A 72,089-nucleotide genomic window follows, 5' to 3' on the forward strand; every position below is an offset into this window, starting at 1 on the left:
AAGAACTTGGTAAACTTCCGGAAGCAATCTAGGTACTCTAAAAATGATGACTCAAAAGGAAAAATAACTAGAGGGTCGTGCTATAAGTGTGGAAAGCCGGGTCACTACAAACCGGACTGTCCGATGAACAAGAAGACAAAAGAAAAAGAATCATACAAATCACACAAGAAACCATCAAAGCCAAGGAGGGCATACATAGCTTGGGAAAGCGATAGCGACTCCTCCGATGATGAAAGCTCTAGTGATGAAGATGAAAATGCAAACCTATGTCTCTCTGCTCATCAAAAGAACAAAAAGAAACAGGTACGACATGCTAAATATGAAAAATCCTCCAGTATGTCTCATCATGAATTGCAAAATGCTTTTGATACTTTACACTGTGAAGCGAAAGAGGCCTTTAAAAGGCTTGCCTCAAATAAGAATTTTTTTTCACATTTGGAACATAAAATTCAACAATCCGAAAGGAAACTTGAGGCACTTAAAGCTTCTATAGTGGAAAGCACAAAAACAAGTTATGAGGACCTTAGAAGTAGAATGATGAACTTTGGGTGTGATACTTGTTACATTTGGCAAGGTGAAGTAAGAAACCTAAAGGCCAAACTTGACAAGGCTCTTGAGCTCAAGATTACTTTTGCTATCGACAAATCAAACTTTCGAAAAAGTATGGTTAATCCATATCAAAAATATAAATATGTTATAAAGGATGAAGATAGCAAAAGCAATCTAAATGTAAATTTCTCTTGTCTCTATTGTTGCAAGAAAGGCCACTCCATTGCTAAATGTAGATTTAGGAGATTTTTAGTTCCTAAAGGCATTTATCAATGGATGCCCAAATGCAACCATTTCGTTCCTCACCATTCAGGACCCAATAAGCCATTGGGTACCTTCTCTTGTTAATTATATTGCCATAGGTACAATGCCTCGAGACTACCGAGAGAAGATGGGTTCTCGACAGTGGATGCTCAAGGCACATGTCAGGAGACATATCTCTCTTCATTGACTTCGTGGCTAAGAAGAAGGGATATGTAACTTATGGCGACAACAACCGTGGAGCAATTCTTGGTAAAGGTAGTGTAGGTAATCCCTCCTCTACTACTATTTCTGATGTTTTGCTTGTCGAAGGTCTTAAACACAATCTACTTAGCATCAGTCAATTATGTGACAAAGGATACAATGTATCGTTTTCAAAAGATTGTTGCAAAATTGTACATAATGATGATAAGAAGAGTATGTTTAATGGCCTACGTGTGAAAAATGTCTATATGCTTGACTTAAATGAAGTATCGTTAACAAGTGACAAATGCCTTGTAACAATGAGTGAAGATTCATGGTTATGGCATAGGCGTTTAGCACATGTTAACTTTGACTTACTTAACAAAGTAGTCTCAAAAGATCTAGTCCCAGGTCTCCCCAAAATTAAGTTCACCAAGGATCACCTTTGTGATGCTTGTCAAAAGGGGAAGCAAACGAGGATCTCATTTAAATCCAAAAATATCGTTTCAACAACGAGACCTCTTGAGCTTCTTCATATGGATTTATTTGGGTCATCTAGGATTAAAAGTCTAGGAGGAAACTATTACGGTTTCGTAATAGTGGACGACTTTTCTCGATTTTGTTGGACTATTTTCTTAGTAAGTAAGAGCGACACGTTCGCCGCCTTTGAACGATTTGCTAAGCTTTCCCAAAATAAACTAAATACAAACATTGTTGCAATTAGAAGCGATCATGGGGGTGAGTTTGAAAATCACTTATTTGAAGAATATTGCGGTAACCATGGTATTGATCATAACTTCTCCGCTCCACGTACTCCTCAACAAAATGGGGTTGTGGAGCGTAAAAATCGAATTTTGGAAGAATTGGGAAGAACAATGATCAATGAAAGTGGCTTACCGAAATATTTTTGGGCCGACGCCATTAGTACGGCTTGTTATGTTCTGAATAGGGTGCTCATTCGCCCCATTCTAAACAAAACACCGTATGAACTTTTAAAAGGGCGAAAGCCAAATGTTTCTCACTTACATGTCTTTGGCTGCAAATGTTTTGTATTGAACAATGGAAAGGAAAACTTAGGGAAATTCGATTCCAAGGCCGACGAAGGTATCTTCCTCGGATACTCTCAATCTAGCAAAGCATATAGAATATACAACAAACGATTACTTGCTGTAGAAGAGTCTGTACATGTCACTTTTGATGAATCCAATCCGAGAAACGTCGGAAAGGGTAGTGTTTTTCATGGTGCAGGTACATCTACCGAAGACATACTCAAAGGTGGCGAGCCGGGGATTGATCAACCCGACATAGTCAAAATTGAGGAGGACAAAGATGTACACCATGAGGAAACCGAGGTAGTTCATCCGCCTTCAAACGATGATCTCCCTCAAGCTTGGAAGTCTTCCAAAGACCATCCAATCGGCAACATTCTCGGAGATATCTCAAAGGGTGTAACAACTCGATCTAAGCTAAGTAATTTCTGTTATCACTTCGCTTTCGTTTCGCAGATGGAACCTAAAAACCCTAAAGAAGCCCTACTCGATGAACACTGGTTTTTATCAATGCAGGAGGAACTTAATCAGTTCACCAGAAATGAGGTTTGGGACCTTGTCCCTCCTCCGCGAGATCATCGAGTAATCGGCACCCGATGGGTGTTTAGGAACAAGCTGGACGAAAACGGGGTAATAACCCGTAATAAGGCGCGTTTAGTCGCGCAAGGGTATAACCAAGAGGAAGGCATCGACTATGAGGAAACTTATGTGCCGGTTGCCCGACTCGAGGCTACACGCCTTCTCCTTGCTTTCGCCTGTGCGAAAGACTTTAAGCTATTCCAAATGGATGTTGAGTGCGTTCCTTAACGGTCACATAAATGAAGAGGTTTATGTCGCACAACCTCCGGGTTTCGAATCCCATGAGTATCCTGATCATGTTTATAAACTAAAAAGGGCTTTGTATGGCCTCAAACAAGCTCCTAGAGCTTGGTATGAGAGACTAAGCAAATTCTTACTCGATCAAGAATACTCAAGAGGAAAGGTTGACACAACCCTCTTCATTAAACGTCAAGGAAAGCACTTGATATTAGTGCAAATTTATGTAGATGATATCATATTTGGATCTACTAACATGAATCTTGTGAGAGAGTTTTCTGACCTTATGCAGGGCGAATTCGAGATGAGTATGATGGGGGAGCTCACATACTTTCTCGGTCTGCAAATTAAACAGCTCAAAGAAGGAACTTTCGTGAGCCAGACTAAGTACTGTTTGGACCTTATCAAGAGATTTGACATGGCAAAAGCTAAGGCCATAGAAACCCCCATGCCTACTTGTACAAACTTGAACAAAGATGAAGACGGTAAGGAAGTAGATGTAAAACGATATAGAGGTATGATTGGTTCACTCCTTTATCTTACTGCTTCTCGTCCCGATATTATGTTTAGCGTATGCATGTGCGCAAGATATCAATCATGTCCCAAGGAATCCCATTTAAAAGCCGTTAAACGAATACTTCGATACCTATCCGGTACTCCGAAGTATGGACTATGGTATTCCAAAGGTAATGATTGTTCATTGGTAGGCTTCTCCGATTCCGATTTTGCCGGCGGCAAATCGGATAGGAAGAGCACCAGTGGCACTTGTCACTTATTTTCAAACTCTTTGGTCAGTTGGCATAGCAAGAAACAGGTTTCAGTTGCTTTGTCAACCGCCGAAGCGGAATACGTTGCCGCCGGTAGTTGTTGTGCCCAAATCCTATGGATTAAGCAACAATTATTGGATTTTAACCTCAAACTTGAACGTATTCCCATTTTTTGTGACAATACAAGTGCCATTAACCTGACCAAGAATCCTGTGCTACATTCTCGCACCAAACATATCGAAATTCGACACCACTTTCTTCGGGATCATGTAGAGAAAGGTGACATTGTATTTGAACATGTTAATACTGAAAATCAACTAGCGGACATTTTCACAAAGCCACTAGCCACTGAACCTTTCTTTCATATCCGCCGAGAACTTGGCATTCTCGATATTTCGGAACGGGCACTATAATCTGCTGTTTTACCTTATTCCATATAAGACTTTAATCTTGTACTTCTAACAAATCATTGTTGTTACAAGCACAAGTTTACCGTTCACCAAGTCACTCCGGCATCGAGGTGATACTGTTCCTCTCTTTCTCTCTCTGCAAAGTCTCATGATTAAAATAGTTATACCTCATAATGATGTTGTTTATATACACATGATATCTCTCTTTGGATGTTTATTGCTGTATGAATTGTTATTTATGCATCAAACCTGTCAACGCATGTGCTAAATAGTGAAAAATTGAAATTTGGACTGTATGAGTCGACCGCAGCAGGGCTATGGTCGACGCACGCTTAATAATTTCTGCATTTTCTCAAAAATCAAACAGTATACGTCGACGCATACAGAGGTATGGTCGACGCATCGCTCGAAAATTTTGTTTTTCTGCAGAAAAATTTAAATCGTTTCATGCATCCCCATTCAAAAATCATCATTAAGTGTGCATTTACATTCCATCACCTTTCAAACTACCCACTACCTTGTAACTTGCATCTACCTAGTGGCTATTGTTCCTTGATCTTCCATCTTCCCAAAACCCTAACCTTTCCTCTATAAATAGGGAGAAACCTCTCTCTAGCATAATCACTCTCAAAACCCTTCACAAACCTTCACTCTATACCCAAACACTTAGTTTCAAACCTGCTCATATGGCTACCACATCACGCAGACCCTCCGGTAAGAGATCCCGAGAATCATCCGCCGCATCTCTCCCCATATCTGCTGTATCTCTCGTTCCACCCGCTCGCGTCGAAGCCTTCAACAAAGATATCGACAAAAGAGGAGTTGTGCAACAACATGCGTTCTACAAACTTACCGCCGAACGCATGCACCTCGTTGAAATCATGGCTCTGCTGCAGCATCAAGGCTTTATCAACTTCTTGGAATGCAACACTAAATACAGTGAAGACTTAGTCCGAGTGTTCTACGCCGGCCTTCATGACAACTTTCGCGGGCACAAGTTTCACTCCAGAATTGGCCCGACAAAGGTATCGCTTAAGTCAAATATCTGGAACCAATATTTTGATATGTCTGCGGATGATGCTGAAAATCCTCTACCTGAGGTAACTGACTCTCACCAAATAGATGGCTACGAGTTTAAGAGTGCATTGAATGACATGCTGAAACGACCATATCCTGATCAGTTTGTGAACAGTGACGCGTTCCCACGAACTGTCACTGCCGGCAAGCTGAAAGCCGGAGAACGGATTCTTCAGTGGATTGTCTCACGCATCCTGCGACCAAAGAAGGGCGGTCTCTCCAGAGTCGAACAGGCCGAGGTTCATCTCATTTACATTCTGAAAAATAAGAAGAAAATCAACTGGCCGTACTACATTGCCAGTAGAATGTTCAGTCTACGTGATTTCGGACGAGGAACGGCTCTTGCCTACGGATCCTTCACTCAAGAGGTCCTTACTGCAGCAAACGTTAATCATCCGTCTTTCCCGTACACTTCCATCTCATCTGACAAAGAGTTCAGCACAAAAACTATGTCTATGATGGGATATCTTTGGTGCAATGAGCGGAGAATGTATAAGTTTGTTCGAAGAGGAAATGTTCCTGCAGATGATGACAGTGATGAAAGCGAAGAACAAGAAGATGAAGAGGAAAATGAAGAAGAGGAAGCCAGGCACGCTTTTGATCACAATGGTGGAGATGATAGTCCTCCACCCGTTGACACTCACGACTACTCCGACTCCGCTTGGGCTCAGCAGTCGCATTCAACTGAAGAAGATGTTCCACGCTGGGGTGGCTGGGGTGACTGGCAACATACGGGCTGGTCAACTCAACGTCAATTCTACCGGCCGTATCACCAAGATGATGAAGAATCTCCTCCGTCCCCTCCACAGCAAGAAGACTCTTCAGAACTGTTGGATATGATGCGCAATATGCATATCGCTCAACAGTCCTTCATGCAAACTCAAGATGAGCGCTATGCTCATATTAACGAGCAACTTCAAGCCCAAAATGAGCGTCTCGACACCTTCTCTACAAGCATGAATGACCGGTATGCAGCCTTTTCGGCATCATTTGAACGTCAGGAACGGTCGATCGACGAGAGTCTCAAGCATCTGAACGGTGTTACCGAATACCTATCATCTCTGGCTGACCCCTACAAAAACCCGGGCATTTGTTATCATCCAGAATACCGCCATTAGGACATAGACATTCACATGCACTTTGTAGTTTGATTGTTATTTTGGATGTATTCAGTTCTCTATTTTACTTGTTCTTAATTAATGACTATTGCTCAGAAATGATATTGGTGTGATATTATTATATGTTTGTGTTATTTCCTGTGAAATTTCCTTGTTATGTTGAATAATCATTCTGTGTCTCTTTTTGATGTTGTCAAAGGGGGAGAAAAGTGTACAAAGCAGGCAGCCAAAAATGCCCACAACTAACAGTCGCTTTCTGCAGATAGCCTTAGATTACAAAAGAAAGGGGAAGTGTGCAAAATGTGTCAATACCGCATGCTGTTTATCACGTTGAGTTATACAGGTTGTCATCATCAAAAAGGGGGAGTATGTAAAGACAAAGAGTCAGACAACATACGATCGCAAGTTTCGATGATGACAAAAGACCATCATGCACGTCTACAAACAAATGCAACACATTACCCATCATATCCTTTCCTACGCTTATCTAAATCTGTTATAATTTTTAAGAACATATGTGGACAAAGTGTGATCATGACGAAATGCATGAAAATCACAAAACACAGATTTCTGCAGATTTGAAGACTTTGAGTCGACCATAAGGGTCAGCTCATAGCTCACCGGTCAGCGCAAAACTCAGCCAAATTGGAGATTGGTCAGCGCATGCGTGTTTGAGTCGACCATAAGGGTCGACGCATAACTCACGGGTTAGCGCATAAAACCCTTGAGTCGACCAGAGGTCGGCGCATGGCATAATGATGCTATCCATGGGTCAGCGCATGAAACCTTGGGTCGACCATAGGGGTCGGCGCATTTCCCACGGGTCAGCGCACGCCGACCTATGGTCGACCGCTCGTGCGTAAACTCAGTTTTCTGAGTACTTTCCACTGTTTGAAAAGCTGTTATTTTTGGTTGGTTTGCCAGTTACTATATATAGAAGTCAAAACACTTTTATCAACTAACATTTGTCAATTTGAGTTCAAGTGTTCAAGGAAACAAGAAAGAGTGAAAAAGGTGTCCAAGACTCATCATCTTCATCTTCAACGTTTCACAACACATCAACTACACACAATCATTTTTGATGTGGTTCGTGATCGATTAAAGGTGATAAGGTTCGAAGCTGTGATCGAAGAATCCGGTTCGGGTTGAAGCTTGTGGCAAGTTCTTTCTTGAATAAAACCGTTAGGGTTTTGTCCTCCAATACCGGTTTGTGTTTGGGTTTTTTTGGACGAATTGCTTCATCAATATTCAGCCGAGCGAAGGTGATTGAGAAGAGGAAGTCTTCATCAGTCTAGTAGCGGATTCGGTGATATTGAAGTGAAGGATTCGGGTTCGATTCGTTGTATTTGAGATCAGCCGGGCCGAGGGTTTGAAGAACGGAAGATTCTTCAACAAAGGGGCTGGAATCGGAGGTCTAGCAACAACGATCGAAGGTCTTGATTCATCTTGAATCAAGGAACAAGGATAGGAAGCATCATTCAACACATTGGAAGTTCTGTTGTTTACTTGCTTTGCAATCCTTGTATAAACGGTTAAATTTCACAGGTGATATCTAATTAAATCATCTCAATTCTAAGTTTAGAATTGAGGGCAGACGTACCCCGAAGCGAGGACGGCGGGGGAACTGCCTCATCAAATCTCTGTCTTCTTTAATTTTCTGCATAAATGTTTTTCAGCTTAAAAATTAAGTGATTTTAGTTTAAGCAATTTTACCAAACGTTGATATAAGTTGAGTAAGAGATTAAGACTGTTGTTTGAATCCAAAGTACAATAGTATATTGTACTAGATAAATTTGAATTACTTACTCAACTCAAATATCTCTTGGAGTGTTTATGCACACCAAGTGTTTGTTAATTTGCATAAGCCAAAGTTGTCTCAAGTTTGCATCCAGTTTAATTTGGTATTTTGGATCATTGGAACTAGGCTTGCTAGTAAGTGAAATATATCATTGAGTGTGCAAATAATGTAGTGATTTGTATTTCACTTTATCTCTAATCCATTAGCTTAACGCATATCCGGTTTTCCAATAACGATTCGTTTTAGACTAAATTTTTCCTCGGCCGCTTCCGCACTTAAAACAAATTTTCAAAACCAATTTTCTTTTAAATTGGCAGCGCCGACTCAAGTTTTTAATTGGGATCTATTCAACCCCCCCTTCTAGATCCGTGCCATAGTCTAACATTATCCTCATTACCTTTTCATCTGCTCACCCAAACGGTCAATGTCAGTGGTTAAGAGCCCTTCATACCCTTCCAGTATTGGCTTGTTTGTCGAGGTTGATATGACCCCTTGACTAAAGCCCAGCATTGTATGAGCCACTTGTTTGCATATAGAGTGTGATACCTGTTCACCTGTGTTGCTTACTTGCTGTGTGATTGACTTGCTTCCTGTGCGGGTTAGGTTCTGATTAGAGACCTCAACTTAGGGATCGTTTGCATGACAACTTTTAGGCTCGAGTCGTAGTCTCCCTATTAGTTTGTTATCTCCCTAGTCTCTGGTTAGGAGTTTCTTCCCTGTTAAGGGGAACTACGTCGCCCTGATCCTCATACCAGATGGGGTACATAGGCAGGAGATTGAGTTGATCTCTCCGGGCACCTTTTTTTCTTTTTCCACCCCCTTGTGTGTGTGTGTTTGGAGTCTGATGTAAGTCCAGCGATTGGCATTCGGTTTCCCGATTTGTGTGTGTGTTTGGAGTCTGATGTAAGTCCAGCGATTGGCATTCGGTTTCCTGTTTGTGTTTGTTTGTCGGAGTTGGATGTAAGCCCATTGATTGGCATTCCATTTCCTGTTGTGTGTTTGCTTTGACGTCTCATCGTCTCTGTTTAGCATTTTGTTTCGGCGTGCGTTAGCCAAGCTACGAGTGCTCTGATTCTTACTCTGGTTAGAGAAGATACGTATGCATAGGATGCAATGTCCTAGCGAGCACATTTCCCATTCCCCGAACTACGTCGACTCTGATGTTTGTGTCTGACAAACTACGTAGGCCCAGGATGCGACATCCGGCCGAGTCATCTTCTTCCGTCTTTTACCTGTGTTATTTCATTCCAATTTTGTGCAGTTTTGAGCAGTTTATCAGCAACCTTATTCTATTCTTCTGAGCGTGGATCCCGTCGAGTACGGCGGACGTGAGGGGTGCTAATACCTTCCCCTCGCGTAACCGACTCCCGTGCCTTGCATCTCTGGTCGTGAGACCATTCCTTTCCCTTTCTTAGGTTTACTTCGAGCATTTCCTTTCCCTCCTTTGGGATAAATAACGCACGGTGGCGGCTCTGTGTCTTTTCCCGCCGGTTGTTTTTTGCGTATGCGGCAACATGTTTATCCATTTCTGTGGGGTTTATATCTTCTTCTTGATTCTAGTCGGGGTTTTCTGGTACTTTTTAAAAGGGATATTTTATCTGATGAGAGACTGGAATCAAGGGGGTAGAATACCTTTGGAATTGATAAACATGTCACTGCATTTGCATATTCATTAGCATGTCTTGCATAACAGGTACTACCGCAGTGTTCTTAGTTGTTTGGTGCTCCAATTAGGATAGCTGACTTAGGCATTCACCGATATGGTACCCGAAGGAATCAACGATAAAGATGGGGATAGTGATTGCGACATCGATAACTGGGTGCGTCCGAGGATCCCGGGTGAAGTCATCAACAATTGGTCTTCTAAGGAGATTGTCCAAGTCACTTTTCTGGAGGAGTAATTTTCTTTGTTTATTCATGCATGTCGAAGTCTTACGTTTCGCCCAAGGCGTAATGACTCATTGTAGGGCTCATCTATGTGGATACCTGCATTTTTTATCATCAATAAAGGACGTCTTTTTGCATTCAAATATTTCGTTCACTGTCTTTCTATTTTTGCAGTTTTCAAAAATCAAAAAATATTTGGCAATGTTTTGTTTAGTTTTCACTTCTTGTTCACACTCATAAGCACATACCATCACTCATGCAGATGCACATCACCGGATCCTATTGATAACGGTTCTGCTATGGCTCGCTTCGACTTTGAAAATCCAATCTTTCAAGCTGAAGAAGAGGGTGATGAAGACTGTGAACTCCCTGAAGAACTTTCCAGGTTATTAAAACAGGAGGAAAGGGTCATTCAACCGCATCAAGAGTCTACTGAAGTGATTAATCTTGGGACCGAGGACGCCAAGAGAGAAATCAAGATAGGGGCTGCTTTGGAAGATAATGTGAAGAAAGGGCTGATTGAATTGCTGCAAGAATATGTTGACATCTTCGCTTGGTCTTATCAGGACATGCCAGGGCTTGACACAGATATTGTGGTACACCGTTTGCCTCTCAAAGAAGGTTGTCCTCCGGTCAAGCAGAAGCTCAGAAGAACAAGACCAGAGATGGCTGTCAAGATAAAGGAAGAAGTGCAAAAACAGTTGGATGCAGGGTTTCTAGCAGTCACAAATTATCCGCCATGGGTTGCAAATATCGTCCCAGTACCTAAGAAGGATGGAAAGGTACGGATGTGTGTTGACTACCGGGATCTGAACAGAGCTAGCCCTAAAGATGATTTCCCATTACCTCACATTGATGTTTTGGTGGGTAACACGGCTCAGTTCTCGGTATTCTCCTTCATGGATGGTATTTCTGGCTATAATCAAATTAAGATGGCACCAGAAGACATGGAGAAGACAACATTCATAACCCCATGGGGCATCTTCTGCTACAAGGTGATGCCGTTTGGTCTGAAAAATGCCGGAGCAACATATCAACGAGCGATGGTGACTCTTTTCCATGATATGATTCATCATGAAATCGAGGTTTATGTTGATGATATGATTGCCAAATCTCAGACGGAAGAAGAACATTTGGTGAATTTGCAGAAATCGTTTGAGTGTTTGAGAAAATTCAAGATGAGGCTTAATCCGAACAAGTGTACTTTTGGGGTGAGATCTGGAAAGTTACTGGGTTTTATTGTTAGTGAAAAAGGGATTGAGGTGGATCCGGCCAAAGTGAAAGCGATACAGGAAATTCCTAAGCCAAGAACAGAGAAACAAGTTTGTGGTTTCTTAGGGAGGTTGAACTACATTGCAAGGTTCATCTCTCACCTAACAGCCACGTGCGAGCCAATATTCAAATTACTGAGAAAAGATCAGGCTATCAGGTGGAATGATGATTGCCAAAGGGCTTTCGAGAAGATAAAAGAGTATTTACAGAATCCTCCTATCCTTATGCCTCTGGTCCCAGGGAGACCGCTGATTATGTATTTGACAGTACTAGACAATTCCATGGGTTGTGTTCTCGGTCAACACGACGAGACAGGTAGGAAAGAGCATGCCATCTACTACCTGAGTAAGAAATTCACAGATTGCGAGTCGAGATACTCGATGCTTGAAAAGACATGTTGTGCACTTGCATGGGCTGCTAAGCGTTTGAGACAATACATGCTGACTCACACAAGCTTACTGATCTCCAAGATGGATCCAGTCAAATACATATTCGAGAAGCCAGCTCTCACCGGAAGGGTTGCTCGTTGGCAAATGGTACTGACAAAGTACGATATCCAGTATACATCCCAGAAAGCCATCAAGGGGAGTATTCTGTCAGACTATCTTGCTCAACAGCCGGTTGAAGATTATGAGCCGATGAAGTTTGATTTTCCAGATGAAGACATCATGTTCCTCAAGATGAAAGACTGCGAAGAGCCAGTTGTTGAGGAGGGACCTGATCCAGACGAAAATGGACTTTGTTGTTTGATGGGGCTGTCAGTGCTAGAGGAAGTGGAATTGGCGCTGTCATTACTACTCCGAAAGGTGCCCACATGCCTTTCACCGCTCGTCTGACTTTTGAGTGCACAAATAATGAAGCTGAGTATGAAGCCTGTATCTTGGGTATTGAGTAAGCCATTGATTTGAGAATCAAGACTCTGGACATCTTCGGAGATTCAGCTCTAGTGATCAATCAAGTGAATGGTGATTGGAACACCCTCCAGCCCAATCTGGTCCCTTACAAAGATTACACGAGAAGACTATTGACTTTCTTCACAACAATAAAGCTGTATCACATACCTCGTGATGAGAACCAGATGGCAAATGCTCTTGCCACTCTATCCTCCATGATCAACGTGATTCGGTGGAACCACACTCCCAGGATCGATGTGATGCGCCTCGACAAGGCCGCGTATGTGTTTACTGCTGAACTGGTAGTTGACGACAAGCCCTGGTATCACGACATCAAGCGCTTTCTGAAGAATCAAGAGTACCCTGCAGGGGAATCCAACAATGATAGAAAGACTTTGAGGAGATTGGCAGGCAGTTTCTTCTTGAACAAAGATGATGTGCTGTATAAGAGGAACTTCGACATGGTTTTGCTCAGATGCGTGGATAGACACGAAGCAAACATGTTAATGCAGAAAGTTCACGAAGGCTCCTTCGGTACTCATGCCGGCGGACACGCAATGGCTAAGAAATTGTTGAGAACGGGTTATTACTGGATGACCATGGAATCTGATTGTTTCAAATATGCTCGGAAGTATCATAAATTCCAGATTTATGCTGATAAGGTACATGTGCCGCCAAATCCTTTGAATGTGATGTCTTCGCCGTGGCCTTTTGCTATGTGGGGCATTGATATGATTGGAAAGATTGAGCCGACCGCCTCCAATGAGCATCGCTTCATCCTTGTTGCCATTGACTATTTCACCAAGTGGGTCGAAGAAGCATCATTTGCGAATGTCACCAGACATGTGGTTGCCCGTTTCATTAAGAAAGAAATCATTTGTCGCTATGGGATTCCCGAAAGAATCATTACTGATGATGGTTCTAATCTCAATAACAAAATGATGAAGGAGTTGTGCCAGTACTTCAACATTCAGCATCATAATTCTCCCCCTTACCGCCCTAAGATGAACGGTGTTGTTGAGGCGGCAAATAAGAACATAAAGAAGATTGTGCAGAAGATGGTCGTTACGTATAGAGATTGGCATGAGATGCTGCCCTTCGCCTTGCATGGGTACCGTACTTCAGTACGTACATCGACCGGGGCAACCCCTTACTCCCTTGTGTATGGTATGGAAGCAGTCCTACCTGTTGAAGTGGAGATTCCTTCTCTAAGAGTCCTGTTGGATGTCAAGTTAGACGAAGCTGAATGGATTCGGACAAGGTTCAATGAGTTGAGTCTTATTGAAGAGAAGCAAATGGCAGCCATTTATCATGGGCAGTTGTATCAGAGTCGGATGAAGAGAGCCTTTGATCAGAAAGTGCGTCCTCGATGCTTCCAGGTCGGAGATTTGGTGTTGAAAAGGATCCTTCCTCCTCAGACAGATCACAGGGGCAAGTGGACTCCTAACCATGATGGACCGTATATTGTCACCAAGGTTTTTGATGGTGGGGCCTTAATGCTTGCAACTATGGATGGTGAAAACTTCACTTCCCCTATGAACTCAGACGCAGTTAAAAAATACTTCGCATAAAATAGACCCGCTGGACAGTAAAAAGAATAGTCCAGGCAAAAATGGGCATCCCGACAAACCAAGAAAGTGAAAAGGTTCGGGCAAAAAATTAGGGATTAAAAATGAAAAGATCGTACACCCGGTAAGTTGAAAACCTGAAAAGGCAACTTAGGCAAAAATGGGTATCCCGGTGGATTGAAAACCCGAAAAGGGCGATCCAGGCAAAAGTTAGGGATTAAACGAATGACTGCATTCTGAGTAGTTCTGAATCTCATCTCATGTCAATGACTGGAAACTTTTGAAGGATAGGAAACAGTCCAATCACTCTTTTCAGAAAGCTGATCATCTGGAGGATCTTGAAGATGAGCAAGTCATAGCAGAATTGGAACCCAATAGAAATCCATTTCACATTGCCATTAGATTAATTTCTGTTTTTATCTTTTGTGCGATTACCTCTTTCCAGGGATTGCTTCCTGATGTAAATGCCTATTCAGAGGCCATTCAATCAATAAAATCATGTTATTCAGTATATCTCTGTTTTCATTTTCATTTTACTGTTTTGTTTGCAAAAATGACGTCCGAATTTTTGATAAATATTGCATCATGAAACATAAGAGCTTTACAGGTACATGCTTAATAAACATTTAAAATTGTTGTAAATGTTAAGTGCTTTAGATCGTCTATTCAGAACAGGTACCCTCGGGGCATTTCCTTAAGGTTCCCAGCCGATGATCGCGAATGTTTTCCCCCAACAGTCGAAGTTGGTATCTTATCCCTGCAGAGCTGATCAGAGCATTGGATTCTTCGATCCCCAGCAGGCTCTCACTGCTGTACCTCCCCCAAGCGGTTGTTTCAGAATATACACTTCCCAGTAGAGTTGACAGTGCCAGACTATATATCCTCAGCGGAGTTGACAGTGCCAGACTCTATCTTCCCAGCAGAAGCGGCTGCTCCTCAGAGTTCGATGCCAGATCGATAATCCCAATGCCAGATCCATGGTACCGTATCGGTGTTTGCTTCCCCTACTGAGTCGTCTCTCTCGCAGATTATGGTTGCCAGAACCACTATCGCTTTCCCCAACAACAGGTTTTCAGTGCCGTTCTCTCCCCAGTCAGAGTCTCGGTATTTTGTTATTTGCCAGAACACCGTGTGGCGGGTCATTTCCCCACAGAGTTCTTTGTGTTGTGCATCTCCAACAGCCTTGCCAGGGTCCAGAAGATGGTGATCATTTCCCCAGCAGAATTCCTTGCCTCAGCTTGGCGTTCTCTCTTATCAAGCATTTTGCATCCCTGCATGTAGAATCATATTGCATTGCATCCTCCCAAATTACGTGGAATTTCCATTTTCATGGAGCATTACGCCATTGAAAAATTCAAACAAACGCATGTAAAGCATAAGGCATTCTCGGTATCCCAAGTGATAAGCCAGAAGTTGTTTCTAGTACTCAGACTGAAGATTGTTCATGACTTATCTTTATTATTCCCAGCAGGGGTCGTTGGCCCACGCGCCGCCTCAATTATCATTTTCCCTATTTCTGTCGATGCTGACAGGCATGAAGTTTTTTCGGTATTCAGACCGAAGTGGCGTTCAGGCCAGTTTTCCGATGTTCAGATCGAAGAAGTTTCCGACGTTCAAGTCGATGCAACTTGTGGAATTCAGGCCAGTTTCCGGTATTCAGACCGAAGCGGCATTCAGGCAAGTTTCCGGTATTTAGACCGAAGTGGCGTTCAAGCCAATTTTCCGATGTTCAGATCGAAGAAGTTTCCGACGTTCAGGTCGATGCAACTTGTGGCATTCAGGCCAGTTTCCGATATTCAGATCGAAGTGGCATTCAGGCCAATTTTCCGATATTCAGATCGAAGTGGCATTCAGGCCAGTTTTCCGATGTTCAGATCAAAGAAGTTTCCGACGTTCAGGTCGATGCAACTTGTGGCATTCAGGCCAGTTTCCGATATTCAGATCGAAGTGGAATTCAGGCCAATTTTCCGATATTCAGATCGAAGTGGCATTCAGGCCAGTTTTCCGATGTTCAGATCGAAGAAGTTTCCGACATTCAGGTCGACGCAACTTGTGGCATTCAGGCCAGCCTCTCGGTGTTCAGACCGATATTAATAATCTCATATCTTTCGATGTTCAGATCGAAGTCATTTCCAGTATTCAGACTGATGAGCGGCATTCAGGCCATGGTTATTTCTGTGTTACCATTTATTTTGGTATCCAGGTTAACATTCTTTTTCAGTATTCAGACTGACTCTCACCGTACCAGACGGATTCTTCTTTCAAGACCACCTCTTTGCCGATTCTGACAGGCATTGTTACTTCACTTCACTTCAGTGCAAATTTTCAAGCTTTTATTGTATTCAATCCCTTGATACCTCGAAAGTGCGAAAGCCGTTGCTATCTTCTTTTCGGGTCTCCAGTTGATTGAATAGGGGCAGCTGTAATACCTCAAAATTTGCCCCCCTCATTCATGCATTCATTTTTAGGTCATTTAACATTTCATATTGCATTTCATCATGTCAATCGAAATTAGATCCAAGAAGCTTGAATATCATCCAAGACACTTTATGGGTCCTATCTGGGTGATCAGTCAACACAAGGGAATGGCTTGAGATACTTCCAACATGTTCAAATGAGGTCTATTCATCAGTCAAAACGTTAATCTTGAAGGAGCAAAAGTTTGTTCATGAGCTGTCATGCTCGCTAGGCGAGCAGAATGAGTCGCCTAGCGAGTCCCAAGAAAAGCCACCAGAATCACCTACGCTCAGAGGAATTTCTTGAACTGTCATGCTCGCTAGGCGAAGCCCACGCGTTATGAAAAAGAAAAAAAACGAAAAAAAAATGAAAAAAAAACGAAAAAAAATAAAAAATAAAATAAAAAAATAAAATATAACAGAAAAATCTTGGACTTGGACCTCTCTCTTTTGAGTCCACAAAGTCACAAAAATCAGGTTATAAATTCTAGACTTCCATCTCCCAAAAAACCCTGGGGAAAAAGATAGTGAGAGAAGAGCTAACAGAGTTCAGAGCAACCTCCAGAGACTGAAGGGAACTCATCTGCAAAGAACCAATTCCCTCTCATATAAACCCTTAGATTTCTTTGCAAACCCAACCGGGCAATTCAATTTCATTCGATCTCTCCAATCAGGTTTGGCCTATTTCCACTACTTTATACTTTCAACCTTTGAATTTTGACACCCTTTTGATGCATGTGTTTGACAAGAGGTTTAGGCCTCCAACACTTGGTTGCTTTTTGTGAGCTCTTTTTGTGAATTTTAATGGCATGATTCATGTGGTTACATTTTGATTTGAGGCAACTCTTGATTGCGCCCCATCTTGTCACTCTAACCTGTTTGTTGAGTTTTTGTGAGGGCTCACATGACTCCTGAAAGGATAGCTTGCTTGGCATTCCACTTTATTTGTGGGATACCATTTGGAGATTTATTCCGATTACCTGTATTGACTTGCTTTCTTTGATGGTGCCAGCTCGAGAGATCTCTGAGTTTCTTACTTCTTTAGCTGTTATTACTTCGGATCTTTATCCGTGTGGTAGATCTCTTGATCCTTTATCTTTCCCGCATTTTACCGCTTTCTTAGCTGGAAGACCTCAATAGGAGGCAATGTTTTCTTTTGTTTATTTATTTTTATGCCCAAAGACCTCCAAGAAGAGGCATCAGTGCTAAAGACCTCCCTGAAGAGGCAATTGACGGATAAAAGGGATTAGTAATCAATCCCCCGTTATTCAGTGTGTCGTTCTTTAAGCTCGCACTACGTTTCGATGCTTCAGAACAAAAGCCCCAGATCTTTTGTCTGGTCAGACAGTGGAGAGGGTTCCACCTTTCTGAATCCCCACTCTTTGTCATGAGCTCACCCTGTCAAGGGTTAAGAGCTATGAGGTCTTATCCTCATTACCCTTTTGATCTGCTCACCCGGACGTTCAATGTCAGTGGTTAAGAGCCCATTTGATTACCTTTTCCATGGATTGTTTGTCGAGGTTGATATGACCCCTCTTGACTAAAGCCCTACCCATGTATGTTTGAGTCCCCTTGCTGGCGTGTTTACTTTATGCATGTTTGTTTTGTATGGTGTGATCGACTCCCCATAGGATTGCTAGGCTTCGTATAGTCTCCCGTTTGCATGTCCATTAAGGTAGCGCGGTTCCTTCGTCTAGGACTGCCTTTTTGCATGAGCATCCCTAAAACACCAACAACTCATTAATTTTTCTTCTCCTAAGAACACGTTAACTCCTTCTACTACAGGCGAGTAAGTCTCCAAAGGTCGAGCATCCGGTAGATTGCGTAGTAACGCCGTTCACCTAAAAAACACAACCCTTAACCCGTAGGTAGCCAAACTACGGCTTGCTCTGATTCTCATTCCAGATGAGATACGTAGGCATAAGACGCGATGTCTTATCGAGCACACTCCTCTTTAACCCATAGGTAGTCGAGCTACGAAGACTCTGATTCTCATATTCATATGAGATACGTATGCAGTGGATGCGACACCCGTGCGAGTCATTTTCTTTTGACCCCTCTTTTAGTAAATAGTACATTAGATAAACCCGCACCCTTTAGACAAGAACAACAAGAGTGAATCCCGTAGAGTACTACGGATGCGTAGGGGTGCTAATACCTTCCCTTCGCATAATCGGCTCTCGAACCCGAGATTTGGTTGCGAGACCTTGTCTTTTCCTTTCCTTTTTCCAGGTTTACTTCGAGCGTTTCCTTTCCCTCTTTTGGGATAAATAACGCGCGGTGGCGACTCTTCTGTCATTTCAGGTATGCTTAGAAGGGTTTAGCCTATACCCTGTTTGGAAGAGGCGATAGCACAAGGGTAGCTACTCAGAGAGAGCTATTCTTTATGTACTCAACGACTCAAAACAAAGCCATCAATGTAGCTACCTTTGCAGCAGACTATCTGGGCAGAGTCGGCCGAGCAAACTCCAGAGGCATATCAGTAGGGGGAATGATCACCCAAATCGCTGAGCATTTCGGGTATCAAGCCGTTTTACTCGAAGACACGCCAATTGCAGGTAACACAAAAATTGATATGTCTGCTCTAATTTCACAAGGTATGATTGTTGTTGCCCCTACTTACTATTCCGTACTTATCCATAAGAGGTTTATCATCGCTCTGCAGGATCCGGACAGAGTTGCTATTACTGACTGTGCTAATTAGTTGTATGTGAGCGCCGACCCCGATGCGGATGAAGGCCACGAAACTGACCATTTTACTGCAGGTGAGCAATTTATGGATGGCCAGGTGGACGGAACGGAAATAGAAGAAGAAGATCCTCAAGCACCTCCTAAGCAGTTTGTCCCATCGCATCAGGAACCCACCCAACAGGTTGCGGGTTCATCATCTTGGTCAACTGACCAATGGAGCTGGGTACAAACCGAGATAGGTGACTTGAGAACGGAACAACAACGGCAAGGCATCGAGCAAGCCCGTCAGGGAGAGATGTTGAATGAGATGAGCAGCATGATGCGACAGTTGATGTTGCATTTCCTGCAACCACCTCCTCAGTATGACCCTTTGAGTACCCTCCTCTGCTCTTGTTCACAAACATTATGGACAATGTTGAGTTCAAGTGTGGGGGAGATTTTATTTCTTTTATTAGTATTTTATTCTTAGTATTTGGTTATTGTGTTATTTTCTAGATTTTATTTGTCTGTTGAAGGTACATTATGCTGCGAGTGTGTCAAGTCTGTGTTGACAGGTTGGAAATAGTAATGATCACGATTGAGAGTGGATGAGAGGATCACGCCACTCACCATGGCTTATTGTGAAGGATCTCCCCAGGAAGTAACACTGCTGAAAGTAAAGATCAGACGCAACGTATACAGCTTAACCGACACGAGTATCCTGTACATTCCGAAGTAAGGAAGAAATCGCACCAAATTAATGAGTATTGTGGATCCTGTCAAAGCTGAACCAAATAAAGTGAGTCATAAAAAGTCAAACACATTGATCATCGAGTGCCATTCAGGTTTGTCTTTATCACTCTAAATTTGCGTAGACTCTCTGGGACTGTCACTGCATGATACACACACTGAGGCATGTTGTTTGAAATTAACCCCGAGCCTTTCTAGCCATCCCGAATAATTATATCCCTCGTTAACCCAATTTGAGCCTATATCCATGTTTTTTTGTTTAAACACCATAAATGTAACCGTTAGCCAAAACACTTCCTCACCCTGTTCAGAGTCATGATAATACATTCAAAACTGTGTTGAAAAGCTAAGTTTGAGGTAAAAAACCCAAAAGCTCCCAAAGCCCAAGAAAGTGCAAGAACAAAAGAAAAAGAAAAAAATTGATGAATCGAGAGAAAGAAAGAAAAATAAAAAGAGAAAAATGATAACTCGAAGATTCAAAAGAAAGAAACACGGAAAAGGGCATTAGGTGAAGAAGAAATAAGAAAAGAAAACCGAGGAAATAAAAGAAACAAGCACAGGATGTAACATCGACTCTGAACCAAAAGCCAATTGTTTTCCTTTTTAAATAATCCATACCCTAACCCAAGCCAAGCTACAACCTAAAAGACCTCAAAAGTGTGTGTGTTGTGTGTAGGTGATAGGAAAAGAGAGACTATTCAAACTTGTGAGTGATATTGCATACTTTGAATTATGAGTGTAAACAGCTTACCCCGAGAGAATTGGTGAGAATGTGATATAAGCTGACAGGTGAAACGGTGCTTTGAAGTGGAAGTGTGAATAAAGACTTACAAAGAAACGCAAGACTTGTGGAAGGAAAAGGGAAGACGTTAGCGAATGATCTCAGCAGTGGTGGAAAACATGAAGAGTTCTAGGGAGTGATAATGTGTCTAAAACATTACTTGGGACAAGCAATGAGCTAAGTTTGGGGTTGTGATCAGTCACCATTTACATTGAGTTTTCATTACTGATCCGACTCGAAACAGAGGCATTTGATACACTGTGCAAGCATTTATGATACATTTCGAGTTAGTTTTACTTCCATCATTTTATTTAAGCATTTTTAATCATTGTTATGTTTTACTTTTTATTTTAGTGATTTTATGCGTGGGATAGCTGTGTTTTTGTCCAACAGGTCCAGGTAGAAGAACTAGAGAACTCAAAACGAGACAATGCGAGATTCCAGCAAGCAAAGGAGCAGAAAACCTTGGTACAGGAGGCCTGACACGGCCACCCATGTCACCTGACACGGGCCGTGTCAGGCAAGGGAAGACAAGAGAAGAAAACAGTAGCCTGACACGGCCATCCGTGTCAGCTGACACGGACCATGTCAGGAAGCATCCTCAACCGTGTCACCCCTGCCAGGGGCGTGTCATCCAGAACAGTAGGCTGACACGGCCACCCGTGTCAACTGACACGGGCTGTGTCAGCCCAGGCCCAAAAATCTAGTTTTTCTCGGGCTTTTTGTTCGTCGGGCTTTTTAGAGATATCTTTGGACCTGTCCAGCTGCTGCTGGGAATTTTCACTATAAAAGAAGGTCTTCTGCCAAAGGAAAAATCATGTTGGAATACGACAAAACACAGTATTATGAAGCAATCAAGTATTACAGAGATCAAGGCATTCGGAGAGCTGAAGGTGTTCATGAGCGGAAGCGATTGAAGATCAAAGTCATCCGATTACTTGTAATGTGTAATTTTTATCTTGAATTTGTTTTAAACAATATGAGTAGCTAAACCCCCCAATGCTAGGGGGTGTCCCTGATTTATAATTGTAATGAATTTGAGTTTACATTTGCATTTATAATATTGTTTTTACGGTAACTTTTTGATATGTTTATTGCTTTCTCTTTCGGACCAATTGAGATTGATTTGTGGTTATCAATTAGGCTGGACCGCCATTGATAATGTTTTCATAAGGTTACTCTACAGTAGATATCACCTAGGACTAGGGATACCCTGTATGAACCAGAGTATTCTTGATATTATACAGCTTAACTTCATCCTAATTAGCTATGGATATAGGAGTTAAGGTAGATTGACTAAAGATTTTCTCACCAAGGACTTGGGAGAAAATACCCTTGAGAACTGGTAGTAATTGATATTTGTTGATGCAATAGTGACTTAGAGTTGTTACAGGGATAAATCATACACCTTCCCTGACATTGTTCCTTTTTCTCTATAAACCCTTATTTTCATCCTTCTTTACCTTTATTTTTATTATTATATTTTTACACTTCAAAACCAAATTAATACTTTTTGTTTAATTGAATGATAATTTAAACTCAATATTAACTTGCAGTCCTTGAGATAGACATTCGGGGAATTTCCCCATTATTACTATAAAAGGCAAAATAATACACTTGCTATTTTCCCGATCAAGTAGTGTCCATGAATGTTACGTTTGCCTGCTCCTCTTCAGAAACAGATTCTAGAGATTCAGATTCCGAGTCATCCCATGTTGCCAAGATTCCTTTCTTCTTTGCTTTGAAAGATTTCTTATTGAAGCTTTCTTTTTTAGAGCTATCCTTCTTTAGCTTTGGATAATCATTTATGTAGTGTCCAGGGTCTTTGCATTCATAACATGTTACTTCCTTGTTGGGTCTGCCTCTGGGGTTGAATCTGGACGGTCTCCCTTATGTTTGGGCCTTCTAAAGTTATTTTGTATTTTTCTCCAAAGTTGTTTGATTCTTATGGAAATAAGAGATAATTCTTCTTCATCATCAAAATCTTCATTCTCAGAGTCATCAACTTCTTCTTCTTCAACTTGAAAGGCTTTGTTCTTTTATGGCTTTCTTCTTTCCGATCTAGAATTTAGAGCAACATATTTGTTTTTCTTCTGAGGTTCATCTTCTTCTAGCTCTATTTCATGACTTCTGAGAGAGCTGATAAGTTCTTCAAGACTTATGTTGTTCAGATCCTTGGATAAATTCAGTGCAGTAACCATAGGTCTTCATTTCTTGGGAAGATTTATGATTATCTTCTTCACATTATCTGTTGTAGTACATCCTTTGTCTAGAACCTTGAATCCTGCAACCAATGTTTGGAACCTTGAGAATATTACTTCAACATATTCATCATCTTCCATTCCGAAGGCTTCATACTTCTGGATTAAGGCCAGAACCTTAGTCTCTTTAACTTGATTGTTGCCTTCGTGCGTCATTTTCAAGGAGTCAAAAATTTCTTTGGCTATTTTCCCGTTGGTTATCTTCTCTTACTTGTTGTAGGAAATAACGTTTAACAAAATGGTTCTTGCTTTATGGTGATTCTTGAAATCACGCTTCTGATCATTACTTATTCTTCTTCTTGGAATAGTAATACCAATTGCAGAAATGGGTGGTTCATAACCATTTGTAACCATATCCTTGAGATCTGCATCGTATCCTAGGAAGAAACTTTCAATTTTGTCCTTCCAGTAGTCAAATTTTTCTCCATAAAAAACTGGAGGTTTTGCGTTGTAGCTATCTCTTTCATTTGTGTTAGCCATGAAGTTTTTCTCACCCTGGGTCTCTCTACACGGTTACGTGTTTGATTTAAAAATCAATAACAGAGCCTATGCTCTGATACCAACTGAAGGTGGAGAAAAACAAGAAAGGGGAGGTTTGAATTGTTTTCACAGGAATTAAAAACTTTTTCAACACCAACACACAAACTAAATTCTAATAACAAAAAAAGTTTATCCTGGTTTGCTTGAAATTCAAAGTTACTTTAGTCCACCCGGCCAAGGTGATTTCGCCTTCAATAAGGACTTAATCCACTAATCTCAACAAATTACAAAAATGTATAAGAGTTTAACAACCTCTTAGCCATCTCAAGTCTACAGACTTAAACAAGTCACTTGAGGATTTACAAACAACTTCAAGAATATAAGGGTTTGACTAGATGCTTCTAGATAAGCAATATAAACACACTTTAAACGCTATGAAACATAACCACACAACTTTTGTATAAAAATATTTCTTACAATAATGATAATGAGAGTATTTGGAGTATGAGAATATTGTTGTGTCAAAGTTGTTTCGTTGTGTATGAAGTTCTTATCTTCAACAAGTTATAAGGATGCCTTTATATAGCACTTTGAGATGATACCGTTGGAGGGAAATAAATGGATATTTCTTGCCAGCTATGGGAGTTAAAGTTATTAAATTTCTTGTCCTTTCCATAGCAGTCTTGGGACATAATCCATAGTTTCCTTAAAAAGGAATTATACTAGAATTAGAATACTTCCAGCGTAAGTTTCTGATCAGGTGATGTGTTGAGCATGTATCAGACTGCGCATGATCAGAGTCTTCAGAGTTAGAGTTCAGATATCTCTTGCAGTCTTCAGATATCTCTTGCAGACTTCAGATATCTCTTACAGAGTCTTCAAATATCACTTGTAGTTTTCAGATATCACTTGCAGTCTTCAGATATCACTTGCAGTCTTCAGATATCACTTGCAATCTTCAGATATCAGAGCTTAAACTTCAGCGTCAGATTCTTCAGGTGATTGCTCCTTAGATGTGTTCTTGTTCAGAGTCAGATCTGATTTCTTTGGGATGGGTCAACTTTTCTTGAACTGAATAAGATGCCAGATATTCGTTTCCTCAGAGTCATTTTAACTTAGAATCCTACACACTTAAGAAAATTATTAGGGTACCAAATTGTCTCATTCTTTGTTATCATCAAAACTTGGAGATATATTGCAGAATCAAAATCTTGTTCTAACATATTCCCCATATAGATCCTTGTCTATATTCATAATATATCATAAGTATTTGTGCGGTATCTTAGGGCCTGAAATTGGGTCTTCTGTATTTAAGTCACTTCAATCTCGTCGAGACAAAGATTTCAATCTTCATATCTCCGAATCAAAGAAACTTAAATAGGGGCATCTATCATAACCTAATTTTTAACCCTAAGATCCCACATGTCATTTGCATCCTTGCATATAAACAAGATCACATCTTTGTCCTCTCCCTCTCATCTTTGGGTTAGCTTTTTGCAGGGATCATCAAGAACCTCTTTGTTGGTGTTTTAACTTTGTGTTGATATGTTCATTTCTTATCTAACCACTAATCAAAATAGCAAAAATATGTCTTATTCTTTAAGTTTATTATGCAAGGTAAGGCTTTTCATTAAAGAGCATCAAGCATGGCTCCTCAGCTATGGTTTTGTTGATTCCTCAAGTTAAAGTATGTTCCACCATTTATTATCAAGGGGCTTATCTCTCAAAACATGACCTCTAATATTATCAAGCATCTTTCAATCTCATTTTGATCAAGAGCACCTCAAAGCCATGTTGCTAATTTCTTAAGATAAGTCAAAGGTTCATGTGTTTATTTCTATGCATTCTTCAACAAGCTACCTCAAAATTTGAGCAATGCAATCAAGGGAAATTCAATGACACCTCATTTTGAGTTCATATGATCATCCATGTACCTTGAAATGCAAGGAAAGGCCAGGTGCACAAGTTTATTCCAAGAGGTTTGACCAAAAAGTCAACATTAGAAGTCAAAGTTAAAAGGATCACAACTCCTTCAATTCTCAACATTTTTGAATTCTTATTTTTGTATATGACTCTTCTCATTATGCTATACAACTTCTCTTTACATGACAAAATCAAATTATGTTTGGAGGATCATCAAAAGTTTGAAGACATTATAGGTCAGTTATGGACTTAGTGAAATTTGACCTATTTTTAAGTGACTTTTTCTCAACTTTCAAGGATTATAACTTCTCCACTTTTCAAAATTTGAGGCTAATTGTTTTTGCACAACATCACTTGTGATGCCCTCTACAAGTTTGCTTCAAGGATCAAAGTCCAATTATGCTTGGAAGGCCATGGAATTCTTTGAGACATTACAGGTCATTTTCAGTCATTTGGGACTTAAGATTTTCTAAGTTAAATTACCAGATTTTCGTGCCAACTTCAACATGACATAAATTTGTGCTCAAGCATCCAAATGCAACCTTTCTTGGCACATTGTAATCTTTGATATGATGTCAGCACATTGCAAGAAGAACGGGATCAAAAAGTGTCATGAGCAAGATGCCCCATTTTATTGAACATGGTGACTTGGAACTGAAGAAATCACCATGATCCGAATTTGAACTTCACTAGTTCTCAATTACAAGCCAAATTATCACCTGTTTGGGACCTAAACATGTTTAATCAAGTCTTCAGAAGTTAAATGACCCTTAAAACACATGGTTTGGCTGAATTTTGATGGATTACAAGTCACACTTTCCACGCTTTCAGATCAAATTCGTTTTGCACAAATTGAGCTTCATTCCGACGTATTTGGATCCCGACACATTCCCTATAAATAGAGCAACCTGTTTGAATCCTAAGCTTTGGAGAGCCAAGAAACCCCTACTTCAATCTGAAATTTTTCCAGTTGAGCTATCATGTTTTGAATTCTAGCTTATTTTAATCCAATTTCTTGATTCCATTAAAACCTTCAGCCTTCTCTAAAGCTTTTGCAACAATTCCTAAGATCCAAGACCTTCTGAAGCACCCTGACCAGATCAATCTTCATCAACTTATGATCACCATTTGAACAAGGTAGTTCTGAGCATCATTTGAAATCAAACAAGTTACCACAATGTAGTCCTTCACTCTCTTATGTTTTCTCCTAGCTTATCTGATGTTGATTGATCGTGTTCATCATTTAATTTTATTTTTCGTGGCTTGCTTGCTTCTGAAACTTCTCTAAAATTCTCCATGCTCAGTTTAGATAAATGAATTTGGAGCATGAGGTTTAATTCGTGATAAGGAGGCGATCACAATGGTGGTAGTCTCGTGCCCTGAATTTATCAAATGATGAAACTCCGATGAGGGACCATCGGGGAAGATGACTGGAGTTATCTCAGGTCATCTAAGTTTGGCTGGACACGTTGACCATTTGAAATGTTTTGATTGACTCAATTTGAATTAGATCACGTGTTTCATTTTTGTTAAATTCCATCGTGCGTCCTAGTCTGGGGACTGTTGGATCTGCCACGTCAATTAATGAGGCCAGACCCAACGCTCTGTATTTTTTCTGATTTTATTTCTTTTTCTTTTTTCATTTTAAAGATTTTATATTTAAAAGTTCATAGTAATTTCATGTTTCATCAAAAAATTCCCAAAATAATTTCTAAAATTTTCTTTTATTTTTTTCATCTGATTTTTATTTTTCTACATTTTATTTTCTTGATTTGCTATTTTTCTTGAATTTTATCTTCTCTCCTTTGTTTTAATTGGTTTAAAAATACTTTTATGCATTTTTAAATTCTAAAAAAATTATTTTATGCTTCTTATTTTATTTTCAACCTTCCAGAATTTTCTTGGTCATTTATTTGGTGTTTTGAAGGGTTTATGGATTTTCTCTTTTATTTCCATTTTAAAATTCATTTTAAAATTGTTTTTAATGCATTTTTTTTTGCATTTTATATTTGTTTGACCTTTGTTGACTTCTGTTGGCCTTGGATCATGATTGTTTTAATCATAGATATCATCAAATTCAACGGATCTTGGGTGTTGATGGGGTGAAAACCCTAATCCACCAAAATGGATGATTGATGTTAATAATGACTTGATCAAGCCTCTGATCCAATTTAGATTTGATTTCTCTTGTCCTCTTCTTCTTCGTCTCATTCTCTTCCTTTTTCTTTTGATCAATTGGATGGTTCGTGTCCATCTTTATCACGATATGTGGATTTGTACTTGATGAACTTTCATAATTTCAAATCTACCTCTTAATTGATCATGGACCATTTAAGGTACTTTGGATTGATGCGTAAGTTTTTCCTAAGTATCATGAAATATTGATTGATGTAATGGACCATTTTCCTAACCTTTGTGCTTGATCAATCCTTTTTTTTGTGGCATAGCTTTATGACACAGATTTATATATCATTTCTCTAGCATGTATTAACACAAATATTATTATTGACGGGCCTTAGATAATTGTGACTTCTACATAAGTCCAATTACGATTGCATAACATAACGCTAAATTTGTCCCGAAAGTAAGTCATTTTCATAAGTGAGATTGTAATTCTCATACTCCTCATGGTATTGTGTGAAAAATATTGTTTCCTTTTTATCTATGAGAGCTAGTAGCATATTTGTTGATTTTATCCAAGTTTGCGCCCTTTTCATGGTGATGTATAGGTCCATATTTTCACACTTGTGGGTGAATAGTTGAGTGTTCTCCAAAAACTGATAAATTGTCTTTCTATTCTTGATTACTAACACAACTAACTAACATATTATTGTATTAACTTTACTTTAATGCTCTTTATCTTATGCTTTTATCTCTTACTATTTATTTTATACTTTTACTTTAGCATCTCATATCATATTGTTTGTGCTTATGATATTTTCTCTTTGTCCATTTGGACCGTTGTTTATGTTTATACTCTTTTTCCTTTGTCCATTTGGACTTCTTTTTTCTTTTAAAGACATTAATAAAGGATAAACTTCTAAAAAAATAATTTTATTGATTTATAGACTTGAGATTACTATATTTGACATTGTTGTGGAGTTATAAACTTAGAACTAGGACCTTGACCATTACTTTGAAAGTTTGTGACTTCAGACCTTAGGATTAATCTGATAACTTTGACTTTAGGCTTCTTTTGAAGACTTGACTTGGTTATTTTGATTACATCTGATATGTGGATTATTCTTTACTTATTTGACTTGTTTGAAGCTTAAATAAAAAAAGAAAATTCTTGCTTGTGATAATTATTTATGATAATTACGTATTCACTAATTCTTAATAAAACAATTATATAAACAAAATTTCTTTATTTCATTTACAATTTTTTAATTTATGTGAAATAGTCGACTAAAAAAACTAAATTTATTTTTGACCGAGGGAGTTTCATATAACATTTTGAAAGCTCATACTATCATATAAATAATAATATTATGATAAATTTCTCAAAATTTTATATTGTGAAATACAAATTCTTCTGGTGAAGGTGACAGTTAATGCATATGCTGTACTATACTTGCAGTTGAACACTGTCAGGGGATAGTTAATGCTTTTACTTCAATATAGCCGTTGAATTTTTCATATATAATCAATGACCATGTGCCTCTCATTAAGTTTCCATTTTCTTTATTCGCTGTTATAGATTTTCTTCACTAATCATTCACAACAAATCAATGTTTTTTCATCATTAATTGTAACATAATATCCTCTTGTCTAGAGACAAACATTCAAAACAGTTAAAAATTAGCATAATATGTTTTATAAAAAGTTATTAACATTTCATAAATGTATTGATTTTTTCAAATATAAAACCAATAATAAAATATTTTTCAAATGAGTGATACTGATATTCCTCAACCATACATCATAACTCATAAAGCATATGAATATATATTATATACTAAAATTTCACAGGCACACATGATACATCATTACATATATGTTGCATTTGGTAATAGCTACATATATGATACAAACACCATTACATCTATAATTATATAATAATTATACATAACAAATTAAACAAGACTATATAAAAGTCTATTGCTCCCTATAAACTTTATTACTAAAGTGATTCTGCATCACTTGAGCACATGATTTTACTTAAGGTATTCCAATGATAGGAACAAAAGGTACATAGTAACTACTTGGTGCCAAACCCCATGCTGGAGGAAGAGGAAGGTTAACAGTTTTGGATGAACCAACAGGTTTTGCAGCCTTACAATTTGTGTTTTTAGGGCATGATATCATGAAACTAAGAGGAGTAGAGATGGTGTAGCTGTTTTCTTCTTTTCCTTTGGTAATTTGTGAAACTTGGTTTTGTTTTTTGGTGTAAAGCTGAGTTGGTCCTCCAAGAAGTTTTGCCAAACAGTTCATGGAAGTTTTTGTATGGTCTGAGGGAAGGTTAGCCTTGAAGGAGCCATCTTTTTCTGTTGCTGTTATAGCTAGGTTTTTTACACCTTCACACTTCACAGAGACCTTAATATCTGAAAATCATAGAAAATGTTCGAGAGTCAAGGTAAAAGATGCATATAATATATGTACAGTACTGTTTTTGAGGGCGTGCAAGATAGACTATCGCACAGAGCTCGTAAAATTTTAAGTGGTTAAATATAACCTATATTTATTTTGTTAAAATTAAACTGCGATTAATTTAAATAAGACCTCAAAAATTTGAGACTGCTCAAGTATATGGGCATAGTAAGTTGATAAATAGAGCTATAAAACTAATAATAAACATTTATTTAAACCAGGAAAATTATGATATAGTGAGTTAGTTAGTACAAACCTGATAAGTCGTAGTTGTGAGTGCAGTCAACACAAGAGACTCTGCCCTTTACCATTTTGCATGATGATAGGTCGATTCTAGCAAGAACTAATGCAAAGACAAGAGCTGTGATAACATGAAAATAAGCCATGATGAATAAAGTAGGAAAAATGTGATAAACTAAACAAAGAAATTGAAGAAAAGATGATAAGTGTGGAGCTTATAAATATACAGGCAGCAATAGACTGAATATGAGTATATTAAATATAGGGACCCTTTTGCATAATTTAGTTGTTGGTGTTATCAGGTTGCAATAAAGATACCTTCAATAGAGATTACTATTATCATGCGTTGTATGAGGGCTCACATTAATTGTTTCATAGGTCTCGGTACTTCTGTAGGCATTTACAGATGATACTGTCTGATTAGGAAAATTTCAACCATTATTGTTATATTGGTAGAAAATTGAATGTAGGATAGGAAAATAAGAGATATATACTTATGACTAGGAAATTTAAACCATGAAAAGAAAAGCAAATACTACTTTCTCTTTTCTTATATACATGTTTTTAAGGCTGTTTTGCATTATCTAAAATTAGTTTTAATGAATAATTAAATTTGAAGTATACATTTACATTTTATTGTTCACTCACTCATTTACTTTGTATTCGATAATTATGGAAGTATCATGTCAAAATCTCAAATTAGAGAGAGAGACATTTCTCAAAATGGTCTAATTTTTTAGGCGAGCGGCCATAGAAGATGGCAGCGGCCATGGGAGATCTGGTCCAGCAGTGACCAGAGTCTGCAGCAGAGGCCGACTATGGTTCCTAAGTCTTTTGGTCGAGTTTCTTGTTTATGGTCATTTTTTTTAGAAATATGGAGACTTGAGTATTTATAAGTAAAAGAACTCACATATCTATCAATTTAATATTTTTGGTGAGTATATGGTGTGTCTCTCAGAAATGTTTGTTGCTCTTAAACAAAAGCCTTAGAGTATAAAATATTCTCCATTAATTTGTTTCCCCAACACTGGTATCAGAGCGTGGTTCGAGTGAAGGGACGACCGATTTACTTGTATCGAAATTCCCATTCGAGGTGTCTCGTTGAAAAATGTCAATGACAGTACAATGTATGTGGATAAAAGAAGCTTTCACTTGAGGGAGAACATTGTGGATAGACTCGCATTTGAGGGGAAATGTTGAGAATAACAAGTGTAAGTAGTGTGGGAAAGTCATATGTTGGTTAGAAATGTGGAGACTTGAGCATTTATAAGTGAAAGAACTCACACACTTATCACCTTAAGGTTTTTGGTGAGTATGTGGTGTGTCTGTTGTAAGACCCTATTTTTGACCCTAAGATTCCTCATGGCATCATATCATTGCTCATTGCATTGTCTCAAGGATCATAGCATATGTGGCTCCTTAACCCTTGGTTTGGGACTTGTGTGAGTTGGTTTGAGACCACCAAGCATGCTTGTATTGTATATTATTGCTTTTCTTATTTTGTTCACTAACCAAAAGCACAAAAATATGTCACTAACTCATTTTGTTTTGAAGCTCAAGCAATCATGAGATCCCCTGCTCCTAGGAGGCTTTTATGCTCAATGAAGTGGCTAGATGAAGATGAAAGCAAGCATGACAATGATCCACAAAGATCTCAATCATCATATATGTCTCCCAAGTATTTCAATTTGCCAATTTGATCAAGATAAACCAAAGGGCTTGAGGATTGTTTCCCAAGGAAACCCTAATTCAACTGTGCATTGACTGTGCCTTGCTCATGAAGCAACCTCAACCTATGATCAAATTCAATCAAGAGAAGTTCTTTCATTCATTATTTTATGTATATATGAGTCTATGTGAGTATCCTTAAACATTCATTCATCAAGATTTGAAGTTTGGCCTTGAGAAGTTGACCAGTTAAGTCATCTAACCAAACTGAAGATCCCTGAGACCTAACTTTTGATGTGTTTTTCAAATGAAGATGACCCCAAGAGAAAAAATGTTCTTAAGAACTATATGAACAGCTTTCATGTTCATCAAAAATCCATTTGAAACTTGGAAGGTCATCATTCATTTCAAAACATTCTAGTTTCATAATTTGATTTTTAATTATTTTTGTGACTTCATTTAATATTTTTTGTGAATTATTTTATTTTTTTAATAGTTTTTAATTTATTTTAAATACTTTTTGATATCCAAAAATTCCAAAAATATTTTCTTAACACCTATGGATCATGATAAGTATATGAAAAATATTCTCATCAAATCTTAATTGATTTGAGATTTATTTGAGATTTTAATTCATTTGTGTTATTTTTCTTTGTTTTTAATTGTTTTAAAATAGTTTCTGTTTTCAAAAAAATATTGAAAAAAATTGTCAAACCGTGTTTGACCATGTTAGACCTATGATGGTTCAATTGGACTTATTCAAGTTGATTTGAATTGGATTTGTGGTTTGACCATATTTTGTCCATTTTAATTTTGCATTTATTTTAATTTCAAAAATACCAAAAAATATGTTTGACTTTGTTGACTTCTAATCTTCATTTCTCTTCTGTTTTACATTGGTTGATGATGATTTGATTCACATTTTGACCATTGTGTTTTGTTTATGTCATTTGAATTCTCCTTTTATCCATTTCATTTCATCTTCATCTTTCTCTTTTTATTTTTTGGCCAATGAGTTAATAATTTGTGGTTGGTCTTGACATATGAGAGGCTTAACCTTCTTTGATCCAAATCAAACTCAACTGGATCAAAGATCAAGTGAGTTGCTTTGTGTCCAAGATAGGTTGCTCCTTGGTCAAGCAAAAAACCTAAAATCCATACAAGGCTTTCCTTCTTTTCTTTTGGCATGACAAGTTGTAGGAGCTTGGCTTACTAGTCATGACCTCTAACTTGTGTTTATTTGCCTATAGTTTTATTGACCGGCCTCAGATAGGTGTGACTACTACATTAGTCCACTTACGATTGCTTAACATAGCGCTAAATTGTCTTATGACACACTAACATTAACCACTAATTACTAACTTTAATTTGAGCATTTAATTCTTGCACTTTACTTTCTTGCTCATTTATTCATATTGCCTTTTCCCTTTGCTCACTTGAGCTCATATTTTATGTTTATGCCATTTTTATTTTGCTCATTTGAGCACATTATTGTATATAAATATATTGTTGCTTTCTGTTTGTTTTGTCTTTGTTTGTGTGAACCCAATGCAAAAAGGAGAAAGGACTTAGAATTAGGACATTACCTATGCTTAAAGGAGTTCAAGAGCAACTAGGCTTCATGCCTTTAGAATGCTAAATTTGTTGAAGAGCAACTAGGCCTCATGCCTTTAGAATGCTAAAATTGAAAGTTGACTTCAAAGGACCCCTAATCTAAACTCATTCTTTGTTCATTTCTCTTATTGTATTGTGAACTTTTTGATGTTTTCTCTGGTGTGATAGGGATTCCAAACTTGAGATAGTAAGAAGGACCATTGTCATGAGTATCCAAGTAAAGGGAGACAAGCCAAATGGAGATCCTAGGAGCTTGAATATAATATTTGTTTTGATTGCTTGTTGCTTGCTAAGTCCAAAGAAAATGAGCATCTTGAATCATCTTTATGATCTCAAGAAAAGGAACTCCAAGGGTTTTATCTCTTCTCTTATCTTTGCATGTTTAGGATTAGCTCTTCTCTTCTTCTCTCCACTCTAACCCAAGCCAAAATCATTTTGTGCAAACTTTGATATTGTTTTCAAAATTAGAAACCTAGGCCTTATGCCTTTGATTTTTCAAACTCATTTTCTTTAATACTCATTGTGAATAAACATTAACTCAACTTTGACCTCATTTTGTGAATACTTCTAACTTGTAAATACAACTCACTTCAAGTTGTTTTTGTGGTTCCAATGACCACCTTTGTTAAAACTTTTTCATAAACATTAGCCATAGGTTTGAGTTATCATAGTGGTTGATGTAAACCTCACCTTATCCTTAGTGATTGGACTATAAGTCTTCCATACTTATTATAAGATGGATCCCTCACTAGTATGTTGAAGCTCTCTTCACATGGTGGATTGTTGGTTTAGGTTGAGTTTTCTCCCTTTGATAACAAAAGACCTTAAGGCTTTTGGTCAAATCAATTTACCAATCTTTTGAGATTTTTACCCCGAACTACGAGGTTTTGATCCTACCTTTGTGATGATACGTAGGCAATGGGTTCATCCATTCAAACAACAAAATTGTAAATATAATGTATATTCTTTTCTCATCTCCCCAACCTTGTTTGCACATATTTTCACAAATACCAACCTACAATACACACTTGCAAAAAGGGCCCCCTTAGAGTACTAAGGGTGTTTTGGGTGCTTAAAACCTTCCCATTTCATAACCAACCCCCTTACCCAGATCTCTGGCATTTTTATTAGTTTTTGATTTGATAAAACTTCTTACTTGGTTTTTGTTCGCTTTCTAACCTTTCTTTTGGATAAATAGAAGTGAGGTGGCGACCCGAATTGTATGTTTACTTTTGATTTAGTCAATAAATCATAAGGTAACGAATACCCCGCTACAGAAAAGTGACGACTCTGCTGGGGATGCTAGTTGCTTCCTAGTGGGTTTAGCCTACTTTTTGCTTGTTGTATTGTATGTTTATATTTATTTGTGACATATTTTTATGCAAATTTGGGATGACTGTATTGTTTGTAATGTATGATTTGCTTGATGTATCAATTGCTTGTGTGCTTGGTGGTCTCTTGTGAGATGAGTTCTATACCCGAGCTCGAGTGCACTTAAGATAGGAGAATGGCATAGTCTTGTTGACTTGTGTGGAGTTATTCCTTAGCAAGTTGACTTGCAAGCCCATTCACTTGGTGGAGGTCATGTTGGGATCAATAATGTCACACGAGTAGTCGTGGTTAGGCATTACTCTTTCCAATATAAACCTTAGAAGCCAGGGACCTTAGATACCTAGCCCATCTTGGCCTATTTTAGGACGTAGTGCGAAGGTCGTTCAAGTGTAAGATTTGATACGATTGTTACGCGATACTACACTCATAAGAGTCTCTCTTGAGAATATTTTTGGAATACGAGTAGTCGTTTTATCCGATAATATCCGAAAGATGAGATGATGACTATGGGGACCTCTTTTAGAACATGATTGTCAGGTTTAACCATAGTACACTCCCCTTGGATGGTTCTTAACCAAGACTCCATGCTCGTGACTTGCAACAAATCCTTGATTCGCATTTGATCCTTTCTCGTATATCCTCAATATCAATGGAACTTGGGTGTTGATAAGTTGTAGACCATAATCCACCAAAATGGATGATTGATATTGAGGATGACTTGAGCAATCCCGTGACCTTTGTGTGGCGTGACTTGCTTGATCCTTGAGTGTGATTGTTGCATCCATGCATTCATGCATTCGTTTGCATCCATATCATCAACATGAAAATTTTCAAGGAATTTAAGAGGTCTATTTGCAAATTTTCAGACATGGATAAGCAAAGAAGGAATACGAAGAAGTATAGTTTCAGACAACCCGCCTTGAAAGAGTTAAGGAGTTTGACATCCTATGTATTAGATCCCTTGGAGTTCAAAGCTCGCCATGGGAAGCTTCTGTCTATTCTTTCTACTCAGGTGGATGAAGGTCTGATGAGTGTGTTGGTGCAGTTCTACGACCCCTTGTACCGTTGCTTCACTTTTTCGGATTTCCAGCTATTTCCTACACTTGAGGAGTATGCCTATCTCGTGGGTATACCTTTCTTGGATCAGTTGTCGTTCAGTGGTTTGGAGAGGGTTCCTTCTTCCCAAGAGATTGCTGACCTGCTTCACATAGATGTAGCTGATATTGGTGCTCATATGATTACCAAAGGTGGAATTCAAGGTCTCCCATCTAATTTTCTCATTGCCCAAGCTACTCTGTTTAGGAAGGCCATGAATGAGGATGCCTTTGAAGCCATATTTGTACTTCTCATCTATGGGCTAGTGTCATTCCCCAACATTAAAATATATATTAATTCTACATGGATTTTTCCATTTTTGACACAACACCACCATGCATGTTACAGCTTTCTCTCTTACGGCAAGCTACTTTGTTTTTTCTCATGCTGTTTATTTCATGTGAGTATAACAAACCTGTAACTTCATCTTATATCAAACCACACACATAAAATAAAATCATATGTAATCATCATGCAATAATAAAAATAGCCATGCACAAATCAAGAAGCTTATATTATTTTACTCATGTATTAGTTCTCTTTACTGCAAGTGATAATGATAAAACAAACCTTACACATACATGTTAAAGACAACCAAGGATTTATATTATCACCATTATATCATCATCATTATTATTATGTAATAACAGTATGTGAAATAAACATAATCATGCTAGAAACAAAACTCATATAATAATAATTAAATGGCAGATATAATTCTTTAATCATGCAAACAGAATTTCTCCAACATGCTATGACATATCAAGAACAAATGCATACTTGAATAAAGCAATATCAACATCCACCAAACCATGAATACATCATCTCAATATATATATATATATATTAAACCAATATTATTCATGCATGAATTAAGGAGTATTGCAAGGTAATCATGCTGGATGCAAATTCCCTAATGAACACTTACTGGGGATTTAATTCTTCTGGCTTGCTCACTGTATGTGTGTTGTTCTTATTCAGGCTATGAGTGCTTTATGGTTGCTTCTCTTTTCTTCTCCCGTGAATCTTCTTGCTTCTGCCCTGCCTTGTGTATCTTCTTCTGCCGTATCTCTCCTCCTTTTTCCCTCTCCTCTTCCCGCTGCAGCCATATGAAGTATTTATAATGGCGTGGATTAGGGTTTAACCTTGCTAAATATTTGGATCCCTTCCTATACTTTAGGAGAGTTAGGGTTTAACCTTGCTAAATATTTGGATCCCTTCCTATACTTTAGGGTTTAACCTTGCTAAATATTTGGATCCCTTCCTATACTTTAGGAGAGTTAGGGTTTAACCTTGCTAAATATTTATTAAATACAAATATTATTATAAATAATGAATAATTTAAATGACTTTTAACAAATAAAAATTAATTTAAATTTTAGTTACATAATTGAATTAAAATTTAAACCTATTTCTATTTTTACTTTCATAATTTAAAAAAAAAATCAAAATTATTCTTACTTATATCAACCAAAATTATTTTATAATTTATGGGCTTTTTTTAAAAAATGTTACTCTTATAAATAAATTTTATTAAGTAAAAAACGTGAATTACTAAATAAATACTATTTATAAATAATGAATAAATGGAACATGAGTCACTAAATTATAAAAAAATAGTTATTATAACTTAATGAGCTTTAACAAATAAAATTAATTTAAAATTTTAATTATACAATTAAAATTCAAATCTATTTTTATTTATCATTAAATTAAAACTATTTTATTTATATATATATAATTTATTTATATCATACAGATAACCAAAATTATTATTATTTTTTATATCTGTATCACATAATAAATAAATTAAAATTTATAATTTATATGAGAATGTATGCTAATGAATGAATGCAAATGTGAAATGAATGTCATGCATGAATCAATTTATCATAAAAATTAACAGGCAAATTTTGGGGTATGACAAATACAAATACAATGTGGATATGGCTCCCAATAGGGACCAGCTGAGGGCGATGTCCTAGAAAGAGAAGGAGACTTTCAAAGATTACGCCCAGAGGTGGCATGAGTTGGACGCTCAGATTGTGCCACCCCTTGAAGAGAAAGAAATGACCAAAATCTTTTTGAAGACTTTGAGTTCTTTCTATTATGAAAGGATGATTGCTAGTGCTCCCTCGGACTTCACCGAAATGGTGAATATGGGAATGAGGCTAGAGGAAGGAGTCCGTGAAGGACGTCTGTCAAGGGATGAAGGCTCTTCCGCAAAGAGGTATGGGAGCTTTGCAAAGAAGAAGGAGGGAGAGGCACATGCTGTGTCCTCCCATATCAAAAGAAGGCCCTTTGTGAAGAGGAAGATTGTTCGCCCTGCCAGTAACCAAGACCAGGTGGCTCATATAGCACCTGCCTTCAGGGAAGTTCATCATCAACAACAACAACATCAACAATATCAACAACAACATCGTCCACAACAGCAGGCCTACCAGCCTCGAAATAACAACAACACCAGCACCAGCTACGATAGGAAGAGGGTCACTTTTGATCCAATTCCAATGACCTATGCTGAACTCTATCCATCTCTGATTGATAGAAAATTAATTACTCCACGTGACCCACCTGCTGTACCGACCAACCCTCAGTGGTGGTACAAGCCCTTGAGAATATTTTTGGAATACGAGTAACCGTTTTATCCGATAATATCCGAAAGACGAGATGATGACTATGGGGACCTCTTTTAGAACATGATTGTAAGGTTTAACCATAGTACACTCCCCTTGGATGGTTCTTAACCGAGACTCCATGATCGTGACTTACAACAAACCCTTGATTCGCGGTTGATCATTTCTCGTATATCCTCAATATCAATGGAACTTGGGTGTTGATAAGGTGTAGACCATAATCCACCAAAATTGATGATTGATATTGAGGATGACTTGAGCCATCCCGTGACCTTTGTGTGGCGTGACTTGCTTGATCCTTGAGTGTGATTGTTGCATCCATGCATTCATGCATTCATTTGCATCCATATCATCAACAAGAAAATTTTCAAGGAATTTAAGAGGTTTATTTGCAAATTTTCAGACATGGATAAGCAAAGAAGGAATACGAAGAAGTATAGTTTCAGACAACCAGACTTGAAAGAGTTAAGGAGTTTGACATCCTATGTATTAGATCCCTTGGAGTTCAAAGCTCGCATGGGAAGCTTCTGTCTATTCTTTCTACTCAGGTGGATGAAGGTCTGATGAGGGTGTTGGTGCAGTAATACGATCCCTTGTACCGTTGCTTCACTTTTCCGGGGTTCCAACTATTGCCTACACTTGAGGAGTATGCATATCTCGTGGGTATACCTATCTTAGATCAGTTGCCGTTCAGTAGTTTGGAGAGGGTTCCTTCTTCCCAAGAGATTGCTGATCTGCTTCACATAGATGTAGCTGATATTGGTGCTCATATGATTACCAAAGGTGGAACTCAAGGTCTCCAATCTAATTTTCTCATTGCCCAAGCTACTCTGTTTGGGAAGGCCATGAGTGAGGACGCCTTTGAAGCCATATTTGTACTTCTCATCTATGGGCTAGTGTTATTCCCCAACATTGACAATTTTGTGGATGTGAACGCTATTAGGATTTTCTCTACTCTTAATCCCGTTCCTACTCTGTTGGGTGACACTTATTTCTCTTTGCATATGAGGAATGCAAAGAGTGGTGGTACCATTGTGTGTTGTTTGCCTCTGTTGTACAAGTGGTTTATTTCGCACTTGCCTCAGACGCTCGCCTTCAAGGAGAACAAGGGATGTCTACATAGGGGTGGCAAACGGGCATGTCCGCCCCGTTTAGGCGCGCCCTGCAGAAGCCCGCAAAAAAACGGGGTGGGGCGGTCATAGTTGAGGATGTGGGCCTAAAACTTAGACCCGCCCCGCAAAAAAGTGAGGGTGGGGCTAGGAAAGCCCGCGGGCATTGCATTATTTAAGCCTAAAAACGCAAAAATTTATGTAAATACACGTGCCCGCAAAAGCCCGCGAAAAAAACGGGACGGGGCGGACACATTTGAGGGTGAGGGCCTAAATCCTTGGCCCGCCCCGCACAAAAGTGCGGGCAAAACGGGCATGCCCCGCGGGTCGAGCTTGTTTTGCCACCCCTATGTCTACGGTGGTCTACGAGGCTCATGTCTCTCACTAATTATGATATCTCTTGGTATAACCGTGTGTATGATGGTGTGCAGATTATTGACTCTTGTGGTGAATTCTCCAATGTGCCTCTTCTTGGTACATGTGGTGGAATTAACTACAACCCTGTTTTGGCTCGCCGTCAGCTTGGGTTCCCCTTAAAGGATAAACCTAACAACATTTGTTGGAAGGTGTGTTCTTTAAAGAGGGTAAAGATCCCCAGAACTTGAAGGGCAAGATGGTCCGCGCCTGGCGCAAGATTCATAGGAAGGGAAGGAAAGAGCTTGGTCCGAAGAATTGTATTGCTTTGGAACCCTACACCTCTTGGGTGAGGAAGAGAGCACTTGAGTACCACATGCCTTATGATTATCCAAAACCTACACCTATGGTTATGGTTGGGCCTTCAACCCTCCCTAACCAAGGAGTAGAGGAGTTGAGAGATGAAGACCGTTCGCGTGCTTGGGTTTGTGAGCGAGAGGAACTACTTCAGCAACTCAGAGATAAGGATGTTGTGATAGAATTTCTAGAACATCAGGTTATTGATGAGCCTGATGATGTGATTACTTCTCTTCTTCCTCAGTCATCCAAGTTTTGGAAGAGGAAGTATGATCGACTCGCCAAGGAAAAGGTAGATATGGAAGCAGCTTATGAGAGAGAGGTGAAGAGACTTCGTGCAGCTTATCTTCCGGTCTCGAGAGCTTTGGACGATTGTTTCTAGGGCTCCATAGGATGTTTACTCTCCTTTTCTCTTGTATTGTATTTGGTTACCAAGACTTTACTTTTTTATTGGTGTAAAATTTTTTCCAAATATTATTACTATGAATATTCCATATATGTCTTAAAAGATTGATATTTCCTAAATATTTACAAATAGATATCTACAAAGTTCCTCTGATAAAAAATAACAAATCATGTGCACAAACATTGCATGCATCATATGCATAAGCAGGTTTTGTTCAGCTCTGATCAGTGGTCTAACTATTTGCTCTTCATTTATTTTTAAGACAAGCTGACGCATCGGTATAACACGAGAGCCAATCTTCCCAGACTGATGGAGCATCTAGAGCAAGAGAACCGGGAACTGAAAGAAGAGGTTGCTAGGTTGACTGCCATGATGGAGTCAGTTCTGGCTGCCCATAACCAATCATCTCCAACTCCTGCAATTGTGCCTGCCGCAACAGCTCATTTTGCACCTACTATGCCAGCCGGATTCCCCTGGAGGATGCCCGCCAACTTTGTGCCCGAGGGTTTAGATCCAACTCTCGCTTCTCTACCGACATCTAGCCTGCTCCTTTCTGTGCCACCTCTCATTGTGCACACTTTACCTAGAGTCGAAGACACCATCTATCATTCTGAGCCATCTGAGAGCCCAGATGTTTATGAGAAGATGGACGCGATGAACGACCAATTCCTTGAGCTGCGCAAGGAACTAAAGACTCTAAGGGGTAAAGACCTCTTTGGTAAGACTGCTGCTGAGTTGTGCCTCGTGCCCAACGTCAAGATCCCCGTTAAGTTCAAAGTGCCCGACTTTGAGAAATACAAGGGAAACACTTGCCCTCTCAGCCATCTTGTGATGTATGCTCGCAAGATGTCGACGCAAACAGATAATGATCAACTCCTTATCCACTATTTCTAGGATAGCTTATTCGGTGTTGCAATCAGATGGTACATGGGTCTGGATAATGCGAACATCCTCTCTTTCAATGATCTTGGCGAAGCTTTCGTCAAGTAATACAAATAAAATATGGATATGGCTCCCGATAGGGACCAGCTAAGGGAGATGTCCCAGAAAGAGAAGGAGACTTTCAAAGAGTACGCCCAGAGGGGGCGTGAGTTGGCCGCTCATATTGTGCCACCCCTTGAAGAGAAAGAAATGACCAAAATCTTTTTGAAGACTTTGAGTTCTTTCTATTATGAAAGGATGATTGCTAGTGCTCCCTCGGACTTGAGCGAAATGGTGAGTATGGGAATGAGGCTAGAGGAAGGAGTCCGTGAAGGACGTCTGTCAAGGGATGAAGGCTCTTCCGTAAAGAGGTATGAGAGCTTTGCAAAGAAGAAGGAGGGAGAGGCACATGTTGTGTCCTCCCATATCAAAAGAAGGCCCTCTGTTAAGAGGAAGATTGTTCGCCCTGCCAATAACCAACACCAGGTGGCTCATATAGCACCTGCCTTCAGGGAAGTTCATCATCAACAACAACAACATCAACAATATCAACAACAACATCGTCCACAACAGCAGGCCTACTAGGCTCGAAATAACAATAACACCAGCACCAGCTACGATAGGAAGAGGGTCACTTTTGATCCAATTCCAATGACCTATGCTGAACTCTATCCATCTCTGATTGATAGAAAATTAATTACTCCACGTGACCCACCTGCTGTACCGACCAACCCTCAGTGGTGGTACAAGCCCGAGCTACACTGTGTATATCATTCCGGTGATCCCGGACATGATGTGGAGAATTGTTATCCCCTGAAGACCAAGGTGCAAGACCTTGTTAGAAGTGGGATTTTGTTTTTTCGAGGACGTAGGTCCTAATGTCAAGAAGAACCCATTGCCCGAGCATGGGAAAGTTGTTGTGAATATGGTCCAGGGTTGCCCTGGAAAATATAAAGTCTTGTACGTCAATGATATCAAGCAATCTTTGGTCGAGATGCATAGACTGTTATGTAGATACAATCATTATGAGCATGACCATGACAGGTGCCAGGTGTGCACTGTCAATGAAAGAGGATGCCGACAAGTAAGGAAGGACATCCAAGAGATGCTGGATCAGGGTATGATCGAAATACTTCAGAATCGCAATGAGGATGAAGTTGATGTTATTTCTCCAGTATTCAGAATACCAGAGCCTGTCGTTGTCAAATATGATGGCAGCAAGAAGAAGGTTTCTCCCACTCTTGTGATCAAGCCAGCGGGCCCTGTCCCGTACGTATCTGATAAAGCAGTGCCTTACAGGTATAACATAGTGATGCTAGAAGAAGGAAAGGAGGTGTCGTTACCCTCAACCTCCGTAGTGAGCATTTCTGACGTCAGTGGTGTGACCCGAAGTGGTCGTGTTTTCTCGGCTCCACCGAAACCTCATGAAGACGTATTGAAGAAGACTGTTGTTAATCCTGCCAGACCTGTGGGGACTTCTTCCAATCCGGCACTTGTTGTGAAGGGCGTTGACCATGTTGTTGATAAACCTGTTAGAACTCCTGTCCTGGTTGGCCAGCATGGCATTTTGAAAGAGGACTGTGATGAGATGCTGAGGCTCATCAAGAGGAGTGAATATAACGTTGTTGATCAGCTGCTACAAACTCCATCAAAGATATTTGTGCTATCTTTGGATAAATAGAAGTGCGGTGGCGACTCGAATTATATGTTTACTTTTGATTTAGTCAATAAATCATAAGGTAACGAATACCCCGCTACATCTGTCACAAAATTGTGTTGCTCTTAAAGAAAAGTTACATAGTGTAAAATGCTCCCTCGTGTTGACCCCCCCCCCCCTGATTTGTAGCCCTAATAGCATACACAGATAAGCTGAATCTATTGAGTTTTTTTGGCACAAATTGGATCTCAAGGGCTGCGGCATTTAAAATTATAGTTTTCTGTCACTTTTGTTAGTATGAACGAATGATGGAAGAGGTAGTAGTCCTTGTGATAGAAATTTAGAGAGGCAAGGGCAGACATTCCAAAGGTTCGTTGTTTTTGGAATTGGCAGACCTTTGAGGATGTTTAAGAGGATTGGGAAACACCTCTAAACATCTTGGATTTGTCTGATTCATATATTTAGAGTTGAAGAGATTGAAAAAAACTTGGATAAAATATAGAGTTTGAAGACTATTTTCTTGTAACTCATATTGTAATCTCTTGTAACGACTTTTGAATTATAGTGAATTAAATAGCTCATATCTCTTTTGAAGCAGATGAGTTTGATCGAACTAGATAAATAAATTCCATGCGTACTCATCTCTTATCTTATTCTTCCTCGTTTGGATTTTCTTACATTATTTTGTAGGTTGATTATTCTTGCTTTAGACCATTTTTTGTTGTCATTGTTCTTTATCTCACACATCAATAGTCTCTGTGTGTTTGACCTTTGAATTATTTCGGTTTCACAATTAGTGGCGTTAATTCACTACTACAAATAATATATTTTATGACAACGATTTCACATCACGTAAAGAAAAACCGAGTTATAATTCTTGAATGCGCCATGTTTTTTTATTTTAAAAATATACAATATATTTCGTCGGTTCTAGTTAAAAATAGAGGGGTAAACTAATTCAGGGTACATGTTTCGAATCCTTGCAGTTTCATTTATATTTTTATTTTATTAAAAGTGACGCCTTTTTGAATATTTATTTTAAATAAAGAAATAAGTCATTTTTCACCTCGGTTTTATTTTTAAATTGAGGTGTATTTGTTTCTTTGATATATATATATATATATATATATATATATATATATATATATATATATATATATATATATATATATATATATATATATATATATATATATATATATATATATATATATATATATATATATATATATATATATATATATTAGCTTGTAGCATTCAGTTTCACTTGCCTAAAAACAACACAAATATAACCCTGATGAAGAATCCTAAACAACGAGAGCCCTAAACACATATCATCATCAATACGAAGATGATATGTGTTTATGACTTTCATTGAATACCTGCCAGAATGAAAGACCCAAATAATTTTTTATTTCATTTCTTCTTCATAGATCTGGTATTTCAAACATCACTACTCATGTTATATTAATGTTGTTGTTGTTGTTCTTGTTGTTTGTTAATGTTGTTGTTGTTTCTGTTTGTTGTTGTTGAGACCTGAAACCCTAGAGGTTTTAATCTTGTTGTTGTTGCTGAGACCCGAAAACTTAGAAGTTTAATCTTGTTTTTGTTGTTCAAATTGAGATTAATCTTGTGCGTTGTTGGTTTTGTTGAGATAAGTACGTTATAGGTTTATTGAGTTTGATGTTATAGGTTTATTGTTGATATTGTTGCATTGTTGTAGTTGGTTAGTTGTTATACTTAACAAAGTTTTGAAAACTATATGTTGTTGTTCAGTAGTTGTTGTTATTGAGTTTGAGTTTGAGATTGAGACTTAGATCATATTTTTGTGATTCTTTGTGCAACTCTCATCTTGTTCCGTTGAACATATCAAGAGGATATTATAGAGACAAAATATATAGTTGAGTTTATCATATCCAATGTGGAATGTTTGTTTCACTAACCCCTCCTATTAAATTTATTTTGAAAATAATAGTATGAAAAATTATGTTTTATTTGAAAAACATTTTACATTAATTAATGTTTTTTCAGCATTGTGTAACTCATAATTCATCTCATGTTCTTTATTGGTTAAAGTTTCTTCAATGTTTCTAGTTTTTGTTCAACTTTCTTTCATACTTGTTCATTTTGCAAAGTATTAAATTTTATGCTTTCAAGAGTGAATTAGTAGAAAAGAAAGTGTTGAATGAAGAAGTTGAAACATTGAAGAGATTATAACCATTAAAGAACGGGAAATGAATGATGAGTTATAGGATGCTCGAAAATAGTTAATTAGTGTAAGTTGCTTTTCAAATATATTTTTATTCGTCGATTAAATGAAAAACTGATGGGAAATGTGTTTTCCCCATTTATAAAATCTAAAAAGGTTTCGCCGGGGATCGAACCAATGACCCTTAAACATTACCATCGGTGGATGTCCAACCGAGGGGTAATGTGACGCATTTTTCATATCACCCTTCGTTACCTCGTCTATGAAACCACGCTAAAACCCCTTTTTCAACTGAGGTAAAAGGTGTTTTTCGTTGTGGTGATTGTGGGGGCAAATGAGTTAAGTTTATAGATGAGCATTATGAGTTCTAAATGAAACATTGAGAAATTTTTTGGAGAAAGAGTTTTTGAATTATAGAAAGTGAAAATGCAAACATTCACGATCTGGAGTACTAGATGGAACCATTCACGATCTTGATATCTTTTTTCTAGATCTTGTCAGATAATTAACTTCAAACACGGGAGAGAAGTGAATTGTGCAGGTTGAAAAATGATGTCCAATTATAAAATTTTGATTTATAAAATCTTTTAAGTTAGTTTTATAAATCAAACAAAGATAAAGCAACATAATAAGTAAAGAAAATAAAATAATATATATATATATATATATATATATATATATATATATATATATATATATATATATATATATATATATATATATATATATATATATATATATATATATATATATATATATAAAACAGGAAGAAATAAAGAACAAAAATATAAAGAGATATGGGAAGAGAGAAATGCACTAATGATTTATACATATTCTTGTCCCCAACAATTTCTTCTTAGGAGTTTTACATATGTGAGATGTTAGCTTTTCATAAGTTATTCCCACAAATTATCTTACACTCAATAAGAGATTTTACACTAGCTAACCCTTGACTCAAACAAGAGATTTTATAGTGGGTTAATCTCAGAATCGAACAAAGCTTTTACACCAGGCCGAACTCAAGAACCAAACATATATTTTACTTACCTAATCTCAAGAACAAATAAAAAGCTTTTCACGGGCTGAGCTCACAAACCAAGCATGAGCTTTTAACTTGTTAAGCTCATAACCAAACAAACAATTTCTCAATAAGTTTTTCAGAAGAGACTAAACCATCTTGAGTAACTTATAAAGATAACACTATACCATCACACAATAATTCATATATGAATTTCACTTTCAAAGCACTAAAGAATTTTTTTGAAGAAAATAGAAAGAGACGAAGTAGAAATAGTAGAAAGTGAGAAAGTATTGTTTCAAATACATTCTATAGTGTGTTTTGAAATAAGTAAAAACCCTCTATTTGTAGAAAAAATCAGCTCAAAAAGAAAAAGGATTCATGAACCTTTTAATGACTTAATTGATTAAGTACTAGGGTTTATCGATTAAGGGCTTCAAAAAGACGGCAACTCTAATCCCAAAATGAAAATCCTATAATTTTTATGGGTCTTAATCAATTAAGAGTATTTATAATCAATTAAGAAGCCTTTTTATTTTCTCTAATCGATTGGACTAAGTCCCTAATCAAATAGGTGGTGTACAAATGCTTCCCAAATTATAAGGAATAATCTTACTAAATTTCATATGCACCTTGAGGTTTAAAATATTTTTAGGTGAGTGTGTGAGTTGTCCTAGTAATTCAAGAATTAATCTTAAACCTTTACAATTTATTAATCACTTAAACATAGGACCAAACGACCTTTCACACTTCCTCTCTTTAAACTTTCTAGATCCATTGCTTAATTAATCATTGATTCAACACTTTATTCGGGGACTTGATTCTTCTAAGTAATGAGGCTTGATATAACTTATTTGATAGACGCCATCATACAAGGTTGGTTGACCAGAAATCATGAAGAATTTCACTAAATAGCGTTTGACCTTATGTGTTGTCCTTATTTTATTTGGATTTACATCTTGATCTCACTAAATCATATTGATATAACATCTTGATCATTACTTCTTATTGACAGATGAAGACTTCACATCACGTCGTTTTACATATAGTGTGTCATCATCAAAATCACTGCGAACATCTAATGGTTGAAGATAGTGGTACGTGCAAGCACATAGATCCATATTCTCCCCTTTTTTATGATGATAACATATCTCACAGGGAGGTGAAAAAAATAGAGAAAGCATAGATAAAAGATTGAAGTGGTTAAACTACCCCTAAATAATAGAGAAAGTGTACCCTTCTCCCCTTGAGAATATACTTCTCCAACTGTAGCATATCAAAAAGGTGAGAAAAGATAAATAGATAGATAAAAAGGCGGGAAAGCATATTCAAGCACATAGATCAAGCATATTTGAATAAAAGAGTGTAAGACCCCAATTTTGACCCTAAGATCCCTCATGTTATCCTCATCATATGCATTGGCATTGGGATCATACCTTAGCATCCTCCTTACCCCTTTTATTCATTGGGTTTGTTTTAGGAGAAATCACCAAGCACCATGTGATTGTATACTTTGTATTTTATCATATACTAACAAAAATACCAAAAAAATATGTCTTTGTATTTGTCTAACTCTTTTGTAGGGAGTGCACATGATCACCTTTGGTCCATCAAGTTCACATCTAGGGTTTAAGACCCTCATTGCTAAGAGCTCAACCAAGGAATGATCCACAATGGCTCTAGGCATCATATATGAGTCCTTATGATATTTACATGTTATTTTGATCAAGCATTCTTCAAGAGTTTGGAATTGGTTTGCCTTGGAAACCCTAGTTTATTTGAGTATCTTGAGTAACTTCTTCAACAAGCTTCTTCACCAATTAATCAAATACTCCAAGATACACTTAAAAATTCATCATCTTATTCATATATGGTCTCTCATGAGTCCAAAAAGTCAAGAAAATTGCAATTTAGCAAGGTGGTTGATGGTGGTTGACCAGAGGAATTCATCTGATCAAAACTGGGTTCCCCTAGATCCTATCTCCTACAATTTTCATCATATTAAAATGATTCCAAGATAAAAGTTAATCTAAATGATATTCCAAACAACTTTCATGTTGAGGTTTAGAGATAGTTTTGCTTGGAAAGTCATTTTTTATGTTGAAAGATTATTGGTCATTTTGTCTAAACCCTAATTTGAAACTCAACTTCCCAAGGCCATAACTTGCTCAATTTTTATAAGATAGAAGATTTCCAAGTTGAAAAATCAAATTCAAGGTGTCTAATTCAACTTTGATGTTTGGAGGAATAGCTAAATCAACTTTTATGAGCATGTGATATGAGGATACATTATAGGTCATTTTGGACCAATACCATTGAACAAGTGATTTTCTTCAACTTCAAAAATGCATAACGCATTCATCCCAAATCCAAATTAGGTCAAATTTGTGACCATTTTGAAGTTTTTGAAATATCTACAACTTTTATGAAGACACTTTTCTTATCTGAGGCTCGCATAAAAAATTAAAAAGGTGGAATAATTGAACATATGGTTTAACACTTAGAATGTTGAAATTTCCAAACTTCTACCTCAAAATTCATCACGATACAAGCTAAAAATGGAAAATTGTTCAACATAAGAGTTGTTCCTCTTGATCTAACCTTTCCAAAGAGTCCAAATTCATCCATTTTGGACAAGGTTTGAGGGATCTGCGCATGGCCTGAACATGGTTATATCAGTTGGCAAGAGTCATTCTTCAAACATCAATACACTTTTGCCTTGCATCACAATCCATATTCATACTCAATCTCACTTGCATTTGGACCTAATTGAGTTGCTTCATGGGCCTGTACATGCACATGCAAGCTTTCACTCCACATTGCCAAATTTGGAAGAATTTTCAAAGGTGAAATATCACTTGCATTTGCTATAAATAGAGGTCAATTGCATCAGTTTTGAGGACCCTTGCGCGCCAGCTTTGCCTCCCACATTTGAAACCCTCACAATTGAAAGGAAAACCTGAGAAATTTCACTTGAAATTTGAGTTTGAATCTCACTGTTTGGAGATTAGAAAACTCTAGGATCCAAAGCCTTGTACCATTCCTAATGTACTTCTGCAAGCTCCATAAGCCAGATCAAACACGAATTGAAGCAAGAGATATCAAGTTCTGCATAGCATTGAAGATTTTTTTTCCAGATTTTTCTTCTCTTCGATTCTCTCTCAATTCTCATCAATTCTCTTGGATCCTTGGTTGTCTGAAGTCCTACCAATGTAGGCAAGAAGATTGAGTTGCTTTGAGGTCAAATCGAAGCAACTCAGTTCATGTACCTCAAAATTCAACTCCATGTATCTCTCAATATACTTGGAGTTAGGTTGAATTGAGGTCATATTCGTGATCTGCGCCATTTTTTCTTTAAGATCATGTCCTCTTTTTTCATTTATGTGATGGTGATGAGAGAACCAGTCTGGCCAGGGTCATCAAAGAAGATGACCGGTGGTTTGCTTCGGCGATGTGTTGGATGAGTTATGAGTCACATGATCAAACCAGTGCATTTTAATCTTGAGCTTTCTTTTTTATTACGATTGGTGTGGCACGGTGACTAGTGTGCATCATGGAACGCGCATTTTCATCCACTTGATCTGCCACCTCAATTAATGAGGGAGATCAAGTGGTCCATGTTTTTATGATTTAATTGATTTTCATTTTATATCTTTTATTTTCATTAATTCATATTAAATTTAATATTGATCCAAAAAATATGAGAGTTTCACCAAAAAAATTTATAATAAAATCCTCTTTTATTTTCTGAATTAAAATTATTTTTTGCATTATTATTAATATTTTTCATGATTTAATGGATTTTGTGAATATTTTTAATTGTTTAAAAATACTTTTAAGTTTCCAAAAATTCTAAAAAAAATTCTCCAAGGTCATTTGACCTTGTTTGACCTATGATAAATCTCATGGTCATTTCTTTGGTGTTTTGATGAGGTTTTAGGAAATTGACCGACCATAATTTAATTTAATGCATATTTTTATTTTTTTTAATTGTTTAAATGCCAAATTAATTGTGTAGAGCCATTTTATTTGACTTTGTGAGTTTGACTTGTGTTGTTGGACCTTGGTCAAGGTTGATTTTACTTTGCTAGGTTAAGATCATTGGATTTAGGGGATTGACGAAATATACATTCCATCTCCCAAAATGAATGAATGATCTTAATTTGGTAAAAGTCCTTCTTTGACCAATTTGTGTTTGATCCATTCCCCCTCCCTCTTCATCTCATTCCCCTTCTTTGTCCACTCATGTCATGGACCTATAATATCTCTATACCATAAGACTAGTTGATTGCAAAATCAACATAAGTATGGATGAGATTAGGTCCCCCACTTTGCATATTCTTTTTGTGTGTGGTATGTTTCATGAGCATAGTCCATTATACTATGTCTCTAACATGCATTAACACCTATATTCTATTGCCCGACCTCAAATAGTTGTGACTTCTACATAAGTCCAATTACGATTGCTTAACATAGCGCTAAATTTTGACACAAAAAGGCATAACATTCTAGTTAGTGAGATTGTAAGTCTCCCCTCTTTCATGGTATTGTGTGGAAACTTGGTAAGTAGGTTGAGTGTTCTCCAAAGAATGACTTAAACAAAAGAAAAGCAAAAGCAATACTAACTTCTAATTCACTAACAACTAACATTTAATTTCAAGTCATTTACTTTTAATGCACTTTAATTTTTAAGCCTTATTCATTTGCCATTATTCATACCATTCAAGTTGTTTACTTTAATGTCATTTTCCCTTTGTCCATTTGGACCATATTTTGTGATATTTTGTGTTTGTATATATTTGTTTGTTTGAGTGGTCTTTTGACCTTAATGTACAGAATAAGAACAAAAACCCTAAAAAACATCTTGTGTGGACTGTTGGTTTGATCTGAGACTATTGGACTTAGAATTTAGGCAACACTCCCTATGCAAAGGACTTGGCCAATGCCAACTTTTATGAAACCAAGTGCTTGTGAAGTGAACATTCATCTGATACAACATTGAAGATCCATTTGAGTTCATCTGCAACATGATCATTGTGAAGCTGTTATTTTGAACCTGTGACTTATGCCATCTTTGAAGTCATCTAATACATGGGCAAATTTTGAAGAAGATCATGAAGCTGTTAAGCTTGGATGTGGCTATCTTTATTTGAGGCCTTTCTCTTCAGCTTGTTATATGTGTATTATTTGTTGCTTGATTCTAAAGTCCAAGGGAAATTTGGGTTTCTATATGACATTCTTGTCTATTAGATTGCAACCCATCGGTTAGATCTTTTCAACTCTCATCTTTTAATTTTGTGCTTAGGTTTAGTCTCTTCATCTCCTCCCTGCTTCTTTAATTTCAAAATTTATCCCCCTTTAAAAAAAATATTCTTTGCTTGTGTCTGTTTTCTAAACTTTGACCTTATTGCAAACTAGAAACTTTGGCCTTATGCCATTGCATTTTTAAAATCTTTTCTTAATCAAACATGTAAATAAACTTAACTATACTTGACTTAAAATTTCAAAAGCCAAAATAACTAACACTCATTCAAACCATTTTAGGCCCTTGTGCCTTTTAAACTTAAAATTTATTTAAAAGCAATGCACTCACCCTGAAATTGATACCACGAACTACGAGGTTTTGATCCCTCATTTTTATGTTGGTATGTAGGTACAAGTTCGAAGGTCTTGTCAAACACAAAAATATAATTAATGAATTATTTTCTCATCCCTCCATTCTATTTATTGCAAACATCATTTGTACAAAAATACATATGCACACAAAAAAGGGCTCCCTAGGAGTACCTAGGACACTTTGGGTGCTAACACCTTCCCTCTGTGTAACCAACCCCTTACCTGAAATCTCTAACATTTTATTAGTTTTGATTTGAAAACTTCTTATGTTTTTGGGTTTTCTTCGTACTTTTCCCTTTTCCCTTGGAAACAATAAAAGCACGGTGGCGACTCTGGTTTTATTGACGTCTAGCTTATCTATAGCTTGATGATCATGAATTTACTGCTACAGAAATTAAGTGGCGACTGTGCTAGGGTGTAGTCTCCAGTGGGTTTAGCCTACTTTTGTGTGTGTATATAATTGTATATTCGATGTATGTCTATTTGTTTGTATGATATAATCTGCTTGTTGTGCTTGGTTATCTCTGAGTGGTGAGATAAGTTCTAACCCGAACTTGAGTGCAATTAAGATAGAAGGATGATATAGTCATGTTCGACTTTTGTGGAGTAGTCCTTAACAAGTTGGCTTGAGATCCATCTACTCAGTGGAGACCCTTTTGGAGTTAGGAATGTCACACAAGTTATTTGTGGTTAGGCATTACTATCTCTGATTTGGGGTCCGAGAAGCTGAGGCCCGTAGAACATTTAACCCCTTTTGGCCTATTTAGGACATAGTGCGGAGACTGTTCAAGTGTAGACTTGATAACAGTTGTTACGTGATACTACACTCAGACGAGTTTCTCTTGAGAATATTATAGGTTGATGAGTCAGTCATCCTAACCTATAATATCCAATAGATTGAATTAAGACTCTGGGAACTTTTTAGAACATGGTCTACAGGTTTTTATCCTTAGTTCACTCCTTTGGGATGGTTCTTACCCAGACTCCATGCTCGTGACTCACAACAAACCCTTGATTCTTGGTTGATCCAATCAAGTCTTGTCAATATCAATGGAACTTAGGTGTTGATAAGGTGTAAACCATAATCCACCAAAGTGGATGATTGATCTTGACAATGACTTGATTCATCCCTTGACCTTTGTTTGTTTGCCTTGTGTGTAATCCCTTATATGTGATTGTTGCATTCATGCATTCATGCGCATCATAACATTCATCACACGAAAATTTCAAGGAACCGAGGTATTATTTGCAAATACTTTCAAACCATGGATTATGGACGAAGGAATACTAAGAAGTACGGTTTCAGATGTCCCGACTTGAAAGAGTTAAGGAAGCTAGCATCTTTTGTATTAGATCGCTTGGATTTCAAGAAACATCATGGGAAGCTTTTATCTATTTTGTCTACTGATGTAGTTGAAGGACTTCTGAATATGTTGGTTCAGTTTTATGACCCTCTCTATCGTTGCTTCACATTTCTGGATTATCAGCTTGTACCTACGTTGGAGGAGTATGCCCATCTTTTGGGGATGCCTATTTCTAACAAAGTACCTTTTAGTGGATTAGAAAAGATTCCTAGATCTCATCTTATAGTTGAAGCTCTTCACTTGAAGAAGTCTGAGATAGAGGCTCAATGGGTGAAGAAAGGAGGGTTGTTTGGATTGACTTCTGAGTTCCTCATCAAGGAAGCTACTGCCTTTGCTCAAGCCGGTAGTGTGGATGCTTTTGAAGCTATATTTGTGTTGCTTATTTATGGATTAGCTTTGTTCCCTAACATTGACAGTTTTGTTGATGTTAACGCCATTAGAATCTTCTTAATTGGGAATCATGTGCCTACTCTGTTAGGTGATATGTACTTCTCTTTGCATTTAAGGAATTCTAAGGGTGGTGGAACTATTGTCTGCTGCATTCCTCTTCTGACAAGTGGTTTATTTCGCACTTGCCTAAGACACCTACTTTTATGGAGAACAAACAATGTCTAAGGTGGTCTCAGAGACTCATGTCTCTCACTAATGATGATATAGTTTGGTATGATCCTTCTTTGAGTAGTTTGGAGATTATTGATAGTTGTGGTGAATTCTCTAATGTGCCTCTCATTGGTACACAAGCAGGAATTAACTACAACCCTGCTTTGGCTCGTCGTCAACTTGGGTTCCCCTTGAGAGACAAACCTAATAACACTTTGTTAGAAGGTCTTTTCTATCAAGAGGGTAAAGATCCCTAACATTTGAAGCAGAAGATTGTGCATGCTTGGCATAATGTGCATAGGAAAGGAAGATCAGAGTTTGGTCTGCACAATTGTGTAGCTTTGGAAGCTTACACTCGTTGGGTGAAGAAGAGAGCTTTGGAGTTGAAGATGCCTTATGCTTGTGAAAGACCTATGTCTGTAGTTGTGGCTGAGCCATTAACTCTCCCTAACCAAGATGTAGAGGAGTTGGAAGACGCGCTCGCCAAGATGAAACAAGAGAAGGATATGTGGGAAGAGTGTTTCCATGCTTTGAGCAGAAAGCATGAAGAGTTGCAGATTGAGTATAAGGACAAGGATGCACTTATTAAGCTACTTGAAGATCGAGTGACGAAGAGACAGAGAGAGTCAGAGGTTTCATCTTCCTCTAGTATGCCTCAGCCTTCCGTTGCTTGGAAGAAGATTGTTGATCAGCTTGTCCTCGAGAAGACTCAGATGAAGGTTTCTTTTAAGACCAAGATCCGACGCATTCGAAGGAAGTACACACCTACAACCAGATCTTCTGACATTGTTAGGGATCCTTAGGATGACTAGTCTAATTTTCTCTTGTATTTTTCATTTGGTTTCTGAAATTGTACTCAGTGTAATCCTTCCAATTATATAAATAAAAGAGATTTTTATGGTCATATCAAATTGTTACAGTTGTTGTTAAAATATATATATTTGAAAATTATATGGTAAGTTCCTTGAAAATAAAAATAATCAAGCATTACATTTCATGCATCATTCGCATAAGCAGGTTTCTCTTTCGCCAGATGTCTCATTGGTGTTTCTTCTGTGCTTCAGCCAAGCTGACTCATCGATATAATACTCGCGCCAATCACTCAAGGATTATGGAGCATCTTGAACAAGAGAACAGAGGCCTGAAGGATGAGATTTCCCGTCTAACTGCCATGATGGAGTCAGTCCTAGCTGCTCAGAGCCAGTCTTCTCCAACGCTCGTAACTCCTCCTCCTCAAAGGACTGTTATTTCCGAGGTGGCTACCTCTACCATTCCTGCAACTGCTGCTCACTTTGCACCCAACATGCCTACCGAATTCCCGTGGGGAATGCCTCCGAATTTTCTGCCTGAAGGCTTTGCGCCTACCTTTGCTTCCATGTTGGCATCTAGCCCAGTCATGTCTGTGTCGCCACCTGTTGTGCATACTTTACCTCGTGTAGAAGACATCATCTATCATTCTGAGCCGTCTGAGGGCCCTGGTGTGTATGAGAAGATGGATGAGATGAAAGACCAATTCCTTGAGCTGCGCAAGGAATGGAAAACTTTGAGGGGTAAGGATCTGTTTGGGAAGAGTGCTGCGGAACTTTGTTTGGTTCCAAATGTCAAGATTCCGGTGAAATTCAAAGTGCCTAACTTTGAAAAATACAAAGGGAATACATGTCCACTCAGTCATTTGGTGATGTACGCCAGAAAGATGTCTACACAAACCGATATTGATCAGCTTTTGATCCATTATTTTCAAGACAGTCTGACCGGTGCCGCTCTGAGGTGGTACATGGGATTGGATAGTGCGAGCATCCGCACATTCAATGATTTGGGCGAAGCATTCGTGAAGCAGTACAAGTACAATGTTGATATGGCTCTAGATAGAGACCAGTTGAGGTCATTGTCTTAGAAGGATAAAGAGGCGTTCAAGGAGTATGCTCAGAGATTGAGAGAGCTTGCTGCTCAGGTTACCCCTCCTTTAGAGGAAAAGGGGATGACCAAGATATTTCTCAAGATCCTGAGCTCCTTTTACTATGAGCGGGTGATTGCCAGTGCCCCCAGTGACTTTATCGAGATGGTAAACATGGGGATGAGGCTCGAAGAAGGTGTTCGAGAGGGACGGTTATCTAGAGAGGATGTGTCATCCAGCAAGAGGTATGGCAACAATTTCAACAAGAAGAAGGAGAGTGAAGCTAATGCAGTTTTATTTGGGAGGCAAAGGAGGCCTCAGGTAAGAAGAAGTCAACCACCCCGTCAACACCATCATCAAGTATCATCAGTAATCCCAGTATTTTCAGCAAATCAATCAACACCAATTCAACAACAACAATGTCAACAACAACAACCACAACAACAAACAACTACCTACAACAACAATAATACCAATAATCATCAACAATCAAATTTTGAGAGGAAGAAGGTCTCTTTTGACCCGATTATGATGACATATGCAGAGTTATATCCATCTTTGGTTCTCAAGAACCTGTTACAACCAAGAAATCCTCCGCAAATCCCTGAACCACTTCCATGGTGGTACAAACCAGAACTCCGTTGTGCTTTTCATCAAGGAGCCCCCGGACGTATGAAATTCAAAAGCTGATAAAGAGTGGAATGGTGTCCTTTGAGGACCGTGCGCCGAATGTCAAAGCTAATCCACTACCTGCCCATGGAAATTCATATGTTAATATGGTGGACGGTTGTCCAGAGGAGTTCAAGGTATTCGATGTACGCTTCATTAGAAGGTCCTTGGTGACGATGCACAAGGATATTTTCTTGGTTAGTGATTGTGAGCATGACCATGATGGTTGTGCTATCTGCAGTGTCAATCCTAGAGGTTGTATGGTTGTGAAGAGGGACATCCAATGGTTGATGGATGAAGGCTTGATTCAGATTGTTCAATCCCGTCATATAGATGACGATGTCAATGTTATAGTCCCTGTCTTCAGAACTCCTGAGAAGGTGGTAATTCAGTACGACAACAGCAGCAGTAACATCATCAACAATCGATCGGTATTGTCGTTGGTAATACAGTTAGCGGGCCTAGTCCCATATGCATTCGATAAAGTTGTTATGTATCAGTATAATGCAACCATGTTGGAGAAGGGTCAAGAGGTTCCTTTGCCTACGACCAGTTCCATTATAAGCATTGTTGATGTTACTAAGGTGACCCGCAGTGCTCGTGTGTTTGGGCCGGTGTTCCCAATGAATGTGAAGGATATATCTATTAATAAGAAGGTGGAAGTGCCTGCGTTAGATCCTACTAACACTCCAAAGTGTTAGTCTGGTGGGTCCAGTAGTTTGAAGCCTAGTGATGATGATGAGGTACTTAGACTGATCAAGAAAAGTGAATTAAACGTAGTGGAGCAGTTGCTCCAAACCCCCTCAAAGATCTCAATACTATCTCTGTTAATGAATGATCAGTCACCATTTGCATTAATTTTTCGTTACTGATCCTACAAGTAACCGAGGATTTTGAGACACTGTGCAAGCATTTGTAGTACTTTTCAAGGAAATTTTACTTCCAATATAATAATTAAGCATTTTCATTCATTATTACATTTTATTTATATTTTTGTGAGTTTATGCGTGGGATAGCTGTGTTTTTGTCTGACAGGTCCAGGTAGAAGAGCCAAGGAACTCGGAGCAAGACAATGTGAGATTCCGGCAAGCAAAGGAGTGGAAAACCCTGGTACAGGAGGCCTGACACGACCACCTGTGTCACCTGACACGGGCCGTGTCAGGCAGAGGGAGCGTGCCAAGGAAAACAGTAGCCTGATACGGCCACCCGTGTCAGCTGACACGGGCCGTGTCAGGCAACATCCCCAGCCGTGTCAAGTGAGTCATGGGCGTGTCACAAGAACATTACGCTAACACGACCACCGAAGTTCGGAGAGTTGAAGGTTTTCATGAGTGGAAGCGATCGAAGATCGAAGTCAACCAAATATTTGTAATGTGTAATTTTTATCTTGCATTTGTTTTGAATAATATGAGTAGCTAAACCCCCAATGCTAAGGGGTGTCCCTGGTTTAGAATTGCTATGGCGTATCACAAAAAGATTGGTCAATCAAGCTAGAGGATGCACTCTGGGCATACCGAACAACGTTCAAAAACCCCATAGCTATGTCCCCGTACCAACTGGTCTATGGTAAAGCTTGTCATTTGTCGCTCGAACTAGAGCACATGGAATTCTGTGCTACCAAATTTCTCAACTATGACCTGTCCAAAGCGGGGAAATCTCGGATCCTTCAATTACAAGAGCTGGAAAAATTCAGGAATCGAGCATATGAGAATGCCAAGATATACAAAGAACAAACCAAAATATGGCACGACAGACGCATTCAGAAGAAAGAACTTCAGGAAGGACAACCGGTCTTATTATTTAATTCAAGGTTGAAGTTATTCCTTGGGAAACTAAAGTCGAGATGGTTGGGACCCTTTATGATACAAAAAGTATTTTCGCATGGAGCCGTTGAACTAAGAAATCCCGCAAACGGAGACACATTCAAAGTGAATGCGTAAAAAGTCAAATTGTACCTACAAGACCAGGAGGGTGGTCTGATAGACAAAATCCGTCTTACCTGAAAAGACGGAGAACCGTCGAGCCATGCGACGTTAAACGCAACGCTTCGTGGGAGGCAACCCACGCATTTTTTATTCTAATCAGTTATATATGTTTGTAGGTTTACGCAGGAGCTCTACAAGGAGGGGAACATCACTTTAATAAATGTTTAAGTCATGACAAACGGATAAATAACGTGACCAGAGGTTGAACGAAGAAAAATCCAAAAAATGGCCAAAAAGGGCAGCCTGACACGGCCACCCGTGTCAGAAGGGTGAAGAACCAGGTCAACAGATAAAATAGCAGTGGCCTGACACGGGCCGTGTCAGGAACACTGAAGGTTGAGAAAATTTGGTGATGGATAGTGGCCTGACACGGGCGGCCGTGTCAGCTGACACGGCCCGTGTCAGGAACACTGAAGGAAAAATGTAAAATTGGTGATGGACAGTGGCCTGACACGGGCGGTCGTGTCAGGCAGACGGGATTTTTGAAAAAAATTTAAAATTTAAATTTTTTTGTGGGCCCCACCTATTTATTCCACCTTAACCACACTTTAACCACCATTTACCTTATCATTATCAGATTTTCCTTTCCACTCTCCACATTCTCTCCCATCAATATCATCATTATTACTCTTTCTCTCTCTCTCTCTCTCTCTCTCTCTCTCTCTCTCTCTCTCTCTCTCTCTCTAAACCCTCACAAACTCCATTAAAACCCACACCTCAAAGCTTCCATAACCACCACTTCCACTACCCTATTGCAAAAACACCATTCACGAATATTACTCCACTCGTCATCTCCGTTCTAACCACGGTTTCAGAATTTTCTAACTCCTTATTTCAAAAAAAATCTATTTTTGCAGGTCCAAAATGCCCCCGAGGAGAATTCTCACCGAAAAGCAATAGCTTGCTGAGATGTCAAGGTTACGGAAGCGACCAAGCCGAGACTCAAATCCGCACAACATCCTATTTGACAATCCAGAACAAGAAAAGCGGTATCAAGTCCACCGGAAACGGAAGCTCACACCTACCAAGAACATGTGCGAGCACACTCTGAACTCTCCAGGGCTCAAAATTGAGGTGTACCGGATGTTCCACGTCTTAGGAATGTTGGAGTTTATGAGCCTAGAAGCACCGATATATGAGCGCATCACACTCGAATTCCTCAGCACGCTAGAATTCCAATCCGAAAAGAGATGGATCGACACTTCCAGGTATTATTTTGGGACTTTGCGTTTCTGCCTGTTCAATAACTATCATGAATTGTCTGTAGAGGAATTAGAAGGGATACTCCGACTCATATTGTACGCACCAGGAGCGGTCCTAGATGGGTTCTCACCAAAGGATTTATGGATTACCATCACAGGGAGGACGGATTACACCTCCAATGGTGCTAAGGCCTCCGGCATCCAGAATCCATGTTTCCGTTATGCTCAGAAGGGTTTGGCCTACACCCTATTTGGAAGAGGTGATAGCACAGGGATAGCCACTCAGAGGGAATTATTTTTTATGTACTCTATGGCACACAAAAAAAGCCATCAATGTAGCTGCCTTTGCAACTGACTATCTGGGCAGAGTTGGCCGAGCAGACTCCGGAGGCATCTCCGTAGGCGGCATGATCACCCAAATTGCTGAACATTTCGAGTATCAGACTGTTTTACTCGAAGACACACCAATTGCAGGTAAAACCAAAATTGACATGTCAGCTCTGATTCAACAAGGTATGATTGATGTGGCTTTCACTTACTATTCTGTGCTTATCCATAAACGGTTTATTATAGCTCTGCCGGATTCGGACAGAGTGGGTATTATTGATTGTGCAAACTGGTTGTATGTAAGTGTTGACCCCGACACTGAGGAAGGCCACGACACTGAGCATTTTGCTGCAGGTGAGCAGTTTGTAGAGGACCAGGTGGGTGCCACGGAAGCAGAAGAAGAGGAACCTCAAGAACCCCGGGAACATTTTGTACCCCCACATCATGAGCCTACCCAACAGGAGGCAGGATCCTCTTCCTGGTCCATTGACCAATGGACCTGGGTACAAACTGAGTTTGGATACTTAAGGACGGAGCAACAACGACAAGGTATCAAGCAAGCCCGACAGGGGGCAATGTTGGATGAGATGAGTAACATGATGCGACAATTGATGCTGCATTTTCCACACCCACCTCCTCAGTAGGGTACTGTGAGTGTCCTCCTTCGCTCTTGTTCGCAAACATTGAGGCCAATTTATAGTTCAAGTGTGGGGGAGATTTTATATTTTTATTGTTATTTTCAGTAGTTTGTTATTTTCAGTAGTTTGTTATTTTACTTTGTTGCATTCTAGATTTGGTTTTTCTGTTTGAAGGTACAGTATGCTGCGAGTGTTTCAAGTCTGTGGTGATATTGTAGAGTTAGTAATGATCACGACTGGAGTGGATGAAAGGATCACTCTACTTATCATTGCTTGTTGTGAAGGATCTCCCCAGGAAGTCGACACTACTGAAAAATAAACACATTGATCATGTACATTCTGAAGTAAGGAAGAAGTCGCACCAGGATAAAAAGTATTGTGGATACTGTCAAAGCTTAACCTAATAGGGTGAGTCATAGAAAGCCAAACACATTTATCATCATGAGCGATATTCATGTATGTCTTTATCACTCTAAATTTGCGTAGATTCTCTAGGACTGTCACTACATGATTACACACACTGAGGCACGTTGTTTGAAATTAACCTCGAGCCTTTCTAGCCGTCCCAAATAATTTTATCCCTGGTAAACCCCATTTGAGCTTGTATCCATTTGTTTGTTTAAACCCCATAAATGTACCCCTTGGCCAAAACACTTCCTTCCCTTGTTCAGAGTCATGTTAATATTATTAAACTGTGTGGAAAAGGTAAGTTTGGGGTAAAAAACCCAAGAGTTCCAAAAGCCCAGGTACGTGTGAAAAAAAGAAAAAAAAGTAGAAAACCATCGAGAGAAAAAAAAATATATAAATAAACTCGAAGGTTCAAAAGAAGCACGAGCCAAAGAAAGGAACTCGGTTGAAAAATAGAAAATAAAAAGAGAAACCGAGCGAAAAACAAAAGAAAAACAAACCAACACAGTAAACATGATGGTAACATTGACTCTGAACCAAAAACCACTTGTTTCCCATTTTTTTGAATATCCACACCTTAACCCAAGCCCCGTTACAACCCGAAAGACCTCAAAAGTGTGTGTGTTGTGTGTAGGTGATATGAAAAGAGAGACTATTCAAACTTGCGAGTTGATATTGCATATTCTGAATTATGAGTGAAAACACTTAACCCCGAGAGAATTGGTGAGAATGTGATATAAGCTGACAGGTGAAATGGTGCTTTGAAATGGGAGTGCGACTGAAAACTCACAAGGAAAAGCAGGACTTATAGAAGGAAGAGGGAAGATGTTAGCGAATGATCTCAGCAGTGTTAGGAAGCATAAAGAATCTTGGGGAGTGACACGCAGTGTCATCTGAAACATTACTTGAGGACAAGCAATGAGCTAAGTTTGGGGTTGTGATCAATCACCATTTGCATTAAGTTTACGTTACTGATCCGACAAGAAACCGAGGATTTTGAGACACTGTGCAAGCATTTGTAGTACTTTTCAAGGTAATTTTACTTCTAGTATAATAATTAAGCATTTCCATTCATTCTTACATTTTATTTATATTTTTGTGATTTTAGGCGTGGGATAGCTGTGTTTTTGTCCGACAGATCTAGGTAGAAGAACCAAGGAACTCGGAGCAAGACAATGTGAGATTCCGACAAGCAAGGGATTGGAAAATCCTGGTACAGGAGGCCTGACACGGGCTGTGTCAGACAGAGGGAGCGTGCCAAGGAAAATAGTAGTCTGACATGGCCACCCATGTCAGCTGACATGGGCCGTGTCAGGCAACATCCTCAGCCGTGTCAAGGGAGCCATGGGCGTGTCACAAGAACAGTAGGCTGACACGGCCACCCGTGTCAGCCCAGGACCAAAAGTTGCCCTTTTCTGCGGGCTTTTGAGTATCAGGTTTTCAGAGAGATTTTTGGACATGTCCACCTATTGCTTGGAATTTTTACCTAAGAAAATATCATCTTGGAATAAGGCAAAACACATTATTGTCAAGCAATCAAGTATTACAGAGAGCGAGGAGTTCGGAGAGCTGAAGGTTTTCATGAGCGAAAGCTATTGAAGATCGAAGTCATCCAAATACTTGTAATGTGTAATTTTTATCTTGTATTTATTTTGAACAATATAAGTAGCTAAACCCCCCAATGCTAGGGGGTGTCCCTGATTTAGAATTGTAACGAATTTGAGTTTACATTTGCATTTATAATATTATTTTTACGGTAACCTTTTGATGTGTTTAATGCTTTCTCTTTTGGACCAATCGAGATTGTTTTGTGGTTATCAATTAGGCTGGACCTCCATTGATAAGGTTTTCATAAGATTACTCTACATTAGATATCACCTGGGACTAGGGATACCATGTATGAACCAACGTATTCTTGATATAATAAAGCTTAACTTCACCTTAATTGCCTATGGACATATAAATTAGGGTAGATTGATTAAAGGTTTTCTCACCAAGGACTTGGCAGAAAATACCCTTGAGAACTGGTAGTAATTGATATTTGTTGATGCAATAGTGACTCAAGGTTATTACAGGGATAAATCATACATCTTCCCTGACACTGTTCCTTTTACCCTGCAAACCCTTATTTTCATTCTTATTTGCCTTTGCCTTTATTCTTATATTTTTACATCTAAAACCCAAATTAATACTTTTTGTTTAATTGAATGATAATTTGAACTCGATATTGACGCGCAGTCATTGAGATCGACATTCGGGGAATTTCTCCATTATTACTATAAAAGGAAAAATAGTACACTTGCTATTTTCCCAATCAATGAACTCAGAAGCGCATAGAGAAGCACTGCAGAAAGTTCTTGAGCAAGCGTATATGGAACATGATGTTACGGTGGATCAATTTGATCAAATTATGGCTAACATCGCTTCTTGCAATAATCTCAGTTTCTGTGATGAAGAACTCCCCGAGGAGGGAATGAACCATAATTTGGCTCTGTATATCTCGATGAATTGAAAGACGACGCTATGTCAAATGTGCTAGTAGACATCGGGTCCTCATTGAATGTACTTCCAAAGTCGACTTTGTCCAGGTTGTCGTATCAAGGAGCGCCTATGAGATATAGTGGCATGATCGTCGAGGATTTTGACGGTTCGCGCAAGACTATGATAGGAGAGGTGGACCTTCCTGTGAAGATAGGTCCGAGTGACTTCCAAATTACTTTTCAAGTAATGGATATTCACCCGGCCTACAGTTGTTTATTGGGAAGGCCATGGATTCATGAGACAGGAGTCGTTACTCCAACATTGCACCAGAAGCTAAAGGTTGTCAAGAATGGGAAGCTTGTTATTGTTGGCGGGGAGAAGGCGTTGTTGGTCAGCCACCTGTCATCTTTCTCTTATGTTGAAGTTGAGGATGAGGTTGGAACTCCGTTCCAAGCCATATCTATTGCTGAAGAAAAGAGAGTTGGGGCACCCATGTCCTCATTCAAAGATGCATTGAAGATTGTTGAAGAGAGTTAGTCAGATCGGTGGGGGCAGATGGTAGAGGTCTCCGACAACAAGAGCAGAGCCGGATTGGGTTTCCAACAAGGTTCACCAGTGGTTAGATCTGAAGTTGTACAACTCAGTTTCCGTAGCAGAGGGTTCATTGATGGTAATGAATAACACTTAGCTGATGTGCTAGAGGATGATGAAGAGGAAGATTGCACCAATTTTGTGACGTATGGAAAGGCTTGCAACAATTGGACCGCTATTGATATTCCTGTTATTATGCATCGATCTAAGTAATTGCTTTTATTTGTTTTTTAAAATCCTTCTCCTATGCCTAAGGGAGAAGTGAACATTGTTGGGCATTTTCAATTCGATCATCAATAAAATATAATTCTATTCATCCACATCTATGATGTTTTGTTTTTACTTTTTGCTTTATTCTGAAAATGGTAATCACAAAAAACACAAATAAATAATATAATTGTCCATCTGCATAATATTTGGTCACAAATTCACTTCTCTAAAATCAAAATATCAGGTTGGTTTATAACCCCGTTGAATACAATGATCCTTCACGTTCTCCAAAATTTGAATTCCCCATGTTTGAGGTTGAGGAGGAAAGTGATGAAGAAGTAAGTGATGATTTGTCTCATCTTCTTGAGCATAAAGGAAAAGCCATTTAGCCGTTCGAAGAGCAGATTGAGCTAGTCAACTTGGGTTCCGAAGACGATGTGAAGGAGGTCAAGATTGAGTCTCGATTGTGTCCTGATGTTAAGAAGGGGCTGATTGATCTTCTTCGAGAGTATTCAGATGTGTTTGCTTGGTCCTATCAAGACATGCCTGGGTTGGATTCTAAGATTGTGGAGCATAGATTACCATTGAAGCCAGAATGCCCACCAGTCAAGCAGAAGTTGAGAAGAACTCGTCCTGATATGGTAGTGAAGATTAAAGAAGAAGTGCAAAAGCAGATTGATGTTGGTTTCCTTGTAACTGCTGAGTATCCGCAGTGGGTGGCCAATATTGTACCTGTGCCGAAGAAGGATGGAAAAGTCCGTATGTGCGCTGATTACAGAGATTTGAATAAAGCCAATCTGAAAGATGATTTCCCTCTACCATACATTGATATGTTGGTAGACAATACAGCTAAATTCAAAGTCTTTTCGTTTATGGACGGATTTTTCTGATATAATCAGATCAAGATTGTACCTAAAGATATGGAGAAGACCATATTCATTACACCTTAGGGAACATTCTGTTATAGAGTGATGCCTTTCGGTTCGAAGAATGTTGGTGCAACTTACTAAAGAGCAATGACTACTCTTTTTCATGATATGATGCATAAAGAGATCAAAGTCTATGTTGATGATATGATTACTAAATTTATTGGTGAAGAGGAACATGTTGAGCATCTGTTGAAGTTATTCCAGCATTTGAGGAAGTATAAACTCTGCTTGAATCCTAATAAGTGTACTTTTGGTGTTCGTTCTGGTAAGTTGTTGGGCTTTATTGTCAGCGAGAAAGGTATTGAAGTTGATCCTGCCAAGGTCAAAGCAATACAAGAGATACCGGCTCCCAAGACTGAGAAGCAAGTCAAAGGTTTTCTCGGCCGCTTGAATTATATCTCAAGATTTATTTCACACATGACTGCCACATGTGCGCCTATATTCAAGCTTCTTCAGAAAGATCAGTCTTGTGATTGGACTGAAGGTTTTCAGAAAGATTTTGATAGTATCAAAGAGTATCTGCTCGAACCTCCGATTTTGTCTCCACTTGTTGAAGGAAGACCATTGATCATGTATTTGACTGTGCTTGAAGAGAGTATGGGTTATGTTCTAGGTCATCAAGATGAGACTGGAAAGAAAGAGTATGTAATTTACTACCTCAGTAAGAAATTCACTGATTGTGAGACTCGGTATTCTATGCTAGAGAAGACTTATTGTGCATTGGCTTAGGCTGCTAAGCGTCTGCATCAATATATGTTGAATCATACTACTTGGTTGATATCCAAAATGGATCGAATCAAGTACATATTTGAGAAGCCTGCTTTAACTGGGAGGATTTCCTATTGGCAAATGTTGTTATCAAAGTATGATATTGAATATTGATCTCAGAAGGCAATTAAAGGTAGTGTCTTGGCTGACCATTTAGCTCACCAACCGATTGAAGATTACCAGTCAATGTAGTATGATTTTTTTGATGAAGAGATCTTGTACTTGAAGATGAAAGATTGTGATGAACCATTTCTTGAAGAAGGGGCAGAACCTGGTCCCGTTGGGGCATGGTATTTGATGGAGTTGTTAATCAGTATGGTAATGGCATTGGGGCAGTGATTATTACTCCTCAAGGCACACATTTTTCGTTTACATCCAGATTGACTTTCAAGTATACAAATAACATGGCAGAATATGAAGCTTGCATTATGGGGCTAGAAGAGGCCATTGATCTCAGAATCAAGTATTTAGATGTCTATGGAGATTCAGCTTTAGTGGTGAATCAAATCAAAGGTGAATGGGAGACGAATCAACCCGGTTTGATACCATATAGAGATTACGCGAGGAGGATTTCAAATTTCTTTATAAAGGTTGAGTTTCATCATATCCCTCGAGATGAAAACCGGATGGCAGATGCTCTTGCAACATTAACTTCAATGATTATGGTGAAATATTGGAATGAAGTTCCCAATGTGACTGTAATGCGTCTTGATAGGCCAGCTCATGTGTTCGCTGTTGAAGAGATCAAAGATGAGAAGCAGTGGTATTACGACATCAAGTGTTTCCTCCAAAGTCAGATTTACCCGTCTGGGGCATCTTTGAAAGATAAGAAGACTTTGAGAAGATTAGCCGGCAATTTCTACCTGAATGGTGATGTGTTATATAAGAGAAACTTCGATATGGTTCTGCTCAGATACGTGGATAGACACGAAGCAGACATGTTGATGGCTGAAGTCCATGAAGGTTCGTTTGGTACTCATTCCAATGGACATGCAATGGCGAAGAAGATGTTGCGAGCAGGTTACTATTGGATGACAATAGAATCTAACTGTTGCAATGTTGTGAAGAAATGCCACAAGTGTCAAATATATGCAGACAAGATTCATGTTCCTCCGAAACTGTTGAACGTCATTTTCTCCCCATGGCCCTTATCCATGTGGGGAATCGATATGATTGGCATGATTGTGCCTAAAGCTTCGAACGAAAATCGTTTCAATTTGGTGGCTATTGATTACTTCACAAAGTGGGTCGAAGCGGCATCGTATGCAAATGTAACCAAGCAAGTTGTTGTAAGGTTTATCAAGAATATGATCATATGCCGTTATGGTGTGCCAAGTAAGATCATTATTGATAATGGATCTAACTTGAATAATAATATGGTGGAAGCTCTTTGCAAAGACTTCAAGATTGAAAACCATAATTCTTCTCCCTACGGACCTAAGATGAATGGGGTTGTTGTAGCTGCAAATAAGAACATCAAGAAAATCATTCAGAAGATGGTTGTAGCGTACAAGGATTGACATGAGATACTCCCATTTGCTTTGCACGGGTATCGTACATCCATCCGCACTTCACCAGGGGCAACCCCTTTCTCTCTTGTATATGGTATGGAAGATATGCTCCCCGTAGAGGTCGAGATCCCATCATTGTCTATGGTGATGGAAGCCAAGTTGACTGAAGTTGAATGGTGTCAAACCAGATATGACCAGCTGAATTTGATTAAAGAGAAGAGATTAACTGCCATGTTTCATGGTTAGTTATATCAACAAAGGATGAAGAAAGATTTTGACAAGAAGGTTAGACCTCGTGTGTTCAGAGAAGGTGACCTTGTGCTCAAGAAGATCTTATCCTTCAAACCAGATTCCAGGAGCAAATGGACTCCTAATTATGAAGGCCCATATGTTGTTAAGAGAGCCTTTTCAGGCGGTGCTTTGATTCTTACAACTATGGATGGTGAAGAGTTCACTCGTTCTGTGAATGCTGATGCAGTCAAGAAATACTTCACCTAAAAAGAAAAGAACAGCTTGCTAAGTTGAAAATCCAAAAGGGCGACTTAGGCAAAAATGAGCGTCTCGGTGCATTGAAACCCGAAAGGGAGATCCAGGCAAAAATTAGAGACATAAAACAGAAAGATTTATCCCGATAAATTTAGTACCCCATCTTGGGGCAATTTATGCAAAAAACAGGGATTTTGGCAAGTAACTGCATCCTGCTGATCTTCAGATTTGAAGACATTCTTGAGCACAATGGTCGGTTTTGATTCATCGTCCCCAGCAACAGTCAAGAGCACAGTGGATATGAAGAGGCGGTAGAAGGATTAGTGATCATTGTATTCAATGTAACCCTTTTCGATGTAAGTTGCCATTTTCAACTGTGTAAAGATTTATGGAGTCTTGTCATTTACAAGCTACCATTCTATTAAATAAAGTTGAGCTTTTATCCAATTATTTCTACTCTTATTTAATTCGGCCAAATAGTTTTAAATTTTATCATGATCATTTTGAAAATTAACGTTTTAATCAAAATCATATTTTCTTAAATATATAAAAGCATTAATTTTAAGCAATCAATTTCATTTAAAAGGAGTATCAACAATGGTTCGAAAGTAGTAAGCCCTAAGTGTGGAGCATTACTGGTTCTCCCCAAGCAGTAGGCCCAATTTCTCTTTCATCCCCCGCAGCATTGTTCAGCACCCGATGTTTGTTGATTTCTCCAGGCAGTTAATTCTCTGTTATCCCCAACTGAGTTTGTGTTTACTCCCCAGCCGAGTTTATTTGTTCTCCAATAGAGTACGGTCACTCCGTTGCAGCAGTTTGCATGATTCCGGCAAAACTTTGGTTCCTTGCAAGTCGTCATCAGATCCGCTCCCAGTCAGAATTTCCTCCTGGTTTCTGAGCAGCTATTTGCGTTTGTTCCCCTGCAGGGTTGTCTCCCATTTGATATGGTGTTGACCTAAAATTCCCCACAGAGTTGGTAGCAGTTTCCTCAGCAGATCTCCTCTTTTCTTCCCTAACTAGGGTTGAGCCTTTGGGATGTTGATCTCTCTTCTCCAGCAGTTGTTTCCCTCTTTTGAGGATTGGCTGAGAATTGTATCGACGATTCAAATCTGCGACATCCTTGTATCCTTTGAGATCGTCTTGTCAGCATAATCATCATATACACATTTACATATACATATACACTCATATAATTTCATTATTACATCATTGCACCTGTTGACTCATTCTTGTGATTGTTACTCTCTGTTATAGTGGTACTTTATCCCCATACAAGTTTGGTGAGTCTGTCCTCTTTTCAATTGTAGAGTGTCAGCCCCATAAGCAAGAAAGACTTTAACCTTTCTCCTTTCCCCACTGAGTTATTTCCTTGTGGATGATTGTTATTTCAGCTTCCTCCCCAGTTGATTATCTGGAAGGAACCACTCCCCTTGAGTTATATCCTCATCAGGTTGAGTCTTAATTGATCGTTTCTTTCTAGATCTTACCTAGATAGATGCTTTTGATACCCTAAGAGTTTATTACCCAGTAACTGGTGATATTCTTCTTAATTGGCAGTTTGTTACTTCTTGTCCAATACCCGACAAAAGTAACCTTTCTCTCTCCAGCAGATTCGTTTTTACATTTCCCCAGGAAGTATATCCTTGATATGTTCATCCTAACCGATGACGGATATTTTCTTCCCCTGCTTTGAGTCTATCCTTGATATGTTCATCCTAACCGGTGACGGATATTCTCTTCTTTGGTATTCTACCCAATAAAAAGGTAGTTGTAATCTCTATTTTGTTCCCGAGAGAGTTAATCCTTGATATGTCCATCCTAACCGATGACGGGTTTCCTTCTTTTTGCGGTCTTCTGCCCAGTAACCAGTAGTTGTAAATCCTGCGTTTTCTCCCCTTTGTAGAGTTTATCCTTGATATGTTAACTTTAACCGGTAACAGATATCCTCTTTGTGGTATTTTATCCAGTAACTGATAGATGTAATTCCTATTTTTCCCCTCGGAGTCTATCCTTGATATGTTCATCTTAACCGGTGACGGATATTTCTCTTTGATGGTATTTTATCCAGCATTCGATAGATGTAATTCATACTTTTTGTTTAGGTGGTTTATCCTTGATATGTTCATCTTAACCAATGACGGGTATCCTCCTTAACATCCCCAGGAAAGTCTATCCTTGATATGTTCATCTTAACCGGTGACGGATTTTCTTTCCTTTGAGTTTATTCTTGATATGATCACTTTAACCAGTGACGAATATTCTCTCTTTTTGGTCTTCTGTCCAGTAGCCGGTAGTTGTAAATCCTATTTTCAGTTTTCCCCAACAAGTTTATTCTTACCCAATAACCGGTAATGAATACATCTCCTGGCGGCCCTCAGTGAGCCATCCTTGATATGTTTACCCTAACTGGTAACGGATGTCCTATCTGTCAGATTTTATTATCTCCTTACCCAGTAATAGGTAGTGGATAATATATTTCGGCTCCTCCTGTGTTGAAGTTTATTTCTTCCCCAGTTGAGTTGAGTGCGTTTTTTACTTAGTGGAATCGCTTTTCCTGCATGGTTTGTGTATTTAAGTTTTATTCTGATTTACCTGTTCCCCTGCAGACGTTCCTTTGTTTCCCTGGATGAGTCTTTCCATTTTCATGGAATTCCTCTAGTCCCCCAGCAATTTTTAAGTCGTAGCCTGGCCTACGCATAACCCTTTATCCCCCAGAGTCTATGTCTCCCTAGTGAGTTTTCCTTATGGAATGCGTTACCCTCCTGCGGACTTTCAGTCTCTTTGATTTCTATTCCTTTGTGGAAATATTTCCCCACAAAGAGTTTATTTTAGCATTCATATCGTATGCAGCATGAGGTCTCTTAGGGACCAAAATTTGTTTCTATATGTTGTTATTTAAGCCCATTCTACTGAGTCAATAAGAAGATTTTAACCTTCTCCTCCTCAGTTAGAATGTCCTTAAATAGGGGCAGCTGTAAGACCCCAATTTTGACCCTAAGATCCCTCATGCTATCTTCATCATATGCATTGGCATTGGGATCATACCTTGGCATCCTCCTTATCCCTTTTATTCATTTGGTTTATTTTGGGAGAGATCACCAAGCACCGTGTGATTGTATCATACTTTGTATTTTATCATTTACTAACCAAAATACCAAAAAATATGTCTTTGTATTTGTCTAACTCTTTTGTAGGGATGGCACATGATCACCTTTGATCCATCAAGTTCACATCTAGGGTTTAAGACCCTCATTGCTAAGAGTGTAACCAAGGAATGATCCATAATGGCTCTAGGCATCATATATGAGTCCTCATGATATTTACATGTTATTTTGATCAAGCATTCTTCAAGAGTTTGGAATTGGTTTGCCTTGGAAACCCTAGTTTATCTGGGTATCTTGAGTAACTTCTTCAACAAGCTTCTTCACCAATTGATCAAATACTCTAAGGGACACTTCAAAATTAATCATCTTATACATATATGGTCTCCCATGAGTCCAAAAAATCAAGAAAATTGCAAGTTAGCAAGGTGGTTGATGGTGGTTGACCAGAGGAATTCATCTAATCAAAACTAGGTTCCCCTAGACCCTATCTCCTACAATTTTCATCATATGAAAATGATTCTAATATAAAATTTACTCTAAATTACATTCCAAACAACTTTCATGTTGAGGTATAGAGCTAGTTTTTCTTGTAAAGTCATTTTTTATGTTGAAAGATTATAGGTCATTTTGTTTAAACCCTAATTTGAAAGTCAACTTCTCAAGGCTATAACTTGCTCAATTTTTATGATATGAAAGATTTCCAGGTTGCATAATCAAATTCAAGGCGTATACTTCAACTTTGATGTTTGGAGGAAGAGCTAAATCAACTTTTATGAGCATGTGATATGAGGATACATTATAGGTCATTTTGGACCAATACCATTGAACAAGTGATTTTCCTCAACTTCAAAAATGCATAACTCATTCATCCCAAATCCAAATGAGGTCATATTTGTGACCATTTTGAAGGTTTTTGAAATAGCTACAACTTTTATGAATACACTTTTCTCATTTGAAGCTCACATAAAAAATTAGCCAAGGTGGAATAATTGAAGATATGGCTTAACACTTAGAAAATATTTTGACATGTTGAAATTTCCAAACTTCCACCTCAAACTTCATCATGATACAAGCTCCAAATGGAAACGTTTTCAACATAAGAGTTGTTCTTCTCGATCTAACCTTTCCAAA

At 38.6% G+C, this 72,089-nt stretch overlaps 1 protein-coding gene across 1 annotated transcript; it reads right to left on the reverse strand.

Moving 5' to 3' along the window:
• Positions 1–28,894: 28,894 nt before the first annotated feature.
• LOC127106402 (uncharacterized) lies at positions 28,895–30,064 on the reverse strand. The gene is made up of 2 exons (XM_051043697.1): positions 29,816–30,064; positions 28,895–29,513 (listed from the first exon to the last, which is right to left on the reverse strand). The coding sequence occupies exons 1-2, from the start codon at positions 29,943–29,945 to the stop codon at positions 29,131–29,133; spliced, it is 513 nt and encodes a 170-aa protein (XP_050899654.1). The 5' UTR covers positions 29,946–30,064; the 3' UTR covers positions 28,895–29,130.
• Between the last annotated feature and the right edge of the window lie 42,025 nt (positions 30,065–72,089).

Source organism: Lathyrus oleraceus, chromosome 7, assembly GCF_024323335.1.
Source record: "Lathyrus oleraceus cultivar Zhongwan6 chromosome 7, CAAS_Psat_ZW6_1.0, whole genome shotgun sequence".
Lineage (NCBI taxonomy): Eukaryota > Viridiplantae > Streptophyta > Magnoliopsida > Fabales > Fabaceae > Lathyrus > Lathyrus oleraceus.

What these genes read in the sequence shown, in the direction of transcription:
- LOC127106402 (XM_051043697.1), bottom strand. Translation starts at nt 29,945, where the DNA reads ATGGCTTATTTTCATGTTATCACAGCTCTTGTCTTTGCATTAGTTCTT. An exon ending in TCACAACTACGACTTATCAG is followed by an intron (nt 29,514 to 29,815) that starts GTTTGTACTAAC and finishes TATGATTTTCAG; the next exon opens with ATATTAAGGTCTCTGTGAAG.